This window comes from Callorhinchus milii, unplaced genomic scaffold (assembly GCF_018977255.1).
Source record: "Callorhinchus milii isolate IMCB2004 unplaced genomic scaffold, IMCB_Cmil_1.0 Scaffold13, whole genome shotgun sequence".
NCBI lineage: Eukaryota > Metazoa > Chordata > Chondrichthyes > Chimaeriformes > Callorhinchidae > Callorhinchus > Callorhinchus milii.
Window position 1 is genome coordinate 10361448 of NW_024704754.1, and position 63942 is coordinate 10425389.

The following is a 63942-nucleotide window of genomic DNA, read 5'->3' on the forward strand; positions in this document are numbered from 1 at the left end:
AAAGGGGTTATATCAAATGCAGGGTTTTTTTAATATTATATCCCGAGATATTATTTCCTTACAGCAATCTATCTGATTTGTGCTTGAAAGAATCGACACTTTACTTGAACAAAGAAATGAATTGTACGCGGTAAATAAAATCGGACTCACGAATTTTTTTAATCAATCATAATCGTATTTTTTGTCGGCAAATGGGCTGTCTTTACTGTGCCATTCCCCTTTAAAGCGGCTCTCCTTGGCTGAGAAAGCCGGAGCGCCGCCGCCCGCGGTCGCCCTGTGGGTGAAGGAGAGCGCAGCCGCTACACCGCACATCAGCTGTGAAGCTGTGAGGACAGTGCGGGGCGGACCCTTCACACCATTTGCAATAATAATAGTAAAACACACTGGATCCTTTCACAGCCACACCTGTCCTGTGCAGACCGGCCTCGCCATGGTGTCCTGGATGATCTCACGATTGGTCGTGTGAGTATTTAACAATTGTTCACAGTATCTTTCTCACTAAATCCAAAACCAATCGCTGTCTTTTTTGGGCAAATCCACTTAGTCAATGGCAAACGCTGGGAGTGGATACAGTGCTGTACTTTGCTTTTGAAATTTTTTTTTAAAAAAAATAATTTTAGAAAGGCTTTTGATGTCCTTTAATGTCTTTGGTGAAAATGATTCAAAATGGATACTTTTTTAGCAAAGTGCAGCCGCGGGCAGAGCGGTGGCACCGGCCCCGGGAGCGGCGGAGAGCACCGCCGTCTGCACTACTTGGGTTCATTAACCACTTAAAATGATGGCATTCGTCGTATGTGTGACTGTTATTTACCCCCAATGCTGCATTGTGCAAAATCTTTATTCTTTATCTCCTATGAGCGTTGAGTTGGTTTGTAATTGATTTTCATTTGATTTGTAATTCTGCCTTTTTTTAAAAAGAGTGGATCGGATTTATTTTTTGATGAAAAACGCTGTTTTTATTATTTGTGTGCGTTTGGTTATGTGCGCAGAAATGTATTTAAATGTTGCATCGATATTTGGGAGGAGCGGTTGTAATTTCGTTATTGCCTTTGGTTCAACCGATCGTTAAAAGATAATTGAGCAGCAAAGAAAATGGAACCGGTTTATTCTGCAGATTTGTGTTCAGTTACTGTAGTTGGAGACTATGCGGATTTGCACAATCTCCTCGCAAACTGACAGCAATCAGTTGCTGCTCTGCTCTGCTCTGCTCTGCGGGTCAGTGCATCAGTAACCGGTGCGGAGTGAGCAGCACATTCTGGAATGATCTCAGATGATGGCTGCCTGGTTCTCTCGTCTCATTCCCCAACCAAGTGGCTCTCAGTCTGGTACAGGTACAGTATAGCAGTATAGGAGGGACAATGTCAATCAGGTGCAGGTGAAGGGCTTTATACAGAATGTCAGGCCAATGCTGGTGCTGGGGACGTTAGGAAGATGCAGATACAGGGCAGGACCTGGGGGTCTGAAATATGTGGAAACCCAATATTGTGCTGAAGAGTATGCAAATATGTAGTTCCATATATATACACATTTATACATATATATCAACAATAATAAATTGGGCATTTTCAATCTACGACTGTTAGTGGGACATTGCTGTGCGCAATTGGCTGCCACGTTCGCCCACAAATATAGTCAATTCACTTTACAGTGTGTTCTGTGAAGCGCTTTGGGACGTCCTCCCGACGTGAAAAGCGCTATATCAAATGCAAGGATTATTATTATTATTATTTGCATGGAATTTTCCCTCTGTTTGGAATGGAATATGTACTGTCTCCCTGGAGGGACACATCTTACTTATCTATATTATGGAAGGTATTAAGACAGGTTGACTCTTGTCAATCTGTCTTAATACAGGTGGAGCCCCCAGTGTGTGGGCGTGGGATACTGCTGGAGTTTAACCACCTTAAAACTTATAGCTTACAATGCAGATCACTGGCTAGCAAGCTTCCCTTTATATGTCCAGCTATGGCCAGAAGACTTGTCAGGGATTTGGCTTGCAAGGTGAACAGGAGCTGACTGCAGGACAGTGGTGGGAATGCCAGTGAGAGACAATGTCATAAATACCAGGATTTGCTCAAAGCGACTTGTCACGTACTGAATGTCTCTCAGTTCATTTCAGCTTCCCACATGATGCAAAAAGTCAATTTAAAAGAAAATAGAATAAAGGCATTGAGTGTCTCAACAGAAAGAATAAGGTAATGCAACTGTGAGTCACTAATGTTCTGACTCTTTGTACTGCTCAGTAATCCCCTTTACATCATCATCATTTGCTACCCTAATAATTATCACAAGCAATTATTTAATTGCTTTAAGAAAACAGTAGTCTTCTGCTCCTCCCCCCCCCTTTGGAGTTTCAAGGTTAAATGAAGGGGAAGGTGCTATGATTAATGGGTTCCTGGGATTGCTGGTAGAGTGCGACCTATGTTATTCTGGTTATTATATCAAGGAGAGCTGTTTGAAAGATCCTGAGTGAAGAGGAAGGCTGCATTGATGTCTGGGCAGCTCATATGTCAAGGAGTTCAACATCCAGTGGGTTAAAGAACACCAAACCACTCTACAACCAAATGCAAAAATAAAATACAATAAACTCCTGATAACTTGATCCTGGATTAATTTGTCACCACCACTTCAGCCATCAAGCTGTCACTATCCTGGCTGCATTTATCTATGCATTTTTATATATATAAAATATTTATATATATATAAAATATATAAAAATATGTATATATAATATATATATATGCCTAACTCGCCACTCCTGATAACTCATCACTGAACCCTTTACCCTTGGAAAGACGAATTATGAGGACAAAACCTTTGATTTATTATAGCACCTTTCATGTTAGGAGGATATCTGAAAGTGCTTCACAAGATATACTGTTCAAGTATAAGTTTCTTTCCAAACACTTTTGGAATGTGGTGGTCCCAGGTTATCTTACAATACAATACACAATCATGTTTACTGAAGGTCAAACAAGATGCCCGGGTTTCGGACTGGCTCAGTGAGGTGGAGTGTGTATCCATGGATGGTAATGTTGCCAGTGCCTGAGGTGTGGAGCACTGACGGGAGCCAATCAGCAGGGCCTCGGTCTTGTTCATGTTCAACTGTAGAAAGTTAGCTCTCATCCAGGACTTGATGCCTGACAGATATTCTGTTAGGACAGCAGTGGTCCTGGAGTCGAAGGTGGAGGCAGAGATAGAATTGGAACATAATGCAAGGAGCTGATATGGAGCCCTAGCCCAATGTGTGTCCAATTTTTGTCATGCAAAGCACAAGTTGCCTTTCCCTGCAGATCCAATTCTTTGACTAGATGACCACTCTGGGAGTAAGCAGATGTAGAATTTGCTGCTCAGATTATACTCTAAAACTCCAGTATGCTCACACTATAGAGTATAACTGCGGGGTTGATCAAAAATGAAGAAATGGGGCACTGTTGTACCTGGCCAATACGGTCAATGTGCCTCAGGAAGTTTTTTTTATAAACAAATGCCATTGAGCTGTTTAATACCAAATTAAGGCCAAGAGGGAAATAGGGGTGGGGTGGGGGGAACAGATGGGTGATTTGTCACCAACGCCTTAGAGCCTTAGCTTTAAACTCATGTTTGAAATTATATGAATTGTCTTCCTAAAACTATAGCCATGATAAATTATATTCATCAGATTGCTCTGATCCATCAATCCAGTAGATTTACAATGCATGACCATTTTTTTCCCATACTGATCATTATTTATTTATGATTTTCCTATGAAGATTAAACTGAACCTCACCTATTTCTTTGCAAATTAGCCTAACTATGTAATTTTTAGGAGTTTTTCTAACACATGTTTTATTGACCTTTCAATTGTGTCATAGATTCTTGAGCAAAAAAAATTTGAATCTGGACTTTGTCCACGATATCCATCTGTGAAGATATAATATAACATCTGCAGTGACTCATTTTGTCTAACATGGCTGCTGAACTTGTCCCTTAAAGCACTGGTCTTTAATGTTCCATTTGCTACTTTGATTGATGAAAAAAAGCCTTTATATCCTCCTTGCTTTTACCTCTATTCATTTTTTATTGTCTTCTTATCTTGTCTAATGCTTATTAACATCATTTCCAATTACTTTTCAATTATCTTTTAATTTTAATTAATTTTAATTTCCAATTACCTCCCAGTACTATACACTGTTTATATATACTATATACTATATATACTATATACTATATATACTATATATATACACCATATACTGTTTTTCATATCTTGAATTAGATTATTTTTGACCAACTCATTCAGCCTTAGTTTTATTTAGCTTTCTTCTTCTCTAGGGAAAATATTTCCCTCTATGTTTTTTGAAATTTCATTGTTCTTGTGTTTTTATATTTTTAAGTCTTCACACAGAAGGTGGTTGGAATATAAAATTCTCTTCCACAACTCTGGTTGAGTCGATTTATGTTAAAAGGGAATTAGATAGATACTTGAAGAGAAGGAAGAATGGGATGTATGGAAAATGAGTCGGAGTAGTAATCTAATTACACTAGATTACATTAGATGGCTCAGGGTTAATGGCTGAATGGCCTGTTTCTGTGCTGTTACATTCTATGATTTCCTACTCCCTTCCAATGGCTGTTATGAGCTCTTAACAAACAGATATACTCCTCCTATTAGCATCACAAGTTAATAACTGCAAAACAATTTGTACCTTCTTAGCTCCATCCCATGCCAAATTCTTGTTTATGTCCTCATAAACCACAAATCTGTGATTTCAGTACACTACTGCACAATTGGCTGCTGCATTTCACCCACAAAATACATTGTCAATCTATTGATATGTTCTGTGAAGCACTTTGAATGGTCTCAACAACGTGATAAGGCACTATATCAAATGCAAGGATTATTACTATTGTTATAATAAATATTTTATATCTCCAATTTCAAAATGTTAACAAAATATTTATATTAATCTCTTCCTCTCCCATTTTGATGCTTTTGTCTCATGTGGTACCATCTTTGATCAGTCACAAAGCTTTATACGTCTATGTGCAAATCATTAGACCATTCTCTCAAACCTAGACTGAAGGAATTTCAATTATTATACATAAGCTTTTGCCAATTGATCAGCGATTCATTCTATCCCAGGATTACATGGAAGAAGAAAGGCCTGGACTGTATTCCTATAAATTGGATTAGTTCTTGGGATGTCCTGCAGACGTGAAAGGCGCTATACAAATGTAATCTTGTTGTTGTTGTTGTAGTTCTAATTATGGTGTAGGGGTTTCAACTGGCTCATTGAGTCACTAAGATTCAATTCAGGACATGAATGGGGCATTGGGAAATCTAAGCCTGTTAATAGGTGAACAAGATTGAAAGACATATCTGGTTAGGTTTTCCTGGAGAGACTTAACGCAATAGATCCTGGAACTGAGCTGTTGCCCAGCCAACAATGCTCCAGTTAAATTGGTCATTCACCTCCTCTCTGTTTGTGGGATATTGCCTTGGGTAAATTGGCTGCTGCATTCATCTGCAAATGCACAATCACTACACTTTGCAGAAAAAACTATGAAGCAATTTGAAATGTTTTGGTGTGATAAGATATTACATGAAATGTAAGGATTATTATTATTCATCTGCCAGAGAATTTGTTATGGTTCAAGTACATAAGACAGGTACACCTCTCTACATCCTTTACTAAGGGATCCTCCTTCCTCAGGGTTACTGCTCAAACCTGCTGATTATGGTCTAGCATTAACCTTCATCAGATACAAAGCATGCAGTCAGAATTCACTTGGCAGGTAGGGATTGTAATCAGACAAGTAGGTTACTGGGACACTCAAGTTGTTATATTGTTCAGGTCACTTGACAAATCAATATTTAGCCTCTGCATTTAGTCTGCAATAAAATAATTAATCAATTTTCAGTGCTATTTCAAAATGGTTTGGTTTTCCTTTCAGTCTATGGATTGTTTGTACATATTGTACAAATAATCTGCAGATGGCAGTCTTCTCTGATCCTGAATGTTCCGATTGTATTGACTCGTAGACCGTTAGAATCCTGATGGGTCGTGATTAATTTCTATAACTGCTAAAAATATCTTCCCAATAATGAGAAAGTTGAAATGCGTTTTTCCTTCTTGAGGAATCTTACACGATCACAAGAGAGGTGTATGTGATTTGTTAATTTCTTCCAGAATAGATACCTTATAATCCTCCTATTACCACATCAATCTGTTTCTAAATGAGTCCAGCTTTCCGACCACGAATGCCTTTCCTAGTAACTCTCCTGTTAACAGTTGTTAATTTCCCTCTGGATTAAGAAATACTTTACCAAGAGGTAAATTAACAATGTGATGAGATGCAGTATCAAATGCAAATGCAAAGATTATTATTATTATTATTTTTATTTCTTCCTGATGTCTGCCCTTTGCTACCCGTCTTGTTCTGCTGCTAGTCATATTTAAAAGGATAATTTTGAGTTTACTTTCTCAATCTCATTTAAAATTATATGTACCTCTGTAAGGTCCTCTCTGAGACATTTCTTTTCAAGGCTGAAGAGCCCTGAGTTGTCTAACCATTGCTTGTAGCTCATTCTTCTGACAAAGGGGATCATCTTTATTGCTCTCCTCTGCACTGCCGCTAGGGCTTGAGCAGTTCCCTATGTCACAGTGACCAGAACATTATAAAGTACTCCAGGTGGGGTCTGATCAGAGTACTAAGCAGTTTCCGAACATCTGAACTCAACTGATTTGGCAAAATAGTCCAGCATCCTGTTTGCCTTGTTTATTGTTATCTCACACTGTTTTGACCAAGTGAGCGAAGTCTGTGGAAGTCTACATGCACCAGGTCATATGACATCCCACAGCCAATTCAGGGGTCATGTCTCAGAAAAATCTACAAGGTTCGTCAGAAAAGAGCACCCTAGAAAACAATCCAGGCGGGTTATCAATTATTGGATTATTTTTAAATGGGTAATTTTTAAAACACTTTCTGCTGATTGATTGACTGATTGGTCAATCAGTTGGCACATGGCTGAGGTCAGGCTAATGGGTCTGTAGTAGCCAGCTATTGTGCTATGACATTTCTTGAATATGAGAACCATTTTCTGCAATTATACTCAAATTTGAACCTTCAGTAATTTCAGTTCAATATTCATGCTAGGTTAGGCATCCATTCCCAGTATCCAGGCCAAACAGTTTACATAAGGTAAGTATCATTATTAATTGCACACTGAGACCACTGGACAGACAAGAGACTTTTTTCACTCTTGTTGCTCTTTAATTGCTTTATACTAAATAAATCTCACAATTTATACCTGGTGTTGAAATACAGGAATCATTCCACTTTATTGAGCACTCTGGTCTTAACTTTACACTGACAGGTCATTCTTGAAACAAAAACCTACATTTTGTGTTGATTAAATTAAGTTGGCACCGAAAATAGTTTGCAGAAATTTCACAGAACAATATTCTAATCTTTTCTAATTTATACTCCCACAGCCTGCTTAGGGAATACAGACCCACTTGGCAGTCACAGTGGGTGGCATGCTTCCCTCTGAAGTTGAAGTGTAACAAAGATCTTTCTGCACACAGCCATCTCAAGCACTTTAATGTCCGATGACTCAGTGAAGAAATTCAGTACCTGGTATAATACTGAGCCTTCTGAATTGAGAAGACCTTAGATTCAGTCTCAAGTCTATTCAGTTCCACGGACCAGTATAAGACCGTTGTAAGTGGCACTGGTTCATTAAAGAAGCATGAGTTTGATACCTGCATTTGATACAGTTTTACCTCATCAACTCAAAATGTTTCAGATTCTTCCCAGAATTAACTTTAAGTGTTGGGTCCATTGTTACGTTGGCAAATGTGACAGTTAAATTGTGCCAAATGTCCTACAAATGAAGGGAATGGCCAATTAATCTGTTTTTCCGTGACTCGGATGGGGGAGGTATTGGCCTTGCGACAGATAGTGGATGTTTAACATTTACCTGAATCACCAGACCAAGTGTTTCTTCTGTATGACACTGGAGTGTCAACTTAGGTTGTGCGGGGCTTGAACCCACAACCTTCTGACCTAGAGGACAAAATGCTATTAATTGAGCCATATTGCCAGATGTGAACCCTGTGCCCAAAGTTACTGCTAAGACTTACATCTGTAAATTGATAATTTGTTTGAATCATTGAAGGAGATACCAGAAATGTAAATTACCATCCATCAATATCAAGGGGGGAGGGGGGAATCTGTTTGAAAGGTAGTTCTTTGAACTGTTTGCTTTTCCTAAAAGGAATAGGGTCATCCAGGGTTGTCCATTCTAACAGACAAGTATTGCACTTACTTCTTAGATGGGTTTCAAGAGCAGTAATTACTTACAAAACTAATTTGTATTAATATAAATCTGAAAGCATAATAAAATTTATAGTGTTTCTCCATAGGTTCCTGTATTAATTTCACTGGAGAGGATTCACTGAAGTGATCTTGAAAAAGAGGAAAGAAAGGACTATTGAGCTTGTTACACCAATTTATTTTATCTTGGCAGATCTTTTAATCCTATTTCCAAGCATTTTCTCTGTACCCCTTAATAAACCTTATTTCCTCAGCATCTTTCAGTCTGTCTCACTTGTAAACATCTCAATTGATTGATTCTGACACTATGGTTTCTGGGACAGTGTATTTCACATTTTCACCATTCTCACTATTCTCTATGTGAAGAAATGTTAATATAGTTGTCTCCAACTATATTAGTTGATCCCTTTACCAAAAGAGAGAGTTATCCACTATTTTGATTTGATAATTCCTTTCATTATTGTAACAACAACAACAACAACTTGAATTTATATAGTGCCCTCCACGTCGGACGGCGTCTCAGAGCGATTGTACATTTCAATCAGAACATCCCTCAGCTTTTGGGATATAACTCGTCTACCCAGCTAATTCCTTACCTAGGCCAAGAGGATCTCTTAAAAAGTGATTCCATTCAGTTTCGCCAATAAAATACACAGTTGCTCCACTCTACAATAGAAACTGTGAAGTGCTTTGAGATGTCTTAACAGTGTGATAAGGCGCTATATCAAATGCAAGGAGCCAAGGGCATTACTGTTTTTGTCACCTATTCACAGGCTAGCTGTACTTCGCCTCCCTCAAAATACAGTAGTTCTCATTCAGTATTTTCTAAAATATATTGTCTATCGCAGTACTTGTCCTTGGATCACTCTACGTCTTCAGTGAAGTGAGCAGTTCACTGCTACAGAAGACTGTATAATAGAGTTATTAATCTGCATTAGCATCTTTTGGTAACATAACTCAGGAAGATGAAAAAAACTCCAGATTGGTGTGTGGCAGCAGAGAAACAGACAGAAGGAAGCAGACTGCAGATGAACTCTGCACAATACTGTGATTAGTGGCCGATTGTCAGACAGAATTCCATTCTGCCCAGCCACTTCCACTCAGCACTTTTCTAAACAAAGCGTGTCATACAGTCCTGTGCCTCGCCAATGGGCTCACATCATTTGCATAACAAACACAGCATTAGCTGCTGGATTGCTGGAGCGTGAGACTCTGAGGCCAGTACACCATCAGCATATTACTGCAGTACACTTCAGATCATCCTCCTGGACCTCTCCGCTACGTTCAACACAATCGACCACTACCTGATCTAAGCATTCCATTCCATTGGATCAGGTTATTCCCATTCCACAAAATTCCTGTTCCAAACAGAATATGTGCTTGATTACATTATTTGGAGTATTTGTTCAATTAAATAGTTAATCTAGGAGCAAAGGCCAGAGACACACATCAAAAAAATGATTTTTTTTGTGAAAAGTGTGCAGGTTTCTGGTTAGTAATTCCAATTTGAAGTCTGACTGAATGAATGGCGTGCGTGGGCTATGGAACAAGGATTTGCAAATCTGCATTAATAATTGCCAATCAATATAAAATAGTCACAAATAGATCAAATAGAGAAGTTAGAAGAAATTTCTTCACACAGAGAATAGTGGGAATGTGGAACATGCTACCACAAGGCATTGTTGAGGCAAATAGCATAGATGTACTTAAGGGAAAGCTAAATAGGTACATGGGGGAGAAAGGAATAGAAGGCTATGGTTGAAGGCTTAGTTGAGGATGGGCAGAAGGAGGCTCATGTGGAGCACAAACACCGGCATAGACCAGTTGGGCCGAATGGCTTGTTTCTGTGCTGTGTACTCTAATGTATTCTGATGTAATGTATAACCTTTCAGTGATCAACCACTCTGTTCGATGTGTTCAGCAATGACTCGAGGGGAAAGGACTTGGTCCCCAAGTTGTTTGATGATCTTCACTTGTTCATCTAAGTCGTCTGTTTCATGTGAGAGTTACTATAAATGTGACTAAAAAATAATGTCTATAAATAATGTCTTAAAAAAAAACTGCTTTCCATCCCTTCAACCTCGCGGATTATCATCTCATTTCAAACCTGCCCTTCCTGGCCAAAGCTCTGGAATGCATTGTTGCAAACTAACTTCGCTCACACCTCTCCCTCCACTCCCTATTTGAACCCCTCCAGTCCGGTTTCTGCCCAGCCCACAGCACAGACACAGCACTCGTCAATGTAACAAAATACATCTCTCTCTCTGACCAGGGCTCCCTCTGCCTCCTCGTCCTTCTGGACCTCTACCCTGCGTTCGACAAAGTCCACCACATGATCCTCCTCTATCGCCTCTACTCCCTCATCCACCTTAGTGGGACCACACTCGCATGGTTCGAGTCCTACTTAACCAACCACTAGCACTTCATTTTGGCCAGTGATTTTTTCCTCTAACCCTGTCTGGTCACCTGTGGGGTATCATACGGCTCTCTCCTTGGTCCTCTTTTTTTTCTCATCTACATGCTGCCTCTCGGTGATGTCATCCGCAGAAATGGGTTCAATTTCCACATGTATGTGGATGACACTCAAATCTACTTCTCCTCCTCCAGTTGCGACTCACATGATGATGTCCTGTCAGCTTGTTTGATGGAATATCAAGGCTTGATTTCAAGATACTCATTTTCATATCCCTTCAGGCTCTCACACCAATCCCTCCACCTTGCCTGCTCCCTCCCCACCTTCAAATCCCGCCTAAAGACCTTCCTTTTTGATCGGGCTTATGGTCACCTTCCCCCTCCCCCTGGCTCGTTGTCAGACGCCGTCACTGTGAAGCGCTCTGGGACGTTACCCCATGTGTATGGCACTATATAAATGCAAGTTGTTGTTGTTGACTATGTTTTGAGACTCATATAAAATTCATTTTGTAGACTTTTATTGTCGGCTGTGTGTCTGACGTATGTGGAAACCCATCACCATGCTTGAAAGTATCCAAACCAAACTGAATTCTACATATACAATACATGGAACTTTCCCTAGAGGTAACTATTCAAACCCATCAGGGATTCAGAGTGCTATAACGGTTGCATAGATGTGGAATTAAGTCAAGTTTAGTCTTTGCTGTGTATAGAGTCAGGTTGCAAACCATTAGTAACATTTTCATTCTATGTATGCATGTGGGAAACTCCACATATAATATATAGTATAAAGAGGGTTTGATAACTGCTCATGATATTATTATTCAAAGAAAAATAGCACTTTAGAGCCTTGTCTCCTTCTCTATAAATAAAGCAAGTCATTTTTAAATAGTGATATTACTTTTGCAAGATCTCAGCACATATTTTGTCACAATTCAGCTGTTAAAAACGTGATACATATAAATAAACATCACCTGTTTGCTTAGCAGATGTGTGTAACTATAATATGTTCCTGTTTATTCACAAGTGGAATGATATGGATTCAGAACAGCTTGCAGCCTCAACCTTAACTCTTTCTCCATTAATATAATCTTGTTGACCTCTTTCCTGCACTAATATTGTTCCTGCTACTTGTGTTCACTAATACACTGAATGTTGATCTCTTCATTGATTCCTGACCCTTCTCTCTATTAACTATACTCCTGACTGAACCCCTTTCTCTTCACTAACCCTACCATTTGTGTTCCCACAGGCTAATATTCGGCACCCTGTACCCAGCATATTCCTCTTACAAGGCAGTCAAAACGAAGAATGTTAAGGAATATGTGAGTAACTTTGTTTTTAAGAGTATTGTGTTAGATCTGGTTGTGCAGAAAAAGGAGCAGAGAGAGGAGGCCTGAGGGACACGTTGACCTGCACTAACCAATTTATTTTGCTGCTATCTATAAACTTATACATTAGCAAGATTGTGTCTGGTCTGATTTAGGGCCTCGGTCCTTTTCAGACATTTCTTTGGTTCTAGTAACAATGTTTGAGAAATTCATTTCATCACCATGCGCTGTATACAATTCACATCAACACTTGTACACTTCTCATGGGATTGCCTCATTACTGTCTTAAGTATTGATGAAGCTGCACTCAATGGCAAAGGAAATTTCTTGCCCTTTATCGTCAGATGTCAGCCTGGCTCAGCTGGTAGCATTACATTAACAATAATAATCCTTGCATTTGATATAGCGCCTTAGACACGTCTCAAATCGCTTCACAGGATACACTGTAAAGTGAATTGACTATATATTGTGGGCAACACGCGGCAGCCAAGTGTCCCACAAACAGTCGTGGATTGAGTTTTTTTAAAGGATTATTATCCCCAGAAAATCGATCTGCCAATTTTCCTCTGCAGATGCACATTAAAGTTTCCTTAGCCCAGTGTCCTGAATAACAATCCTCCAGACAAAATTGGTCATTGATTTCATGGCTGTTTGTGGGACATTGCTGTGAGCAAATTGGCTGCCTCGTATGCCAACAAATACAGAGCCACTACACTCTACAATAAATCCTGTGAAGCACTATGAGACATTTTGACAACGTGATAAGGCCCTGTATCAAATAATAATAATAATCCTTGCATTTGATTTTGCACTTTTCACATCTTCTAGACGTCTCAAAGCGCTTCACGAATATGCTGTAAAGTGAATTGACTGTATCTTTGTGGGCAGCAGCAACAGCCAATCGCTCACAGCATTGTCCCACAAACAGTTGTGGATTGAGTGACCAAATTTTTTTTTGAGGCATTATTACACCCGGAAAAGCGATCTAGCAATTGATTGGGTTCCTACTTACTGCTAGGTAAAAAGAAGTGTGTGGAGTAAGGAAACTTGCCCAACATTTTGCCCTGCTGGGAATCAAACCCAGGTCTCTCACTTGCAAGGTGAGTGCTCTAACCACTCAACTAGAGGACTCTATGCAAAGATTAGTAGAAATAGCAGAACAAAAAAAAGTCATATGCTAGTTCATGATCCCAAATCAAAACAGATACAATCTATACAGTCATGACTCTTTCTGATTTATGGATACAGGAATTCAGTAGCAACTTGCATTAAAAACAGGAGGAACTCAGAAAGGATGAATTGTCATTTTTCTTCAGGACTACTATAAAGACAAAATCACTGTTAAGAGGTACTAGTTTTTATGGAGAAGGTTGGTTTTGCCCACAAAATATACAGTCTATGTGGTGAACAGCTATAAGACGTCTCAATGATGTGATAGGGTGCTATATCAAATGCAAGGATTATTATTATTATTTGCTGGAATATCTCTACATATTCCAGGAAATGGCATGTCTGAAATTAAGTGGTATAAAGAGGATCAAAATAATAATAATCAATAATCCTTGCATTTGATATAGCACCTTATCATGTCTTCGAGACGCCTCAAAACGCTTCACAGAATGTACTGTAAAGTGAATTGACTGTGTATTTGGGAGGCAAAACATGGCAGCCAAAAATAAGATGTTTGGGCAGTTTGTGCATGATGTAGGTCACAGCAATGTAGGCCACAGTAATGTAGGACAGAGTAATATAGAGCACAGTGTTATGATCAAGGATCTTTGGATTTAATTGCATCCCTTGTATGCATTATGTGCATTGAAAACTGAAAGAGCCCCAAATAATGTGGAGTTATGGCAGTTTTTCTAAGTTTTAAATTACAAATTGTATTAAAATGTACAGTCAACAAAGCAAGAAAGAAAATGTTAAATTCAAGGCAAAATGTTACAAGTTTCAGCCTGATCTTCATCACAGTCTTCCATAGTATGAGTTGATTTTCTTTCTGTCTGTCTGTGTGCAATGGAGGGATAAGGGTAAAATATGGTCCAATCTAAAGAGCCACCTGTTCTTCATCTTAGTCCCCCTTCCTCTCTGCCTAGTTACATATCGGGATATGAAGTAGCTAATGCCCTGTTTAAATTCTGTAAGGAAATGGCCATTACAGGTCTTAAGTAAGTTATTTCACTAAATAACATGAATAGGAAATTAACAAGCCGCAAAGCGTTGAGAACCTTGGGCATACGTTTTTATTACACACGCACACAAAGTGTGGAATTGACTCGCAACAAAAGCTACTGATGCTGCATTGACTGAAGAGAGCTGATGAGTTGCTGGTTATAGTATATAATAATAATCCTTGCATTTGATGTAGTGCCTTATCATGTCTTCAAGACATCTCAAAGCGCTTCACACAATATACTGTAAAGTGAATTAAGGGAAGAAGCTTCTAATTCTAATGAAATGTAATGAATTATAATTCAAATGGAATTATATGGTTCCTGTATCGCTGGGTCAGTGAAAATATCATATGTGTAAATGCAGATTATGTTGCAGGAGTTTTAGGAATATAAAAGGTGGGAAAAGACAAGTGTGGCCCCAGAATTGTAAAACAAATCATACATTGTCTCTCATGTTGTTATTTTAACCAAAAAAGCATCTTCAGTGGTTCTTGATTAAATCTGTCCAGTCATGCAGTTGAGAGAACAAATGCCTATCTCATAAATTAGCAAGCCAGATCTGATCATTTTACATATGATTTTACCTGAAAAACCTAGCCCGAGCATTTAATTGGAAGCTCTCTTCAGCCAACAGATGACTGCACAAGGTATATCATAAGTGGCTTTTTTGCTGGGCTGAGTTAAGTAGTCTGGTTTTCAAAGGTCATATTATCCTGTAGCTCCGTGGTTAGAGCACTCGCTTTGCAAGTGAGAGACCTGAGTTCAATTCCAGGCAGGATGAAACCTTGGGCAAGTTTCCTTACTCCACACAGAGCCTAATAATAATGCCTCCAAAACCAAAAACAATAATAAATTGGTCATTTTCATTCTACGACTGTTTGTGGGACATTGCTGTGCGCAATTGGCTGCCGCGTTCGCCCACAAATATACAGTCAATTCACTTTACAGTGTGTTCTGTGAAGCGCTTTGGGACGTCCTCCCGACGTGAAAAGCGCTATATCAAATGCAAGGATTATTATTATTATTATTATTATTATCCTAATTTGTCCCTGTTGTGAAACGCAGTTTAGCATATGCTTGCAAACAGACGATCAATGGCCACAACTTTGAGCCATTGATTATTGAAAGCACAGACCCTGCTGCACTTCCCCAACAAGCAAGTTGATCTAATATCCAGAAGCTTGAACTACAGCGCCAAGCTTCAATGTTTAATATCACAGAGTCAAAATCTTCTTATAGAGGAAATCAATGGATTGCAGCTCACTGGATTTACATGGAATTTCTGCACAATGTAAACACAATGTGACACAACTTGCCTTTTGCCAATTTGCTGAAATATGGTTATTTTACTTCTCTTAGTTGCCCGTTGTTGAGAGTGCTTTATTGCTGAGTGCTTTCTGAAGGTTTTGTTGTTCAAACTGCAGCTGAGAAGGCATCTGCTTCGATTCACAGTGAAAACCATACTTGTCTTTACTCAGTAACTTGCACATTATCTGCATTAGATTGAACTTATCTGGAACAACCAGAATGTCTCAAATACTTTTATTTTAAGAAGCGATAATAATTCATTATATTTAAAAATGATTGTATATGGTTTCCTCGTTCTTTTTTTAACAATGGGTTTTATTTTTGTGAGTCTTGAACAAATGAAACAAATAGTAAACTGTAGAATATAACGGCACGGTGAGGTTGAATTTATAAAAAACCTTGGTTAGACCACAATGAAGTTTTGTGTTCAATTCTGGTTTCCACACTATATGAAGGTGATAGCAGCAATAAAAAGAGTACAGTGTAGAGTTACGAGGATGATACCGTGGCTAGCAGGTTGCTTCTATAAACTGGACAGGTTTGACCTTTGTTTCCTAGAGAAGAGACATTTAAGGGGGTAATCTAATAGAAGTGTTTAAAATTATAAAATGGTTCATACAGGTTAACATAAACAGGCTGTTTCAACTGGTCTATAGCCAGAGGACACAAATGTAAAATAGCGACTAGGATTAGAATTTCGGAGGAACTACTCCACACTGAGGTTAGTGGGATTGTGGAACTCACTAACTGAAATAGTAGTTGATTATTTTCCAATTCACGCGGAAGGGTTTTTAGGTGCCTGTGTGAATTGGAAAATAATCATATCATTGAAAGAATTTTCATTTACCTATTTTGAACATGCCAGCTGGCTTGCTGATGCATACTCGGCTACAAGCTCTGCTCGTCCTTCTAGGAATCTATGTATTATAATAATAATAATAATAATAATAATAATAATAATAATAATAACAACCCTGGCATTATTGTATTACACAGTGACTAGCAGGGCACGTGTTTGACTTACTCCCCCATTCTTACATGGACACATCCTTATCAGTCCTAAGGTGTGTCACCTGAAAGAGAACTGTTTATTTCTTCCCTCTGCGCACGACCCCATTTCCTGGTTTTTGACCACCTGCGCAAACCATCACAGCAGCCGACCAATCAGGTTCCTGGGCTCGATTCTCGCGCAAAAACCTGATTGGCTGTCCCAGCGCCCGCCGGTCACTGACAGTCGCCCTGGGCTGCACTCGGCTCGCGGTGGCCATCTGACTGGATCACTAGAAGTCAGTGCAGCCCTCGTGTTTTCAGTTATTATGAGTGGATCTACCAAAAAAACAAAAAACATACAATTTCAACAGTGAATGGGAAGAGCAGTTCTGTTTCATTAATTTTAAAGGAAAGTGTGTGTGTATTGTGCCGTGTTAGGGTGGCAGCATCCAAGAAACATAATGCTCAGAGACACTTTCGAACAAATCACAAGGACTTTGACACAGATTTCCCACACAATTCAGTTGTAAGAAAGAAGAGAGTGAGTGATTTAAAATCTGAACTTGTTGTTTTTTACCAAGCATGTTCATAAGTCAAAAAATTGTATGATAACATCTTTTAAAGTTGCTCATGTGCTTGCTAAAAGGAACAAACCTTTCGAAGATGGAGAACTGGTGAAGGAGGCGATGCTGTCTGCTGCAGACTCTCTTTTTGAAGGTTTTAGCAATAAGACGGAAATCGTATTGTCGATAAATAATTTGCAACTGTCATGTAACACTGTAACAAGGAGAATAGAGTCTATTTCACAAAATATATGATTTCATTTGGTGAGTGACGTTCAAACATGTGACTACTTTTCATTACAATTTGATGAGTCCACAGACGTGTCAGACACTGCCCAGTATTAGTTAGGATGGTGGTCAGTGATAATACAACAAAGGAAGAGCTTCCAACAATTTTTCCTTTGAAAGGCAAAACGAGAGGTGAAGATATTTACAAAGCCTTCAAAGACTATATTTTGGAAAACAATGTTCCTCTCAAAAAAATTGTGTCTGTGACTACTGATGGAGCACCTGCAATGGTAGGTTTTATTAGACTCTGCAAGAAAGACCAGTCATTCCCGGCATTCATCACTTACCACTGCATTATCCACCAGGAAGCTCTGTGATCAAAAGTGATTCATTTTCAACATGTGATGAATGTGGTGACTAGAATAATAAACTCTATTTGTGCTTATCAAAGCTCTTCTAGAAGAAGATGCTGAGTATGCAGACTTGATACTGCACACTGAAGTTTGGTGGTTGAGTACAGGGAAAGTTCTTGCAAGATTCCTAGAGCTCATGCCAGAGATTTAGGTGTTCTCGGAGTCCTGAAAAGAAAAATACGAACAACTGAATGACCAATCTTGGTTGCTTGACTTGGCATTTCTCATGGATTTCCCTAAAACTAAACATGTTAAATCTGGAACTTCAGGGGAAAGACAAACATATTGCTGAACTGGTCAGCAGTAAGTGCATTCAAAAGTAAACTGAACTTATGGATATCTCACATGACGAAGAAATCTCTTCTACACTTCCCACAACCGAAGAAAGTAATTATTGAAACTGCTGATGAAAACGTTTTTGATCCTCAGCCTTTTGTGGGACATCTTGAGAAGCTACAACAAGAATTCAGTCGGAGATTTCAAGAATTCAATACAATTGCACCAATTGTGAAATTCATTGTAAACCCATTTAGTACAGTTGATGTCTCTGAAACTGCAACATTTATTGAAAAATTGTTTCAAGCTGACATCGGAAAACTTGAGCTTGAAATCATAAACATTCAAAGTGACATTATTCTACAGTCCCATGCAAAAGATGATAACTTCTGGAAACTTATTGACAAAAATAAGTATCCTCTTCTGAGAAATGCAGCATTGAGGATAAATTGTTGCTACTGATCAACATACCTCTGCAAGTCACTGTTCGCCAATATGAATTATATTAAGTCAAAATACAGATTCAGACTTATAGATTCACATCTAAATGATTGTCTGTGAGTTGCAAGCTCATCATACAATCCAGATTTCAACATGTTGGAAGAAATGCAGTGCCAGGTGTCACATTAATAATAACTAAATTGACTTTCTGTTTGATTTCAAAGGTTATACACATACATAGTATATAATATGCATGTATATAATGTCCCTAATTTTTAGATTGAGAATTTTATTTCCTTTTGGTCTGTACTACTCTGTTTGCTTCTTACACATAAATTCATAGAGTGCCCGCTGTGTATTCAAAACTTCTCCCAGTAGCCCTTCACCCAAAAATGGTTGGGCACCCCTGGTGTGCAAGGGGAAACTAGTCCTTCACATAAGGGAGAGGAGAATAGAAGGGTATGGGAGGGTACACATTTATGTGTAAGAACCAAACGGAGTAGTACAGACCAAAAGGGAATAAAATTCTCAAGTAAGGACTGGATGAAGACTTGTGTGGAGTACAGTATAAGCACCAGCATGCACTGGTTAGATGAGTGGCCTGTTTCCGTGCTGAACATTCTTTGTTTTATTCAGTGCTTTCCCCAACCTTCATTCAGAGTGTGTTGCTTGCCTACAATTTTCACATTTTAAGCGCTTTGAGATGTCTTGAAGACTTGATAAGGCACTATATCAAATGCAATGATTATTATCATTTTGTAAAGTATTGAAGTGCTTTGACAAATTTTTACATAAAAGGAATTATATAAATTCAAGTTATTTATTATTTCAAATAATAATACCTTTTATGTACAATGAACACTGTGAAGTGCTTTATAAAATAAAATTGATTAAAAATGAAAGGGAATATTGTCATGGGAGGAAAATGTGACAGAAAATTTACACCAGAAACATCCCATAAAAAGCATTGGCTTTTGGAAATCTAGGTACCCTTCGTCATATGGCTTCCCACAGTCGATTTGGGATGCCACCCCCTCAAAAAGTCTATGATGATTGCAGAAAGGATCTATTCCTTCTGAGCCCATGCTGAATGTCACTTATTGGATTATTTATCTACAAATAAACCAATGTCATGGAGTTATCATGGATCCACTCCCAATATGTGGGAACATCAACACACATGGTAAGAAATGACCTCCTCACACAATGTCACACGATAACAAGATTGGCCTTCGAACATCTCATCTAGAACATCCATCCTACTGTCCTCCCATTACAGCATCAAGCTGTGTTTCAATGAGTTCAGTATTCTGATCTTAACCACCTTTCCTGACAAATGGTTCTGGCCATTAATTACCCTCTAGGAAAAGAAAAAAAATCCTGATGTCTGTCCTGAAATTGCCCTTTGCCATTCTGTACCTTTGTCCTCTAGTTCTGTCTTGGTGCATCCTTTCCTTTAATAAGTAAAGCCATTTAAGACAGGAAAGGCTCAATGAATGGAAGCACTATTGCCCAGAACAGGGGATCACTCAGTGAATTGGCACAGCAACATCTGGGCCAGGAAATCCTCAGTGGCTGCCAGTAAGCAGAGGCAGGGAACGTTCAGTGAACATCAGAATCAGTGCCTGGGCCAAAAACTTTACGATTCATAAGCATTCAAGGACTATATGGGCATTGTACAATCATAGAATCTTACAGCACAGGAGACCATTCAGCCCATCGTGCTTGTGCCGGCTCTTTGACAGAGTTATCAAGTAGTCCCACTCCCCCACTCATACTTCATAGCCCTGCAAATTTTTCTTTTTCAAGTACATATCCAATTCCATTTCCCATCATGTTCATCAAAGTTATTAATTTGAGGATCAATCTGTATTGCAAACCATCCTTCACATCACTAACACTGTCCGTGAAAAGCCTGCATAATATTATAGGGTCCCTTCCGTGTAACCTGGGATGGGACAAAACCAGTGAATTCCATTTCTCAGTCCTAGGGAATTAGCAAAGAGTGGCAATAAGTGGGACCTCGAAGAATTCAGTAGATGCCAATGACAGAGCAGAGAACCCAAGGGACATCTGATGCACTGAGAGAGTTCAATATTTGAAAATTCTATTGCAAAAGCTGTATTTCACCCGTAAGGATATGATATAACAGGAAAGCATCAGTTTAATGACATACCTCCTATTGTTGCCATTCAGAGAGGGACTCTGCAAGAATTCAAAAAAGAATTAAAGTTTTAGAATACAAATTTAATCATTTCTTTAACTACAAATACACAGTCATTAGACTTTACATTAAAATCTTGCAAAACGCTTTGCCATGTATTGGAGTGATATCAAATGCAAGGATAAATATTCATCTTATTATTAAATCAATAAACCTGATGAAACCCTCATTCATGCATTCATGAGGCTCGACTACACCAACTCTCTATTGGCCAGCCTTCCCAACTTTTCCCTCCACAAGCTGCAGTTCGTCCAGAAATCTGCAACTCGTGTATTTCCTTCACCAGGCTCCGTGACCCCCATCAACCCCATCCTCACCCAGCTCCACTGGCTTCCCAACCCTCAGAGGATAGAGTTCAAAATCCTTGTCCTCACCTTGAAGGCCCTCCATGGCCTTGGCCCTTCCTACATCTGTGACCTGCTATCCCCTTATCAACCTGTCCGCTCCCTCCACTCAACAGGCTCCAGCCCGGTCCACCCCACCATTGGCAGTTGGGCCTTCAGCCTCTCTGCCCCCACCCTTTGGAACTCCATCCCACATTGCCTTCACCTCGCTCCCTCCCTTGCCTTCCTCAAAGCACGTCTCAAGACTCTCCTCTTCGAGCAGTAGAGTATTGCAGATTACAACAAATCCCTACAAAATAGCTGAGGGGCTAAATGTATTGGGAATATCTCATTGTAGAGATCTTCGCTAACTCTAGAATTTTGGAACAATAATAATAATAATCCTCGCATTTGATACAGTGCCTTGTCACACCGCCGAAATGTCTCAAAGCCCTTCAAAGGATTTTACTGTAAAGTATAGTGATTGTGTATTTGTAGGCAAGCATGGCAATCAATTTGTATGCAGAAAATGTCAATGATATCACATTGCTGTAATAATGGGATTAATTGGGTGGAACACATTGTATTACTAGAGTTAGCCAAAAGTGGGCATTAGATGTCATTGTACAACTGGACAAAAGTCACAGTTTATTCAGGAGGGTAACGACTAATAAGGAATTACCTAATGACATATTTCCCTTTCTTTCAGGTGAAGTGGATGATGTACTGGATAGTGTTTGCATTTTTTACAACGGCAGAAACTATAACAGATATTATTCTGTCATGGTGAGTACAAAGCTGCGATTCTGGAGGTTGCAATAACTATGTATATTTGAGTTTTAGCTGCCGTGTGAGGTAGAGTCCAGGAATCGTCTAAGCCAAGTGGTGGGGGGGAGACTTTTCTCTGTGCATGAATTCATCATTTATTTCTGGGTGTTGAAGTATGAAGGTATTTGCATATGATAATAATAATAATAATCCTTGCATTTGATATACTGCTTTTCACGTCTTCTAGACGTCCCAAAGCGCTTCACAGAATATACTGTAAAGTAAATTGACTGTATATTTGTGGGCAAATGCAGTAATAATAATAATAATAATAATCCTTGCATTTGATATAGCACTTTTCACGTCGGGAGGACGTCCCAAAGCGCTTCACAGAACACACTATAAAGTGAATTGACTGTATATTTGTGGGCGAACGCGGCAGCCAATTGCGCACAGCAATGTCCCACAATCAGTCATGGATTGAAAATGACCAATTTATTATTGTTTTGTCTTTTTGGAGGGATTATTATTAGGCGTGTGGAGTAAGGAAACTTGCCCAAGGAATTGAACTCAGGTCTCTCACTTGCAAAGCGAGTGCTCTAATCACTGAGCTACAGGACTCCTACAATGATGAGAATTGAGTGGTATAGTGTGAAAATCTTTCAGACCAACATCACCATTGAACCGTGAATGGACATTATCACTGACGCTGATGCTGAAAATGAATTGGAAGTGGACACGGACATGTTTCTATTGTTCTTAATGTTTTTCTCCTCTTGTAACAACAGATTGTAAGTCTGGATGCAGTCTCTCTTCTTGGCCTTTAGTATTCCTTTGTCTACAGTTGTTTACTTGCATATCTGCTCAGTTGCACCTGAGGATGATTTGAGGGAGTGAGGGGCAATGAGTTAGGATTGATGGTGGAATGAGAGGACTGAGGGGTAATTCTGGACACCACTCAGACCAATTAGTTATCAAAACTCTTTAATCAAAACTACAGTATGTCATGTTGTATTTCCACAGGTTTCCTTTTTACTTTGAGTTGAAGATAGCATTCGTTATCTGGCTGTTGTCTCCATACACAAAAGGCTCCAGCGTCCTGTACAGAAAATTTGTCCATCCGACCTTGTCAAGCAAAGAGAAGGTACCATGCACAGCATCTTCAAACCTTTCAATTCAGTGAAAGGGAACATTAGAGGGGAAATAACATGAGGGCAGGAGAGCAGCAGTCTCTAAATGTATAATAGAAAGGCGCAAAGTAGTGACTGAGGTAGTTTATTGCAATATAAAATCTAAGCTTTCATTTTCATGTATCATTGCTTCATCCATAACATAATATCCCACAGTCAGAAACTGACTTGATTCTTGCCTCCAATTGGTCTCTAGCATTCAGCAGGCCTGCAACACCATATATCCTCTGAGAATATACTTGATGAATGTAGTTAATGGGTAGACAATTTACAGGTCCAAGAATTGGAAATATTAATGTACAATACAGCCTATCATTAGCAGAGGATTATAGGGCTCTACATGTGAGAGTATCAATTTACAGTACTTATTATTATTACAGTATGACTCGGTGATAGAGGAATATAGGTGTCAGAATACGGGGTAACCTATCATCGCTTAGTGCTTAGATTTTGCTCTGGCAGTGAGTAAAGCAAACCAAATGTTGGGATGTATTGAAAGATCAATAGCAAGCTGAAATAGTGTTGTAATTCTGTCACTATATAAATCATTGGTGATTTATACAGTGACAGAATTACTTAATTACTTAGAGTACTATGTACAGTTCTAGTCGCCGCAGTACAAAAAAGATATGGGAGGAATCGAGAGGATACAGAGGAGGGCAACCAGAATGATTGAGGGAATGGAAGTACTGGACTATGAAGAGCGACTAAGTAAATTAGAAGGTTGACGGTGCTCAAGGTAGATAAGGCACCCGGTCCAGACGGGATTTATCTTGTAAAGGTGGAAATAGCAGAGGCTCTGGTCACAGTCTTTCAATCTTCCTTGGACACCAGGCTGGTGCCAGATGACTGGAGTGTTGCAAGTGTTACTCCCCTGTACAAACAGGGTAGAAGGATAAACCTGAGGATTACAGTCCAGTCAGCCTAACGTCAGTAGTGGGGAAACTTCTAAAGACTATAATCTGGGATAAAATAAATTTTCTCTTAGAAAAATATTGATTAATAAAGGATAGACAACACGGATTTGTTAAAGGCAAATTGTGTCTAATAAACCTGATAGAGTTTTTCGATGAAGTAATGGAGAGGGTGGATGAAGTTAGTGCAGTTGATGTAGTTTATATGGATTTTCAAAAGGCGTTTGATAAAGTGCCACATAAAAGACTTGCACATAAAAGCAAAATAGAAACGCATGGTTTTAAAGAGACAGTGACAGCATGGATACAGAACTGGCTGGGAGACAAAAAGCAGAGAGTGGTGATGAACAGTTGTTTTTCTGACTGTCGGGAAGTGCGAAGGAGTCAGTATTGGGACCACTGCTGTGTTTGATTTATATAAATGACCTGGAATTGGGTAGGGGAGAACAATTTCCAAGTTTGCAGATGATGCTAAGATAGGAAAAAAAGTAAACAGTGAGGAGGATGGACTGCAAGAAGTCACTGGTAAACTTCAGACACGTGGGCAGACACGTGGCAGATGACGTTTAATGTGGAGAAATGCAAAGTGATGCATTTTGAGAGGAAGAATGAGGAGAGGCAATATAAGCTGATGGTACACTCTTAAAGGGGGTGATGGAACAGAGAGACCTGGGGGTTCATATAAGTAAATCTTTGAAGGTGGCAGGACAGGTAGATAAAGCTGTTAAAAAAGCATACAGTATATTTGGCTTTATAAATAGGGGCATAGAATACAAAGTCAGGAGTTTATGATGAACCTTTATAAAACACTGGTTTTATAAAGGTTCATCATAACCTTTATATTAGGATGAACTAGAGTACTTTGTTCAGTTCTGGGCACTACACTTTAGGAACGATGTCAATGCATTGGAGATAGTGCAAAGGAGATTTACTAGGAATGGGGGTCTTCAGTTATGAGGAGAGGCTAGAGAAGCTAAGAAGCAGAGAAGTTTAAGAGGAGACTTAATTGAAGTTTTCAAAATTATGAGGGGATTCAATCGGGTGAACAAGGAGAAACTATTTCCACTGGCGGGTGGGTCGGTAACTCGAGGACACCGATTTAAAATAGTTGTTAACAGAAACATGGGGAAGGTGAGGAGAAATGTTTTCACACAACGAGTTGTTTGGACCTGGAATGCATTGCCTGAAAGGGTGGTGGACAAGTTTGCAGGGCTATGGGGAGAGAGTGGGGGAGTGAGATTGATTTGGATAGCTCTTTTCAAAGAGCTGACACAGACATGATGGGCCGAATGGCCTCCTTCTGTGCTGTATAATTCTATGATTCTATAAATTGGGCATGTTCACATTGGAAAAGAGAATATTGAAAAGCGATAACATCGCTGTCTTTAAGATTATAAAGGGGCGAGACAATATAGATCATGACAAGCTGTTTCAACTAGTCCTGAATAATAAAAACAAGATTGAAAGGGGGTAAATTCAGGACAAATTCAGAACGAATCTACACAAACACTATTTCAGTGAGTGAATAGTAAACCTGTCGAACAAGCTCCCTGGGAAGACTGTTGAAGCGTTGATTCCTTCAAACACAGATTAGAGAGTTTTCTTTTAGGAAATAACATTATGAGATATAGTACATAGGTAATTTGGAACATACGTGCATGTGATTGCCAGGAAGGTGAACTAGATGGACCTTGTTTTTTCTTTCATCTAGCATTCCTTCATTTATCATGTACCGTGAGAGCAGTGCACCTACTTACTCTAAAAGGGATACAGGTCTCAGTGTGTAGCAAAGTTCACTGTTACTGTGAAAATCTTTCTTCCGTACACTGTAATAGATGACAGCCAAAGATCACTGGAATGCGTAGTGTAATTCCTTACTGTGACAGTGCCGAAGTCATCAGTTTATAGTATAGTAAAATGGCATAAGTCTGATCTGTATAACTCTTATAATTGCCTAAGACCTAAGTTGTACATCTGCCCAAGTCCCATTCAAGAGTTTATATTCTATGCAAGTTTGGCAAAACACATACTTTGCATAAGTCATATTAAATGTGTGGCCCCAAATGATACGATTTAAGTGAAGGTTACTGTATAACAATACTTCAAGTCTTAATAATTTTGTGAGACCCCCCTGGAATCTACACTGTACACTGTTACCTAAAGCCCAGTCACAGTAATGATCCACTAACAAGAGCTGTTGTCTGACTGACATCCTCAGGACTGCACTTGTCCAGAGCAAATTGCGTTTGTGCTCATTCACTGAGACCTATTACCCACCTCACTTGGTTCTGCAAAAANCCTTTGCCCTGACTGTTTTGAGGCATCAGCTGAAAACACTCTTTATTCAGCTCCTTGACTTCTCTTCCCTCCCTTTCAGGAAATTGATGAGTATATAAGCCAGGCCAAAGATCGCAGCTATGAGACCATGATGAGGTTTGGCAAACGTGGCCTCAACCTGGCAGCTAACGTTGCTGTCACAGCAGCTTCTAAGGTAACTGTGGGTTTTCTCCAGGGTTTTATTTTTTTTTATTTGCAATTGAACTTGCTTCCACATTCCTCTCCCAGGAAAATGGTTGCAGAGTTTTCTCTGGACTTCTCATGGAGTTGTTTTGTCCCCAGGGTCAGGGAGTGCTCTCAGATAAGCTCCGGAGCTTCAGCATGCAAGATCTGACACTGATCAGAGATGAAGACACGCTTCACCTCCGCAGTCCTGAGTCCCTCATGAGGACCTCCACAGGCAACATTCTGGAAACCATAAATGATTCTGGTACATTTTGAAAATGTCTCGTTTTGCGAGTGAAACCTTTCATTATTCCAGTAACCTCCAATAACCTCCAGCCAGAAGCGAGATTGGGGACTTGTGTGTTATAAATTTAAGTCATTCTCTGCCTTCCCCTTTCAATTGGGCAGAGAGGATGCTACAACATCTACTCTGGCATTCCCATCGCTATTCCATTCTCATTTGGGGCAGGACAGGGATAGCATAAAGGCTAAGTGTAACCCAGAATGACAACCTCTGCTATTTGGCTTACGTGAGACAGACCACCTCCCTTCTGATCTTGGCCTCCTCTCCGTGTCCACTTACTGGCTGATATATCCCAAATCATCACAGAGAGTTATGGATGAAAGAAGACCTTTCAGCCCATTTGATCTCATCCTTCTAGAAAATCTAACCTTCTCCGATTACACCATGAAGCTGTTTAGCATTAGTAAGAATGGGATATAGAAACATTTGTGGCTGTATTTATGTCCTGTGGAGCACTTGGTCATTTCCCTTTAACTCTATAGCTACTGTTTTTGTAAAAAAAAATCCTCTAATCCCTAATCCCACATAGGCTGTTGCAAGATTTGAGTTAAATTTTAATTAATTCACATGGGTTAGATTCACTATGAAAAGAAAGGTCAGTGGTTAATTTGTGGAATCTTGGAATTTAACATTATCCTGACAGTGTCGGGTTAAAGCTTCCCAGATGTAGCAGATTTATGTGTAGAATATCAACAAAGCTTTTGCAGAATGCTAAATAATCAACTTGCCAGATATTAATAATAATAATCCTTGCATTTGATATAGCACTTTTCACGTCGGGAGGACGTCCCAAAGCGCTTCACAGAACACACTGTAAAGTGAATTGACTGTATATCTGTGGGCGAATGCGGCAGCCAATTGCGCACAGCAATGTCCCACAAACAGTCGTAGATTGAAAATGACCAATTTATTATTGTTTTTGGTTTTGGAGGGATTATTATTAGGCTCTGTGTGGAGTAAGGAAACTTGCCCAAGGTTTCATCCTGCCTGGAATTGAACTCAGGTCTCTCACTTGCAAAGCGAGTGCTCTAACCACGGAGCTACAGGATAATATGACCTTTGAAAACCAGACTACTTAACTCAGCCCAGCAAAAAAGCCACTTATGATATACCTTGTGCAGTCATCTGTTGGCTGAAGAGAGCTTCCAATTAAATGCTCGGGCTAGGTGTGGAGTAAGGCTCTGTGTGGAGTAAGGAAACTTGCCCAAGGTTTCGCCCTGCCTGGAATTGAACTCAGGTCTCTCACTTGCAAAGAGAGTGCTCTAACCACTGAGCTACAGGACTCCACAACTATATTAACTAAACTTTAACAGTGAGCATGAATCCAAGTCTATATTTTTCATTATCATTCACTTAGCCTAGCTATCTCCCCATTGTGTCTATTCAGTTAATAAACATTTATGCAACAATACAGTGGCCACTGTTACCATCTAGTGTTTGTATCATTCGGATAAAGGACATTTGTCAGTAGTTCACTTTAATGGCTGAATGACTGCTGGAGAACAGAGCATTTCCTGTTGGCGAAATGAAGCATGGCTAATAGTTAGGCTGTGCCAAGGAGAAGAGGGGGATGGGTTCAGACAGTTTATCATGCACAAAAAGAGATGTTGTAAGTATTTTGCATATTTTTCTGCTGCTGATGCATTTGCTGCTTTGTCTGTGTTGCGTTGGATCGCTCCTGATGTAAATAGTGCTGCCAGTCTTTACCTGTTTTATTGTATACATGATTCTTCCTGATGCTATGCATACATCCCACCAGGAAATCGAATCCGGGTCCTCTCGCGTGCGAGGCGAGTGCTCTATCCATTACGCTATGCAAAATGCACTGCATATACAGCATACACAACCATATCAGTAGGAACCCAATACACAAGACACAACACATGCATTGGAAGAACCCAATATACAAAATATACATGAGCTGTTATGTATGCATGCCTTCAGTCAGCCAGTCAGCGGCATGAGAGCGAGGGGCGGGGCGTGTCAGAGGATAAAAAGACCAGCGAGAAACTTAAAAAGTGACGTCAGAGCGAAGTCAGTATCATCAGTAGACTAACAACTATCAACACATCACACACCGCGGACTTAACTTGATCAATTTACCTTGATTGGTTTAAGTTAACTTGATCAACTTAATTGGATCAACTTGATTGACTTAAAACTTAATTAACTTAACCTAATTAACTTAATTTAATTGATTGACTTACTCAGGTTGGAAGAAGTGACAATGGTGTGGCAGGTGTTATGTGAGGAGTGTGACATGTGGGAGCTGATGAAGCTCTGACCCCGGGTGACCACATCTGCAGAAGATGTCTGCAACTGAGGCAGCTCCAGCTCAGAGTGACGGAGCTGGAATCCGAGGTGCAGACACTACGGAGTATCAGAGACAGTGAGTGCTTCCTGGATAGCTACATCCTGGAGCCAGTCACTCCTCTGAGGGAATATACACTCAACATTGATTATGGTCAGGATAGGTCAATGGACAGTCAGGAGGTCAGGGGGACAACGGAAAGAGTGGTAGTAAATCCGGCATTAACCTTGAACAACAGATATGAGATCCTTGGAACTTGAATCGACAAGGAAGCCGGTGAGGTGGAAGGAAAAACTACCTCTAACACTGGGGCAAAAGAGCAGATGGTTGTCGTCATTGGGGATGAGACTATTAGGCAGACAGACACAATCATCTGCAACACCAACCAGAAGACCAGAAGGCTTTGTTGCCTCCCTGGGGCCGGGGTGAAGGATGTCTCGGCAGGGCTAGAGGACAATTTAAAATATGAGGGCAAGGATCCGTTGGTGGTACTTCACATAGGTACCAATGACATCGGTAGAGTAGGCCAAGATGACTTGAGAAGGGAATTTGAAAAGCTGGGGTCCAAATTGAAGTTGAGATCATCGAAGGTGGTAATATCGGGACTACTGCCTGTACCATACGACAATTGGTACAGGAACAAACAAATTAAGGACTTGAACGCATGGCTAAAAGAGTGGTGCGGAACTCAGGGGTTTCTTTTTATGGGCCATTGGCACGAATATTGGAGGAAAAGAGAGCTCTTATGGAGAAAAGGGCTGCATTTAAATCGTGCTGGGACAGATGTCCTCGTTAAACAAATTAACAGGGAAATAAATAGGAATTTAAACTAGTAAAAGGGGGGGAATATATAGGGAAGAGAAACCATAAGTTCCATCCAATATGGGTGGAAATAAAAAATAATAAACGGCAGAAAATATTAATGGGAGTGGTTTATAGACCCCCAAACAGCGATCACAATATAGCACAGGGTATCAATCAAGAAATCAGTGGAGCATGTAGGAAAGGTAAAGCGATAATAGTGGGTGATTTCAATCTCTACATAGATTGGGAAAACCAAATCAGCAAAAGTAGGTCAGAAGAGTTCATTGAGTGTATGAGAGATAACTTTCTAGAGCAGCATGCCGAGGAATCAACTAGGGGACAGGCCATCCTAGACCTTGTTTTGTGTAACGAAACAGGGCTAGTTGGCAGTGTAGGTATTAAGAATAGGACAGAGTGATCACAATATGATTGAATTCTGCATTAACTTAGAGAGGGATCTAGTTAAATCCAAGGCAAGTATTCTGAATTTAAATAGGGGTAATTTTGTAGGTATGAGGAAAGATTTAGGTAAAATAGACTGGAGAATAAGATTAAGAGGTAAAAATGTAGACCAACAGTGGCAAATATTTAAGGATGTAGTGCAAAATTCTCAGCGGTCGCATATTCCCTTGCGGAATAAGAGTACCACAGGGAAAGCAATTCATCCGTGGCTAACTAGAGCAGTTAGGGAAAGCATCAAATTAAAAGAAAAGGCTTATAAAACTGCCAAGAAAAGCAGCAAATCTGAAGATTGGGAGAGTTTTAGAAACCAGCAAAATAAAACTAAAAAACTCATTAAGAGCGAGAAAAAGGAGTATGAGGGTAAGCTAGCTAGGAACATTAAGTCTGATTGTAAAAGTTTTTACAAATATATTAAGAGGAATAGGCTAGTGAGGGTAAATGTAGGTCCACTTCAGTCTGAGACGGGAGAAGTTGTAATGGGGGACAAGGACATGGCAGAGTCCCTAAATGGATACTTTGCATCTGCCTTCACCCTAGAAGACTTGTTGACAAGTCTGCCAACAACAAAGATGCACCAAGGGGATAAGGACAGGGAGCAACTTAGGGAAATTTTCATTAGTAGAGAATTGGTGCTGGGGAAACTGTTAGCACTAAAAAGTGACAAATCCCCTGGTCCGGATGGCTTGCATCCCAGGGTTTTAAAAGAGGTAGCTTATGAGATAGTGGAGGCCTTATGTCTGATCTTCCAAAATTCCTTGGATTTTGGAACAGTCCCCATGGATTGGAAGATCGCAAATGTCACACCACTATTTAAAAAAGGTGGAAAAGAAAAGATGGGGTACTAGATGCCAGTTAGTCTCAAATCAGCGATAGGAAATTTTTAGAATCGTTGATTAAGGATGTGGTAGTGCGGTATTTAGAGAAGCACAATATAATTAGGCCAAGTCAACATGGCTTTACAAAAGGGAAGTCATGTTTGACAAATCTCATAGAGTTTTTTGAGGATATTTCCAGTAAACTAGATAAGGGTGAATCAGTGGATGTGGTCTATTTGGACTTCCAGAAGGCATTCGATAAGGTGCCGCATAAAAGGTTAGTCCAAAAGATAAGGGCCCATGGAATTGGGGGAGCATATTAACGTGGATTGGGGAATGGTTAACGGGTAGGAAACAAAGAGTAGGGATAAACGGGTCCTTTTCAGATTGGCGGGATGTGACGAGTGGAGTGCCACAAGGATCAGTCCTTGGGCCTCAGCTATTTACCATCAACGATCTAGATGAGGACATCGAAGTTAATATATCTAAATTCGCTGATGACACAAAATTATGAGGAAGTGCCAACACAGAGGACGACATTAAAAAAATGCAGCGAGACATAGATAGGTTAGGTGATTGGGCAGGTAGGTGGCAGATGAAGTATAATGTAGGGAAGTGCGAAGTCATCCACCTAGGTAGCAAAAACAGTAGAGCGGGTTATTTTTTAGAAGGGGAGAGATTAGAATGTGTTAACGTCCAGAGGGACTTGGGTGTCCTTGTACGCCAATCACAGAAAGTTAGTCTGCAGGTGCAGCAAGCAATTAGGAAGGTGAACGGTATGTTAGCATTCATTATGAAAGGATTAGAGTATAAGAGTAGGGAAGTCTTGCTGCAACTGTATAGGGCCCTGGTGAGACCACACCTGGAATACTGTGTGCAGTTTTGGTCTCCTTATTTAAGGAAGGACGTACTTGCTCAAAGGGTGGTGAATGTATGGAACTCACTACCCCAAAGGGCTGATGACACTCAGTCCTTGAACATATTCAAGACTGAGATAGATTTCTTATTGCAAAAGGGATTAAGGGATATAGGGATAAGGCAGGGTCAGGTTATTAGCTGGAGGTAGATTAGAAGATCAGCCATGATTGAATGGTGGGGCAGGCTCGAAGGGCCGAATGGTCTACTGCTGCTCCTTCATGTTATGTTATGTTATTGTGTATTGGGTTCCTTCAGATGCAGTAGCTGTGTATGTATATTTTGTATTGGGTTCTGACTGATATGGTTGTGTGTATGCTGTGTATTTTGTGTAGCGTATTGATTAGAGCACTCGCCTCGCAAGTGAGAGGGCCCGGATTTGATTCCCTGGCAGGCTGAAATCTTAGGCAAATTTCCTTACTCCACACACCTCTGTTTACCTAGCAGTATATAGGAAACCAGTTGTTAATTGAGTGGCGGATCGCTTTACGGGGCTAATAATCCCTTTCAAAAAAAATAATAATAATTTGGTCACTCAATCCATGACTGTTTGTGGGACCCTACTGTGTACAATTGGCTGCTGTGTTTCGCTCACAAAATATACAGTCAATTCACTTTACAGTATATTCTATGAAGCGCTTTGAGACGTGTCAATGATGTGACAAGGCGCTTTATCAAATGCAAGGATTCTTCTTGTCATTGTTATTACTATTGGATTCCTCCTGATGCTTGGTTTGTGCTCTTTGGAACATTGAGATTTTCTCAGTTAGTTATCTGTTGGTGTGTTTCAGTGTGTATGTTGTTTTTACCCATGTGTGACCTGCACTTGTCTGGTGTACGAACTGATGACAAAACATAGATTCATAGATTTCCATGTGATAAATGTATTATGAGCAGATTGTGCACCATCCCTGATGTATCTAATCCTGTTCTTCTCTCTCCTGCCTCAACTGGAAAATGTGTGTAAGTTCCAGCTTCTTGAATGCCACTGCAGGTGTTGTAACTTATCACTGATCAATTACATTTCATTATTACAATTGCAAGGTGAATAGTAAAGTAACTGGTCAAAGTACTGAATATTAGGGATACAGTTTATATTTGTGGAGTCTTGTAGCTCAGTGGTTAGAACACTCACTTTGCATGCAAGAGACCTAGTTTTAGTTCCCAGCCGGGTGAAACCTTGGGCAAGTTTCCTTACTCCACACGCCTGATAATAATCCCTCAAGAAAAATAAATAAATTGCTCACTTCAAACCACGACTATTTGTGGGACACTGTTGTGCGCAATTGCCTGCCCTTTTTGCCCACAAAAAATAGTCAATTCACTTTACAGTCTATTCTGTGAAGAGCTTTGAGACGTCTAGAAGAGGTGAAAAGCGTTATATCAAATGCAAGGATTATTATTATTATTTATTAGACTGAGTGAGCTATAATATATCAATGGATTGCTGGAGTTTGTGATAATGGAGTAAAAAATGGATTATGTGAAGTGTTGATTCTCAACAGTGACAATTAACACCAGGGATAATTATCATCACTGGTTACACAGATCAAACAAACTGAGTGTACAATTTGAAGATTTAAGAGGGCGATGTTATTTTTATGTTAAGAAGAATGCCACTAACATTTATGTCTGTTGTAAACTTGTGTGCCCCAACATCAAGACAAGAGTTGGAATAATAATAATCCTTGCATTTGATGTAGCGCTTTTCACGTCGGGAGGACGTCCCAAAGCGCTTCACAGAACACACTGTAAAGTGAATTGACTGTATATTTGTGGGCGAACGCGGCAGCCAATTGCGCACAGCAATGTCCCACAAACAGTCATGGATTGAAAATGACCAATTTATTATTGTTTTTGATTTTGGAGGGATTATTATTAGGCTCTGTGTGGAGTAAGGAAACTTGCCCAAGGTTTCGTTCTGCCTGGAATTGAACTCAGGTCTCTCGCTTGCAAAGCGAGTGCTCAACCACTGAGCTACAGGACTCCACAGGAATGCCCATAATTGTTAACTGATGCTTCAATAATATGGTTTCAGATTATAACTATGGCATGTTCAAAGGTTTTATTTTCTAAGGCACTGTTAATCTATATGAGTTTGACTGAAATTAGGTTTTCAATCATTCAATGCTGCGTCGAATTTGAGGAGACGTGTGTTCAACTGTGTGCTCTCACTGCATGTTTATGTTGATTCTCTTGACATTGGTCAGATGTTAACTGGCGTCCTTCAGCCGAAGAATTAAAGATCTCTCAAGGTCAGAAGTCAGATGTGGAACATTTGGAATCAAAAACTGAACAGTCAGATGATGACATTGTGGACAAAGTGCCAAAACGCACCCAGAGCCTTAAAGCCCCTAAACAGAAGCTGCAACGTTCCGAGGTATATTCAAATAATCCTTGCATTTGCATGTTATATTAGTCTCTACCTGTTTAAATATCTCATTGATCCCTCAATTCCATCAGTATACTGTCAATCAATCAAGACCCTCCAACACTACTGTTCACAAAGTTTCCTGTTGATCAGTTGGATTCTGTCCCTTACCCAAATGATTGCAGATCCATAATTCTATTTACTTCCTTCCACTCTCACTTCCCAAATCCTGGTACCATCGATTACTATTTTCCAACATTGCGCAGTGTGAGAAGTTCCAGGTTGCTGCTTCCAATAAAGATTGTGAACAGCGTGAAGGTCTCCTCTCCATAATGGAAACTTAGTTGGATGTGGAATGTTTCTATGATGTTCTCCTATTTATTCTCCTTTTATATGTGTTTTTCAGCCACAGTCAAAGAGCGTTAAAGTGCGCCCCAAGAAGAAGACCACGGGCACTGCAAACACTGAGTCTGCTTGAGCTGGAATACATGGGAAAAAAGCCGTGCCGAGTGCAATGTGTCTTTCCATCTGCCTTCAGTACATCACTGATTTGAGTCTTGGTTGAAGCAAGAAGAAGGTTAAGACACAGTAAAGCCACACTATGTAAATAGGAGCTATTGCCTCTTTGTCTTTAGCAGGTCTGGGGAATGCAGGCATCAGCACAGCAGCTTTTAAGGCAGTCATTGAGAGACTAAACTGTCTTCCTCAATGCTATTTAACCATTTTGCCATAAACCTGTATTTAAATTGAGATTTCACCAAAACTCCACTAGGATGAAATTAACCTACATTGCGATTTGCATTGATCACGATTTTCCGTTTGAGTTTTACTTTATCATCCTTCTGTGCATTCAGTAACATTCCTTGTTCTTTTGTGTTGTGACAAAGAAGAGCAAGGGAGCCCAACCCAGCTCAAGCATGACTTCTAGAGATGGTTTGAAAAACTTGTGTTGGGCTCACCCCAGTCACTTGTTTAACTTGAAAGTAATTGCTGTGAAGTCTCACACACACCGGTGACTGAACCTCACGAGTGTAGTCACCTAAATGCTTCAGTTTTGGCTCTATCCCTTGAATCACAATACAGAAACAACTGTTTAAAGTGACATGTTTCATACTTGGATACAGATTATTTCTGGATCAGGTTCCTCATAAACTAGACAAAACAGTCAGCTTCCAGGTCTTTGTGACAGTTTAATGTATCATTTGCTTAGCAGTTCAATCTAAAGGAATGTTGAATACATTTGTAAATGTGCTGCTGTCTTTAGATATTTTCCAGTAAGTTAACTACATTTGGTGAATGATAATTCAAATCTGGATAATTTGGGATTTTTTTATGTTATAATGAAGAGTGGGAGTGAACAGGAAGGTGTTTGATCCAATGCTTTTTTATTTAGTGGGAATGAAGAGGAAGGAAGTTGGTTCATTGGAATTCTATACAGTTGTAGTGAATAGAAGGGATTGGAATTCTGAAGAGGATCAGAGTACCTTGGTCTGGATTTGACTTTTATTTTCAACATTGTTGGATCTTAAATCCATTAAGAGTTGATTAAGACTCTTTTTAATCATCAATTGAACCCCCAGCAAAGCATTTAGAGTCAAATTAAGTATAAAGTTAGCAAATTAATAGTACTGTACTGGGGTTCCAATAAGTTCAGTAGAGCTGAAGGCTGGGATAAGAATTTCGTGTAGCCAATAAGTGTCAATAAATTCAGAGATTTTGAGAAAAATCACTTATAATGTAATCCAAAGTCAATACACTTGACAGCAAAAGGATTTTTGTTTGTGCATGCTTTGTAAGTAACAACAGCAACAACAATAATTTGCATTTATATATTAAGCATATGGCATAGTGGTTCTCAATTGGTCTAGTGATAGCCAAGCACAAATATCAATACTACACCAACTTGCCAACATCACTGTAATTTTAGGAATTAACCAAGAATCAACGGAGCCAGTAAGTATTGTTTTCTAGTGAATGAAGTGACGTTTAGGATGTCACACCATCATATCAGAAGTGAAATAACAAGATCTACAGGTTTGCAGTCCCTTGATTCACAAGAATTTGATTAACTTGTTCTTCAGTCAGTTGTTACAATGTCAACAATGCCTTTAGCATGACGACAAAAGAGATAATCAGTTAATAGTTTTGAGGATGTTACAAGTCATGGGAGTGAATAGCTTGATTGATATCGGCAGAACCTCAAGATTAATTCACTGTCACAATTGCGTTATTCTTTATAATTTATATAGTGCATAATTTATTACCTTTATTTCATTTCAACTTGTGTTTGGTGAGAGGCAACGAGTGCACTGATTGAGACTGAGGTGGTTTGACGTAAGTGAAAGCGTATTACAGGTGAGAGAGACAGAGGAGCTGAAGGCTAAGTGGAATCATGTGGCATTACTACAATATGAGATTTGTTTTGGCAATGGATTACTGGAAGATACACTACATGTAATATTTACTGTACACTATATATATTATAAAGACTCTTTAATTCTGAATGCATTGTATAAATGAGTAGATATTAGAGGATAGTGTAATACAGTACCTAAGTTGTTTCTCATAAATGCACTAGCCACAGAACATCCTGTGGTACCATATATAGTTATGTCATGTGTCATTGTTCTACCCCACATCTGTGCCATGACCCGCTCTGCCTTCCCCCACCTCCACAACATTGCCTGGCTCCAGCGCTGCATCACCCCTCATCCACGTATTTATCACATCTAGGCTCGACTATGCCAACTCCCTATTTGTCGGCCTTCCCAAACTCATCCAGAAATCTGCAGCTCATGTCCTCTCCCGTACCAGGCTCCATTACCCTTTCACCCCCAACCTCGCCCGGCTCCACTGGCTCTCCATTCCCCAGAGGATAGAGTTCAAAATCCTCGTCCTCGCCTTCAAGGCCCTCCATGGCCTTGCTCCTTCTTGCCTCTGTGACCTGCTAATCCCATATCAACCTGTCCCCTTCTTCCGAGCGGAAGAAGGGGACAGGTTGAGCGGAAGAAGGGGCAGGCCCGGCTACTCCACGTTCCCCCACCCAGCCTGCCCCACCATCGGCAGTCGGGCCTTCAGCCTCTCTGCCCCCACCCTTTGGAACTCCATCCCTCATTCCTTTCGCCTCACTCCCTCCCTTGCCTCCTTCAAGGCACGTCTCAAGACCCTCCTCTTCGACCTCGCTGGGCAGCCTCCTATCCTTCCCACTCTCTGATCCTAACCCCCTGTTCGGGTCCAAATCCCTGACTGTCTAGTGCCTTGGAATGTCCTCCCGATGTGAAAGGCGCATACAAATGTAATTTGTTGTTGTTGTTCATTGTCAGAAATTCATTAACACCTGGATTCAGTTTGGTTTGTTATGGATTCAGCAGTCTCGGTCTTGGTATGTTGAATATTACCAAGTACCCAGTTTACAATAATAATAATCCTTGCATTTGATATAGCGCCTTATCACGTCTTCGAGACGTCTCAAAGCACTTCACAGAATATACTGTAAAATTAATTGACTGTATATTTTGTGGCAAAATATAGCAGCCAATTGCGCACAGCAGTGTCCCACAAATAGTCGTAGATTGAGTGATCAATTTATTATTTTTCGAGGGAACTATTACCTCCAGGAAAGCAATCCGTCAATATACTAACAACCAGGTTCCTACTTACTGCTAGGTAAACAGAGGCATGTAGAGTAAGGAAACTTGCCCAGCGTTTCGCCCTGCCAGGAATTGAACCCAGGTCTCTCGCTTGCGAGGTGAGTGCTCTAACCATTGAGCTACAGGACTCCACTCCTTGTCACGTTGTTAAGATGTCTCAAAACGTGACTATATTTTGTTGGTGGATTGAGGGAACAATTACATTTGGATTGTTGGCCAGGAAACCGGGAGAGAGAAACTATGTTCTGTTTTTGAATAGTGCCATCTATCTGAATAGGCACTATCTACCCAATTGCCCCCTTGTATATGAGGTCACAATCTGGCTCCACCCAGCTCCCTGTGAAACACATTCCCCACATCCATATTTATCTGAACCTGCTGTTTGCCGTCCGTCTTCCAAGTCATTATAGAGGCAAACACAGCGCTGATTTGAGGCAGTGACATCCTACACACGGGACAAATAGCCAGCTCATGAGAATGTGGGGGTGGGGGGGAGAAAGTGAATTTGGAATGAGGAGGGAAAATAAGGCAGGAGTCTGTCTATCTATCCACCCTCGCTGTGACAAACACCATCGCACAGAAACACCCAGCACCACTGCACTTCTGTTTGAGTCACACTGCTGAAGCCAATTAAATCAACAAGAGAAAAGGTGTGTAAAAAAAATACACAATGGCCGCCTTCTGTGGTGTAAATTTCTATGGTACAAAATTCTGATTAGCACCAGGTAGTATCCATAGTGTTGTCAAGCTATTTTGAGGGAATGATCAATGACAAGGAAAGCGTGAAAGTCTTAGATCACTGGCTGAGCCCTAGAGATGGGTTGTGTGAGCTTTCTCTCTTGGTATGTTGAATATTACATGTTAACAAGCCTGACTCCACATTTGTTTGTGCTGCAAATTCAAAAGGGCACATTATAGTTTTTTTTTAAATGACCCTTTAATCTAAGAGTAAAATACATGCAAAATTATGTGACTGGCCTAGCCATAACTATTTTACCATCATTCTACAAGAAAATGGTCTCATTCTAAGATTAAGTTGATAAGTAGACTCAACTCTACTCCATTGCTGCTTAAAGGGACACAGATTTAATTTAAAAAATGCTTGATAACCTTGATATGAGCTGTGTTTAAATCCATCATGAATTTGCCTGGACATGACAACACCCATGATGCAAACAAACTGGCTCTTCCTGAAATTAACAAAGGTTGCAATGGTTCTTTTCTCATGAAGACAATTCTTCTTTAAATACTAAATTCACACTTATATACTTACACATGGTTATTGGTGATGGAAGCAATGGATCAAGCAGCATGATTCAGAGCAGGGAGCAAGATTTACACAACTCGCTCCCAATTGCTCTGGTGTGTGACGAAGAGGAACTCCACTAACTAGTGTTAGACTTGTTTAATGTTACTGACAGCATCCATTTCAATTATTAATTAACTGGCTTGTATTACCAATATCTGACCATGCAAACCAGTTCATTAATAACATTAAACATTGGTCTCTCAAAATTTCTCGGTGCACCTGAGAACATTTTATGCATCATTTCTGAATGCACGCCAAATCAAAGCGAATTGTCTATATTTATGCTGCAGCATAGCAAATTCATCTGCAGCAACAACTTTTCAATTAACCAATAAATCCAGGTTAGATCTGCCACCAAATCATTAGTTAACTTGTATATTCATTAGAGGCAGTGAAGGAACACAAATCACTATTGCAGCACAAAGTCTGTGATCCCACCCAGCACAGGTAACACCAAGCTAGGATCCTAGTCAGTGAAGAGCAGGAAGTGCACCAATCCTTGCTAAGTTACATAGGTAGTCTTGGACATGCATTCATCTGGGTTTGGATGCCCGTGTTCCTGTATGTTCAGCTATGCCCTTGAATGAAGTTTACAATTATTATAATTATTATAATATTAAACCCTCAAAAAAAAATGTGGTCACTTAATTTCCTTTGCGCTTTGCCCACAAAATACACAGTTAATTCACTTTACAATATATTCTGTGATGTGCTTTCTCAAAGATATGATAAAGTGCTATATCAAGTTGAAGGATTATTATTATTACAACCATGAACTCACTTACAACCCACAATACAAAGCCTCGACCTTCTGCTCATTATGCATTATCCTGAGAGTCTGTGCTGACCAATGCATTCCTTTCAGAGAGCTTTCCATTTGCTGTAATAGCCATCCTGTTTTAGTTTTGAATGTACAATGCATACAATTTTATACAGTCCGCTCAAAGCAATGATGGTCTCTTCATTTTTAAGAGTTTTATTTGTTAGGATTGGTTTACATCAGGTTTATTTTATTTTCAAAACCTACTCACATTTTGGCATTTTCCTTCTTCCAGACTTGAGCTCCCATGCTATGTTAAACCATACAGTGATACTATTTGGAAAAAGAAGGGAGTTTCTTTCTCCCAATATCCTGGCCAATAATTCTCCAGATGAATCTGCCATTCAGTTTAAAGATATATGTGGCATTTTGCTGGTGCAAATTATTCCCATGTTGGCCTCGCACAATGAGTTATTTTAAAGAGTGGGTTAAGTGGAAAATGAAGCAGCCAATCTGCATCAGTAATATGCCACAAGTAGAATGAAATGAATAACCAATGAATCTGGCTTGTATTGATTACTTTGAATGGGAGGCAGTATTGTCTGTGACACCGGGAAAACTCTATATGCAGTAGATTCTCATTATAACCAGTGATGGGCGGGGGGTCCATAAAATTCCAACTCTGCCTCATGGCAAGCCTGTTTCACCACACATACACAAAGTTGGTTTCTTGGTTTCTGTGCTAGTACACACACTAAAAAAAGCCTTTTAGGTCATCAGGTTACCACTGACGTTACTTCCTGCATACTGAATAAACGTGGCACACAAGAAATGATGTCAGTGGTGACCTAATAATCCTGAAGTTGGACATTTTTAGCGAGTGAGAAAACAAAATGGCCAACTTCCAAGTCCTGAGGTTTCCACGATGTAATTTCCTGTGCATTGGATAGGATTAATGTCAAAGGCGATCTGATAAACTGGAAGTCAGACATTGTTAAAGGAAGCAACTGGCAAATATTATAAGTCAATCAACGCTATTATGAAGTACACAATAATGGTGTTACACTGTACTGTAATAACATGGAATCCCCCAAAATAGATGGACAGAAGGTTGGACTAATGTTGCATCCATGATTTGGCTTATCTCTAAGCAGTAATCTGACTCTGTATTTGACCTCAGTCTTTGGATTTAGTGAGATGAATAATTAGCCAAGGATTCCAGTCCTGACCACTTCAGTGACTTCTGCTGGAAGGTGTGTCTAGAACAGTAAATGGGTATGGAATACCTGCTGACACCCATTGGAAGGGTAGAATAACATATGTCACCATTTTTAAAAGAGAACAGAAAAGAAAAAAAACCCTACACATTTATCCTCAATTTTGAGAGACTATCCCTACCATCAGTATGCTTTTAGCTTCAGAAAACAACAAATCAATCTGCTGTGCACTGACACTGGTTCAGGACACCATACTGTGGCTCCCTCGAGTAGGAAGGAGCTGAAGGTTAAGGAAGTCATCAAAAGAAAATCTTTCCTGAACAGATTTGTAAATAGTACCTTCTCCTGGATGTGAGTAGCTAATATTTATTGTCAGTCATGGAATGTAATTTGTTTGATGTTGGGTATTTGAACAGGTGCAAGATGTGGGGTGACCCTGAACCTACTCAGAGTCAGCCCATTGGAGAACACATCGGACCTTGGAGAGTAATTCTCCAGTCCAGTGATTCTCGGAGTCCTGTAGCTCAGTGGTTAGAGCACTCGCTTTGCAAGCAAGAGACCTGAGTTCAATTCCAGGCAGAGGGCGAAACCTTGGGCAAGTTTCCTTACTCCACACACCTAATAATAATCCCTCCAAAACCAAAAATAATAATAAATTGGTCATTTTCAATCTACAATTGGCTGCCGCGTTCGCCCACTAATATACAGTCAATTCACTTTATAGTATATTCTGTGAAGCGCTTTGGGACGTCCTCCCGACGTGAAAAGTGCTATATCAAATGCAAGGATTATTATTATTATTATTATAGATGTCAGTAGATCTTGACCATGTGAAGACATTTAATTACCAGTAAAGTCCATAGATTTATTGACTGATCTCCATGCACCATCTATTGCTGTACCAGCCAAAACGAATGGCACTTTTAGTCCACCAAACCAGCTACAAAAACAACTGCAATGTCATGCCTCTGAGACGTGATTGTGTTTCAGGTTTAAATCTCTGTTGTGTCTTGCAGATGGGTTTATAATGCAGAGATCTTGGTTTGAAACAGGCTCTCTGTCTGAAATTTGCTTTGCTGTGTCCACGATCAGATGTTTTGCACTGTGGGAAAATATACACTGCCCATATTCAATTCAGGCAAGGACAACAATGGTAAGAGAAAGTTTAAGAAGAAGTGGTGAAGCAGTTTTCAGATAAAAGAAAAGGTAGATTAGGTTGGAGAAAATGGAAGCTAAATTTAAAGAGAATTTATAGAAATAAATTATTTACCAAAAGGAATTGGTAGTTTATATCGCCAAAGAGAATGTGAGGAAAATAAGAAAAACCTTTTTTAAGTCAAAGTCATGTTCAGGGGAAAAGATCGACTGGAAGTCTGAAAGAAAGAGCTGCAAGATGGGCCAATAGAAAAGTGCAGGAATATTTGCCAAAAATTGCGGGGGGAGTGGGAACATTGCGGGGTGCAGGGTGGGGGGTGGCAGCTTTTGCAGAAAATGGCAGGGAGTTGATTGCCTATTGAAGTACATTTTACTGCCAACCTACATTTTTTCACTTTAATTGATAAAAACTAAACATGAGGAAATAACACATTAGATTGTTGCAAAAAAAAATTGCTTCTTTAACAAAAACTGGATGGCTTTCTTTTTTTTTTCGGGGGTGGGGGCGCCGGAATGGGTAACCAGCGAGGCTACAGGAGCTCTCAGAGCTCATCACCACATACAGACACAGAGAGAGACACACACACAGACACATAGAGACACACACACAGACACAGAGAGACACACACAGACACAGAGACACACAGACACTCACAGAGACACCCACACAAACACCAGGACAAAGGCAATTACACACACGTGTAAACTTTTTTTCAAGTGGTCGGTAAACACTGAGACGCCGGAGTCCTCGATACAATTTTAATATTTTATTAACACAACTTTAGTACTGTAAATCAACCCGAGTTTCGCACGTAAGTAAAACACTAATGGCACTGTCCCCTTGGCATTCCTTGGACCGAGGAGTACGTTAGGAACACTGCACGTGTTAGAATTGTCATTATACTTTATTAGAAAAAGTAACTGAATAAAGATTATTCGATAACTAATATAATTTGTGACACAACAGATAATCAACAATTCGTGATGTAACAGTAGATAATTAACGGCTTGAATGACCCACTAAGTCCCCCAATGAAACCACACGACTGTTGAAGAGCAGCGGCTACCGGTGTCTCCGTTCCTTTCTCGTTCTCCCCTGAAAGGTGGATTCCTGGTGGGGGTGGCAGGTCCCCCCCCCCCCCCCCCCGGCACAGACTGCACCTCTCCCGGTCTGTACCCACTGCTCCCGGTGACTGGGGGCTGGTGACCGGTGACTGGTGACCTGGTGACCTGGTTTTCCTGCTCCTTTCTCTGTCGGGGGACTGACTTGACAGTCAATCAGGAAGTTTGTCTCTTCACTAACACTCTGCCATTCCCAATCTCGAGTTCCTGTGGTTCTGGTGCAGTGATTGCAGTGACCACAGAGCTCCTCCTGTTCTCTCTCCGATCTGAGACAATTTCACTCAGATTTCTAGAAGTACTGACTCTTACAGTCACATCACCTTTGGACCATTACCTTCCTTCAGATCTGCTCATCTTAACCTGCACATAATACTTCTTGTATCCGTGCCCCTCAGTGATGGGTTCCCACACATTCCCTTTCCCCTCATGACTCCTCTCCTGACTCCTAATCTCCTGGTTCTGTCCTCGAAACTGTTTTCTGACATGTTTCTTTGTTCTGGAAAATGTAACTTTGTCTAAGTTCTTTGGAAGCTCTATACCAGTCCGTACCACCTGCTGACCGCGAGCTTCCACTTTACTGCTTACTTCAGGGGTTTCATAGGTCATTCAATTGCCCATTTTCTTTATTAAAACAGCGGCTACAATACCCACAGTCATATGAATCAATACCTATAGTCATATATAACGTAATCATTCATAATTTACACACACGGAGACACAATCACACACACACACACAATCACCCACACACACACACAATCACACACACACACAATCACACACACACACAATCACACACACACAAACAATCACACACAGACAATCACACATACACGCAGACAACAACAACAACTTGGATTTATATAGCGCCCTCCACGCCGGATGGCATCTCAGAGCGCTTCACAGTAATGGATCCCGGGACCGAGCCAGGGGGAGTGGGAGGAAGGTGACCAAAGGTGCGGTCGAAAAGTAAGGTCTTCAGCAGAGACCTGAAAATAGGAAGGGAGGGGGCGAGACGAAGGGAGTGAGGAAGGCAGTTCCAGAGCTTCGTGGCATTGTGGCTGAAGGCACGGCCGCCGAGGGTGGAGCAGAGGACTTGGGGGACAAGGAGGTGGCCAGACCCGGAGAAACAAAGGCAATGGGTACTGTGCTGAGGAGAGAGGTCAGAGAGGTCGGGAGGTGCAGAGGAGTGCAGGGACTTGAATACAAGGGTGAGGATCTTGAAATCGATCCTCTCTGGGATAGGGAGCCAGTGCAGGGACTGGGGTAATCGGGGAGCGGAGTTTCGTGCGGGTGAGAATGTGGGCGGCAGAGTTTTGAATGAGTTGGATTTTATGGATGGTAGTGGATGGGAGACCGGCGAGGAGGGCATTAGAGTAGTCCAGCCGAGAGGTGACAAAGGCATGGACCAGGGTTTCAGCAGCTTTTGGGGAGAGGCATTGGCGGAGTCGGGCGATGCGTCAGAGGTGGAAGAAAGCAGTGCTGGTGAGGGACCGTATGTGGGGAAGGAAGAATAATTGGGGGTCGAACCTGACGCCGAGGTTGCGTACGGGTTCGGAGTGTTTTAGGGGGAGGTCGGGTAGGTGGAGGATGTGAGAGCCGTGAGATTTTAGATGTTGATGAGAGCTAAAGAGTATGGCTTCCGTCTTGTCAATGTTCAGCTGAAGGAAATTTGCTCTCATCCAGCCCCTGAGGTCTGACAGGCAGCTGACAGAACATCAGGCGACTGGGGGTCGCAAAGAGAGGTGGAAAAATAGAGTTGGGTGTCATCTGCATATATGTGGAAATGTACCCCATGTCTGTGGATGACATCCCCAAGAGGGAGCATGTAGATTAGGAAGAGGAGGGAACCAAGGATGGATCCTTGGGGTACCCCACAGTTGACCGGGTGAGAGCGGGAGGAGAAGCCGTTTATGCAGATGTACTGCTGGCGGTTTGTGAGGTAGGACTCGAACCAGGCGAGTGCGGTGCCACTGAGGTGGATGACGGAGGAAAGGTGGTGAAGGAGGATGGTGTGATCGACTGTGTCGAACGCGGCGGAGAGGTCCAGGAGGACAAGGAGGCAGAGGGAGCCCTGGTCACAGATAGAGAGGATGTTGTTTGTGACTTTCACAAGCACAGTCTCTGTACTGTGGGCGGAAACCGGACTGGAGGGGTTCAAAGAGGGAGAGGGAGGAGAGGTGTGCGTGAAATTGGTTTGCAACAACGTGTTCTAGAACTTTTGAGAGGAAGGGCAGGTTAGAAATAGGGCGGTAATGGCTTGGGTTTGAGGGATCTAGGGAGGGGTTTTTCAGGAGGGGGTTAATGACAGCAGTTTTGAGGGGGGCAGGGCTGATCCAGAGGAAAGGGACTGGTTGATGACGTCAGCCAATAGTGGGCAGAGGAGGGGGAGCTGGGTGACCAGCAAGTTGGTGGGGAGGGGATCGAGGCAGCAGGTGGTGGGTTTCATGGAGGTGATGGTGGGTGAGAGGGAGGAGGGAGAAATGGGGAGGAAAGAATGTAGAATGGGGGTGGTGGTAGGAGCAGATGATGAGGAAGGTGAGGGGGACAGAGGGGGCGTGGTGGTGAGTGACAAGGCCAGAGGGATAGGATGTTTGATGATATGAGGGCCTTTGTGAGGGTGTCAGGGGGTAGCCTTTTCCAAGGGTGGTAGAGGATGGTTGAGGGCTTGGTGGAGGAGAGAGGGATGTGGGAGGAGAAGGAGATGAGGAAGTGGTCCGATATGGCCTTGTCCACTATGCTGAGGTCGGAAATGTCAAGGCTGTGGGTGATGACGAGGTCAAGGGCATGACCACAGTTGTGGGTGGGTGAGTTTATATGAAGGGTGAGGTTTAGGGAGGAGGGGAGGGCAGTGAAGTCGGAAGAAGTGGTGCAAGGGGAGTTTAGGTGGAGATTGAGATCGCCCATTATGAGTAGGCGCTCGGAACAGAGGGACAGGGAAGAGAGGAGAGTAGAGATGTCTGTGTGGAAGGAGCCGGGGAGCTTAGGGGGGCGGTAGACAAGGAGGATTTTCAATGGGAGAGAGGGGTGGAAGACGGTGAGGTGCTCGAAAGAGGGGAAGCAGCCAGAGGAGTAATAATAATAATAATAATAATCCTTGCATTTGATATAGCGCTTTTCACGTCGGGAGGACGTCCCAAAGCGCTTCACAGAATAGACTGTAAAGTGAATTGACTGTATATTTGTGGGCGAACGCGGCAGCCAATTGCGCACAGCAATGTCCCACAAACAGGGATTGAAAATGACCAATTTATTATTGGTTTTGTTTTGGAGGGATTATTATTAGGCCGTGTGGAGTAAGGAAACTTGCCCAAGGTTTCGCCCTCTGCCTACTATCCCTCTACCTACCTGCCCGTACCCTCCGTTCCTCTGGCTCCGGTCTGCTCCACATCCCCCGCCCCAACCGCCCTACCATCGGTGGCCGGGCCTTCAGCCTCTCAGCCCCGAGGCTCTGGAACTCCATCCCCCAGTGCCTTCGCCGCCTCCTCCCTTTCCTCCTTCAAGGCCGGTCTCAAGACCTTTCTCTTCAACCGTGCCTTCAGCTCCCCTCTCAACTCTCTACCCTTCCTCGCTCCCTCCCTTCCCTCACCCTGACCATTTCCCCCTGCTCGGGTCCCGACCCAACTGTCCAGCGCCTTGGGACGTCCTCCCGACGTGAAAGGCGCTCTATAAATGCAATCTTGTTGTTGTTGTTTGGCAAAAGAAGACCAAAGTCCATCCTGGCAGTCGCATTGTAAACTGTAGCGGTGACAGCTGAATTGATACACGCACAATCTCAACACCGTTTTGATAGTATGAGTAAGTTTAATCAAAATAACTGGTTGCAACTGACATCACGAATATTGAAAGACTCATAAGGATTAGTGATTGGTTATACCTTAAGGGTTAAATGAACATTAGACTTTAAACTAAATAGATCACATACATAGTCGGTCGCATACTAATCCCGAATACAGTTCGATAAATCATAAGTTTTGAATCACATAATATCAAAGGTTTTAAGTGAAAGAGGACGCATTATGCATGGATGCGTGGAAGTGCAAAACTATACTACCAGCAACTAGCAGTCAATCACCCCAGTCAGGTACAAGCAGCGTCCAGGGAAAGGAGGCTAGGTCAGCAGTTAAATCCAACTGGTTTCTGGAGTCTGTGATAAGGCTTCCTTTTCTCTCTCTCTCTCTCGGCTACCCTGTCTCCCTCTGGTGTGTCTGTGCTATTCTGCCTTAGTTGATCTTTCCCCTCAAGTCTGCAGTCTGGAGTGCTCCAGTGATCAGCGTGATTGACTGGAAGAGCTGCTGGTTTGTTGCCTGCTCTATGCTCTCCTGCTCTTCTCTCCGAAGGTGAGTGCCAGGTGACTGCTCTCGCCGTCGTCACGTACCTTGCCATCATCTCCTTCTTACTTTAAACCCTTAGCAGTGTCTGGACAATGGCCTGGTCCTTTCTTGTTGTTATCTGTACAACCTTTGCTCACTTACCCTGTTTAGGTCTTACTGACTCAACTCCTTCCCTAACCCCTTGTTCACTGCTAACTGGCCAAGCACCATTCTTCGTGATGGTACTCCGGTCTTCCTGGCCCCTTACCAACTATTGTTCATGATATGTTTTTGTCTGTTTCAGATTCCTCACATGCTTTCCCATCTTTATTGTGTGGGTACCAGTCTCCTGTCCTTGAAATTGTTACTTCGGATGGATGGATTATTCATTCTGTGTATATGTTATCTTTCCTTGATTGTTTCAGTGTTTGAGTCTAGTATGTGCTGGTCTGTATCGGTGCTGTGTTTGCACTTTTCAGATCTGCCCTTTCCACCTTTGTTAATTGATTTTTATTCATACTTATTAGGTTATTACATTTATCCATCGTTACAGCATGCACATGTCATGTCCCAAACTATATATTGTATCCCAAGATATTATTTCCGAACAGAAATCTCATTTGTTCTTGAAAGAATCAACACTTTCTATCTCCCTTGGGAGCCTGTTCCATACATTTACTACTCACTCACTGAAGTATGTTTCCGCAGATTTGCTGATCTCCAGGGTGTATGCTCACACAAAGTAATTTCTTCAGATACAGAATATGCATCAGCTGGAAGACAGAATGACTCAGTGAATTAGGAGCAAAATCTTTATGCTGCACTTTACCTCCAAGGCCAAAATCTTGCTCAGTGATTGTTGCCTCTCCTGCAAATACAAACACTATCTGACAATGTAATAAACAGTTGCAACATTAGAAATAGAAAACCTTAATATAACTATAACACCTGCAGCCTTATCTATAGTTAATAACACAGAAAAAACAACCATGACCTGGAGAAACGTTTTGGGGCATAGTGGCTGAATGTGCAACCTCCAGTGGTGGAGCGGAGGGTGCAAGGGACAAGCAGGAGACCGGTGCCAGGCGAGCAAAGGCTTCATGGTGGAATGGGGAGTGAGGAGGTCAGAGAGGTAGGGAGGTGCCAGGGAGTGAAGGGATTTGAACACGAGTGTGAGGGTCTTGAAGTCGATTCGGGAATGGGGAACGAGTGGAGCCTGGCCGGAGCTGATGTTGGGAAGTAGGTGCAAAAAAGATTATCTATACTAATAAATACAAAATGTCTGTGTGTCTGTCCACTAAGAACGCAATAACCAATTAACATAGAGACATGATTTATACCTCATCAGAAAGGTCTTGTATGGGGGAGTGTCATGGGCATATTTTGTTGCTGGGATCTCCAACCGTTGATGAGCTATGACCTGAACAAGCTCATCACACATGTATGGAAGTTTTGCGTTTTGTGCTGCAGTTAGTTATACCTAGTGGGCTCACCGACTCCCAGTGGTGCTGTGGCATCATGCATCACAGAACACGTACGTACGCATGCATGCTGCACACGCTCAGATGAAACCAACCAGCGGAAACAAGATAAAGATGCCTAAATGAAGATCAAGACTTTCAAAGACAAATAAAAATGCCAGGCAAAAGAGAGAAGGCCGATTAAATTACAACAACAAGATTACATTTGTATAGCGCCTTTCACGTTGGGAGGACGTCCTTAAACTGAAGAACAAACAATAGTATGGCTGGATGCAGAAAGGAATGCAGAAACACAGCAAAATTAATTGCCTGCTCAAAGAACAGCAATGTTGGACTCGAATGCTGAAACGACTGCAAGTGCATGGCAAAATTAGTTTCCCACTCAAAGAACAGCCCAGCAGGACTTGGACGCAAAAAGGCATGCAAGAACACGGTAAAAATGATGCCCAGCAGCAAAGGTCACTCCATTTAGCTGCACTCAACTATGATCCAGGCAAACATTACAAATCAGATGGCGCCCATCATATTGGGATTATGTTGAATGTATGTGTCCATTGTGGAGCCATGAGATGGGCAAAAGAAGTTCATTCCAAATGTTGTTTGCTTGGCAAGGTGAAATCAAAGCAACTCACAGAGCCACCTGAACCTCTGAAATGTCTGCTGGATGGCACATCAAGTGATTCTAAGCATTTTCTAGCAAACCTTAGGAAATACAATTCATGCTTCCAGGTGACCTCTTTTGAAGCAACTAGAGAAATTAAGGAGCCTGGCTGGCTATATGCCAACATTTACCGTCAAGGCTAAGTGTATCACTTATCGGGATCTCTAAACGCTTCGCCTAATGAATCGCCAAAATTCTTACAGATCTACTTCATGACGAACCGAGAAGAACAAGCCATGCAGCGTGAAAGCAATGTTCCGGTGTTGAAGGAAGCCCTCATACTAGATCTGCAAGACATGCTTCATAACAATAACACATATGTCAAGAACTTCAAGTCCGCAAAGGAAAGAATGACTGCAGAACAGTATAAAATAATCATCCTTGCAGACAAAAAACCTGCTGGCCAGCATGAGCGACGGTACAATGCACCAATTACTGACAAAGTAGCCATCCTGATTGTGGGTGAAGAACATGGTAAGCGGGACATTGTGTCGCAGCAATGTGACAAAAAATTCAAAGAGTGTGTAGGGCATACAATGCCCTAAGTACCCAATCTTATTCCCACGTGGTGAAGATGGCTACCATTTCCAGATATGGCAAACAAATCCCAGCACTGGACAATCAAGGCCTGATAAAAAGGTGTGTGCTATGGCTCTTTATGTGCACAGGTTGATGCAATGTGAAAGTGATTACAATATCCTTCTGCGTACAAAACACCTCTGCCATCAATTCATCGAAGACATGTATGCCAAGATCGAAACTGAGAGACTCCTCTTTTTCCAGCTTGAACTGGAAGAAACTCAGGGCTGAGGAGTACATTCATTTGCAGGATGCGCTTATGGTGATGTGAGCAATGTTGGTCAACTGGTCATCTTGCCATCCAGTTTCACTGGGGGATGGTCATGGTTTATGCACGAACGAACCCAGGATGCATTGTGCTACATTGTGCGAGCATGCGGTCGACCTGACCTGTTCATCACATTCACCTGCAACCCTAATTGGGAGGAGATCAAGCAGGAACTGTTGCCTGGACAGAAGCCACAGGACCACCATGATCTCATAGCCCAGGTTTTACACCTCAAAGTTATTAAACTGATGGAGCCTAGGACGAAAAATCATGTCCGTTGGGTTATCCCATACAATCCCTATCTCTCTCAGCTCTTCAACGGTCACATCAATGTCAATGTTTTGCAACTCTGTTAAGAGCATCAGATATGTGTGCAAATATGTGAACAGAGGATGCAACATGACTGTGCTTGGACTCAAGAGGGAGGAAGAGATGAGGTTACATACTACTAGATAGGCTGATATGTGAGTAAATGTGAAGCAATCTAGAGAACTTTGGGCTTCCCCATAGATGATCCAGTGGTCCAAAATCTTCAAGTTCACCTTGAAAACGGCCACAGAAGCGAATGTTCGGGAACATTCACTTGAACCTCTCAAATCCACTCTAACTGCATTCTTCGAACTATGCCAACAGGACGAGTTTGCAAGAATCCTTCTCTACTGTGAGGTCCCAAAGTATTTCACGTGGAACTCTCAGACCAAGAAGTGGAAGTGAAGAGTTTGACGTACTTTGAATGCTACTTCCTAAGGCTTTTTCTGCACACTGTGAGAGGCCCAACAAGCTATAAGGATTTTACAGCCATTGATGACAATACATTCCGAGAAGCATGCCACTGCAGGGGTCTCCTAGAAGACGATGCCCATTGGAGCAGACATTAGAAGAAGAACCCTGGCACCGTCTACTATTAGACTGAGGGATTTATTTGCCATCATGCTGCACACCTGTGGTCTCTCTAATCCAAGACAGCTGTGGAATGACCACAAATAAAGCATTTCAGAATACGTTTTCCATTAGCTACACAGTGTAAATCCACAAACTGAGTTAGACTACAGTGATGCCATCTACAACCAGACCCATCATGCACTTAGAAACAACAAGATTACATTTGTATAGCGCCTTTCACATCGGGAGGACGTCCCAAGGCACTGCTTGTCCGACATGGTCATTAATCCCACCCAATGGTTTTATAGTGATTGATCAATGTGGCTATGGCTTTACCCTACAAAACAAGCTAATAGCATTGAGGGGTAAGGTATTGACACACTATGGTCTGCCCTGTACTGACAGAACAGAAGATATCATGTTGGCCTGAGAGATTTTGCGGGAAATCAACTATAACCAAGACGAAATGCAGCAATTTGTCCATGAGTGAATTGACCGTGACAGAAGATTAAGCTGTAGTGTATCATACACAAAGTTGACAACGATGAAGGAGTTATTATATTTCTTGATGCACCTGGTGTTACAAGAAAAACATACCTCATCAATCTCATCTTCGCCAAGATTGGTTCAGGGGGCAAATTGCACTTGTTGCATCCTCTGGTATTGCAGCAGCTCTACTTATGGGCAGCAGAACAGTTCATTCTGCCTTCAAGCTGCCACTGAACCTTTCTCATACAGAGGATTCAGTGTGCAATATTAAGAAAGGTACAGCCATAACCACATTGATCAGTGACTGTAAAACCATTGGGTGGGATTAATGCACCATGTCGCACAAGCATGCATTTGAAACTCTGGGCAGGACACTTCAGGATATCAGGGAAAGCACCCAGATGATGGGAGGAGTGACATTTATTTTATAGGGAGATGTCCGCCAGACTCTATCTGTCATATAATGTGGTCCTGTACCAGTCTTAAGGTTTCCAGGCTGTGGGCATGTGTGGAAAAGAAGGACAAACATGTGAGTCCACAGCTCGGGCATATCATAGAATCACAGAATTATACAGCACAGATGGAGGCCATTTGGCATGCCTGTGCCGGCTCTTTGAAAATTGCTATCCAATTCAATCCCACTCCCCCGCTCTCTCCCCTCAACCCTGCAAACTTGTCCTCCCCAAATAATTATCTACTTCTCTTTTAAAAGGTGTATCGAATTGGTTTCCACCATGCTTTCAGGCAGTGCGTTCTAGATTCGAACAACTCACTGTGTAAAAACATTTCTCCTCACCTCCCCTCTGTTTCTTTTAACAATTATTTTAAATCGGTGTCCTCGGGTTCCACTCACCAGTGGAAAAAAATTCTCCTTATTCACCCTATCGAATCCCCTCATAATTTTGAAAAACTTCTATTAAGTCTCCTCTTAACCTTCTCTGCTCCAAGGAGAATAATCCTAGCTTCTCTAGCCTCCGCTGATAACTGCACTACCATTCCTGGTAAATCTCCTTTTCACCCTCTCCAATGCCTTGACATCCTTCCTAAAGTGTGGTGCCCAGAACTGAACACAGTCTCTAGCTGAGGCCTAACCAGTGTTTTATAAAGGTTCATCATAACTTCTTGACTTTTTGTATTCTATGTTCCTATTTATAAAGCCTAGTACTCCATATGCTTTTTAACAGCTTTATCTACCTGTCCTACCACCTTCAAATATTTACTTATATGAACCCCCAGGTCTCTCTGTTCCTTCACCCCCTTTAAGATTGTACCATCAGCTTATATTGCTTCACCTCATTCTTCTGCTCAAAGTGCATCACTTTGCATTTCTCCACATTAAACTTCATCTGCCACGTGTTTGCCCATTTTACCAGTCTGTCTATGTCCATTTGCAGTCTGCTGCTATACTCCTCACTGTTTACTACTTTTCCTAGCTTAGTATCATCTGCAAACTTGGAGATTGTACTCCCTGTACCCAAGTCCAGGTCATTTATATACATTCAAAAACAGCAGTGGTCCCAATACTGACCCCTGGGGGACACCACTGCAAACTTGCCCCCGGTCAGAAAAACAACCGTTCACCACCACTCTCTGCTTTCTGTCTCCCAGCCAGTTCTGTGTCCATGCTGCCATGTCCCTTTAATACTGTGGGTTTCTATTCTGCTTACAAGTCTCTTATGTGGCACTTTATCAAATGCCTTTTGAAAATCCATATAAAGTACATCAACTGCATTACCTTCATCCACCCTCTCCATTACTTCATCAAAAAACTCTATCAGGTTTGTTAGACATGATTTGCCTTTAACAAATATGTGTTGACTGTCCTTTATTAACCCATATTTTTCTAAGTGAAAATTTATTTTGTCCCAGATTATAGTCTGTAGAAGTTTCCCCACTACTGATGTTAGCCTGACTGGCCTGTAGTTCCCGGGTTTATCCTTCTGCCCCTTTTTATACAGGGGAGTAACATTTGCAACCGTCCAGTCCTCTGGCACCACCCCGGTGTCCAAGGAAGATTATTTCCACCCTTACAACAACAACAACAAGATTCCATTTATAGAGCGCCTTTCACGTCGGGAGGACGTCCCAAGGTGCTGTACAGTTGGGTTAGGACCCGAGCAGGGGGGAAATGGTCAGGGTGAGGGGAGGGAAGGGAGGGAGCGAGGAGGGGGTAGAGAGTCGAGAGGGGAGCTGAAGGCACGGTCAAAGAGAAAGGTCTTGAGACCGGCCTTGAAGGAGGAAAGGGAGGAGGCGGCGAAGGCACTGGGGGATAGAGTTCCAGAGCCTGGGGGCTGAGAGGCTGAAGGCCCGGCCACCGATGGTAGGACAGTTGGGGCGGGGGATGTGGAGCAGACCGGAGCCAGAGGAACGGAGGGTACGGGCAGATAAGTAGGGGGATAGTAGGTCAGAGATGTAGGAGGGAGCAAGGCCGTGAATGGCCTTGTCGGTGAGGATGAGGATCTTGAATTCGATCCTCTGGGGGATTGGGAGCCAGTGGAGGCGAGCGAGGGTGGGAGTGATGTGGTCACGAAGCCTGGTGCGGGACAGTACACGAGCTGCAGAGTTCTGAATGACCTGCAGCTTGTGGAGGGAAGTGCCGGGAAAGCTGGCGAGGAGAGCGTTCCCATAGTCCAGCCTTACTTCCCTCAGTAACCTAGGATGCATCACGTCCGGACTGAGTGACTTATTTATCTTGAGCACCGACAAACTTTTCAGTACCTCCTCTTGGATTCACCCACAAATATACGGTCAATTCACTTTACAGTCTATTCTGTGAAGCGCTTTGAGATGTTGAGAAGACGTGAAAAGCGCTATATCAAATGCAAGGATTATTATTATTGGATTATTCTTATCCAATTTCTCTCTTCCGATACTGTGGCATTGACTGCATCCTTTTCTTTTGTAAGAGAGGTGCAAGGTACTCATTCAGTATGTCAGCCATGCCCTCTGCCTCCATAGGAAGATTTCCTCTCTGTTCCCTAATTGGACCCACCCCTACCTTTGACTAACCATTTATTCTTTATATGTTTAGAGAATACCATAGGGTTCTCTTTTATGTTACCAGCTAATCTTTTCTCATAGAATCTCTTTGCCCCTTTATTTCCTTTTTCGGTTCTCCTCCATACTTTCTATATTCATAGATTCATAGAATGTTAGGGCACAGAAGGAGGCCATTCGGCCCCTTCGAGTCTGTGCCGGTTCTTTGACAGAGCAAGTCAAATTCCATTTGATTATCTTTGTATTTTGGACCTGACATTTATCATAAGCTTCCTTTCTCTGTTTTATTTTAATCCCAATTTCCTTATTTACCCAGGGAGGTTTGGATGCCCTATCTTTCCCGTTTGTGGGAATATATTTATTCTGTCCCTGAACTTTCTCCTCCATGAAGGCTCATTAGCTGTTTTACCTGCCAATCTTTCTTTCCAGTCCACCTTGGCCAGGTCCCTTTTTAACTCATTGAAATTAGCCTTCTTCCAGTTGAATATCTTCACCTTTGATTGCTCATTGTCACTTTCCATAAGTACTCTAAACCTATTGATGCTGTGATTACTGTTGTCCAGATGCTCTCCTACTGAAACCTGCTTCACTTGCCCCACTTCATTCCCCAGAACTAGATCCATCACTGCTGCCTTCCTCGTTGGGCTGGAAACATACTGATCCAGAAAGTTATCCTGCACACATTTCAGGAATCCTTCCCCCTCCTTGCCCTTTATACTGTTATTTTGCCAGTCTATGTTAGGATAATTGAAGTCCCCCATTATCACTTCTCTATTGGTTTTGCATCTTTCTGAAATTTGCTTGCAGATTTGCTCCTATATCTCCTTGCCACTATTTGGTGGTCTTTAGTATACACCTAATAGAGTAACTGCTCCTTTTCTGCTCCTTAACTCTAACTAAATAAATTCTGTTTTTGGACCCTCTTGCACATCATCCCCCCTATTTTTCCTTCCCTATCCCTCCTAAGTATATTGTAGCCAGGAATATTCAGCTCCCATTCCTGCCCTTGTTTGAGCCAGGTCTCCGTTATTGCCACAACATCATAACCCAATGTGGCAACTTGAGCCGCAGCTCACAATCTTATTTGTCACACTCCGTGCATTTATACACATGCACTCCAAGACCAACTTTGTCTGTTCTGCATTTCTCCCCCATCTAGTTCCCACTTTTTCTGTATTACTCCTGATTACATTGCTATTCATCTCTCCCAGCCCTCTATGTAACTTGTTTGTCCTCTCTAATGCTACATCCTGATTCCCTTCCCCCCTCAAAATTAGTTTAAACACTTCCCCACAGCACTAGTTAATCTCTCTGTGTAACCATTGAACCTTGTACAGGTCCCACCTGCCCTAGAACTGGTCCCAATGATCCAGGAACCTGAAACCCTCATTTCTGCACTATTTCTCCAGCCATGCATTCATGTGTTTGATCCTGCTGTTTTGATACTTACTTGCACGAGGCACTGGGAGTAATCCAGAAATCACCACCTTTGAGGTCCTATTCTTTAGCTTTTTCCCTAACTTCTGATACTCTCCATGTAGGATCTCGGCCCTTTTTTCCCCCCTTATGTCATGGATCCCAACATGGACTATGACTTCTGAATGTTCCACTTCTTTGGTTGCAGAAACGCCTGTCTGTTCCTTTCACCATTGTGTCCCCAATGACAATTGCATTGACACCCTTCCCTGTGTCCCCCTGTGCATCCATTTACTTTTGATTCCCCAGAGGTGTCATCACCCTGACCAGTATCCAGTACAGAGAACCGGTTTGTAAGTGCCACACTCTCAGGGGATTTCTGCACTGCCCGTCCCCTCTCCCTACCATGCCAGGTGGTCACCCACTCACTCTCACCTCTGTGGCTGTGCCACCTCCTGAAATGTTCGATCCATGAACTCTTCAGCCTCCCATATGCAATGTAGTGGTGCCAGCCTCTCCTCGAGCTCAGAAACTCTGAGCTGCAGCTCGAGCACCCGGAGGCACTTCCTACACATGCATCTGTCCAGGGCGCACAAAGCATCCTGGAGTTCCCACGTGGCACACATTGTGCATGCCCTGCCATATTTCCAGACATGCTTTATATTATTTTAATATAATTATTATATATTTTATAATTATGCACCTCTTTTCCCCTCTGCACCAAATTCCCACTCTCACCAAATTCCTTAACAGAATTCTCACTCAGTTCCCTCCTCACTCTGCTGAACTCTCTGCAACTCCCTCCTTATCAGTCTCCCCAACTCTTCCCTCCACAAGCTGCATATCATCCAGAACTCTGCACCTCATGTCCTCTACCGCACCAGGCTCCATGACTCCATCACCCCCACCCTAGCCCGGCTCCACTGGCTCCCCATCCCTCAGAGGATAGAATTCAAAATTCTCGTCCTCACTTTCAAGGCCTTGCCCCCTCCTACCATTCTGACCTGCTGACCCCTTATCAACCTGTCCACTCCCTCTGTTCAGCAAGCTCCGGCTTGCTCCACGTCTCCCGCCTGACCCGCCCTATCATCGGTAGCCGGGATTTCAGCCTCTTTGGCCCCACCCTTTGGAACTCCATTCCACTGTCCCTTCGTCTTGCTCCCTCCTTGCCTCCTTCAAGGTACAACTCATGACCCTGCTTTTCAACTGCGCCTTCAACTGCCCTCCTACCTCTCTGCCCTCCCTCATCCCAACCCTGCCCACTGATCCCTGACTGTTCAGCACCTTGGCACATCTCCTGACTTAAAAGACGCTTTACAAATATAATTTTGTTGTTGCCTTATCATTGTCAAAATGTCTGAAAGTGATTCATGGGATTTTACTATAAAGTGTAACAACTAGGTAAACAACAACAATAACTTGTACTTATATAGCACCCTCCACGCAGGTATCTCAGAGTGCTTAACAGTGGTGGAGTCTGACTCCGAGCCGGGGGAGTGGGAGCTGACCATAAGCACAGTCGAAAAGGAAGGTTTTCAGGCTGGACCTGAAAAGGGAAAAAGATTAAGGGAGTGTTCCAAAATTTCAGTGAGTAGTGGCTGAATGCGCAATCTCCAATGGTAGAGTGGAGGATGCAAAGGACAAGCAGGAGGCTAATGCCAGTTGAGCGGAAACACTACGTGGATTAGGGAATGAAGAGGTTAGAGAGGTAAGGGAGTGTTAGATTATAGAAGTTGTAGTCTAATAATGATGAACATTAAACAAATGTAGAATGGAGAAAGTACTGACAGTCATGGGATAGGACACATCTGGTTTTCTCTGTTTCTAAAAGAATAACAAGACAGCTTTGGAAAAGGGCAGGAGGTCACCTCTTATCAGTAAATAACAACAAGCCCACAGAGGTAACGGTCCAAGATACCGATTGACACAGGATCTTGACTTAGCAATAAGTTGCTAGATTCTGACAGGGCTTGCCAAGTGACAAAAGGCAACCTTCAAGAATAGCAACTAATGAGCAAGTTGTTTAAACCAGAGGACTTTGGTACCATCCCAGGATACTGATAAGAAATAACTAGTCACTTAAAAGGAATATACTAATGATCCCACATAACAAAATAACAAGTGGAGTCCTGTAGCTCAGTGGTTAGAGCACTCGCTTTGCAAGCGAGAAACCTGAGTTCAATTCCAGGCAGAGGGCGAAACCTTGGGCAAGTTTCCTTATTCCACACGCCTAATAATCCCTCCAAAACCCAAAACAATAATAAATTGGTCATTTTCAATGTCCGACTGTTTGTGGGACATTGCTGTGCGCAATTGGCTGCCGTGTTCGCCCACAAATATACAGTCAATTCACTTTACAGTGTGTTCTGTGAAGCGCTTTGGGATGTCCTCCTGAAGTGAAAAGCGCTATATCAAATGCAAGGATTATTATTATTAAGCACAAGATACAGCCCTAAACTGCTCAATCTCCTATCTTAGACAGGACAAAGGGAAGACCTCGTGGAGACTCAGTCAGGCTGGCACCAAGCCAAATGATTGATTAACCTGAGTACTTGAATGTATCAGAAGTGGGTAGAGGGGCCCTAGGAAGGACACTTGGAGAAAAGGTATAACTATGGTACTCTAGGTAAGAACAGTTAGAACTCTAGGAAGGCTCCAGAGAGAGAGACCAGTGTGGAGAGGTCTCTTTAAGAATCACAAGGAAGGTGTTCGGTGACGTTGTGTGGCTGTCTTCAAAGACTGGTGGTATAATTTGTGAGACATTTGTAGTAACTTGTTAATGCATGTTATGTTCACTCTGTTCATAATAAACCTTGCTACACCATATTTGGATCGTCGAGTCATATTTCGAACTACGGAATCGGAAATCCCAACAGGAGGTACCAGAGAGTGAAGGGATTTGAACACGAGTGTGAGGAACTTGAAATCGATATGTTTGGTCATGGGAAACCAGTGGAGCCTGGCAAGAACTGGTGAAATGGGGTTAGGAGTTTGGTCCGGGTAAGGAAACGGGCCACAGAGTTCTGAATGAGCTGCATTTGGGGTAAGCTACCATCGGAGGCGAGCAATGGCGGAGATTGAGGAAGGCGGTTCTGGTCAGGGACTGGATGTGAGGGAGGAAGGACAGCTGGGGGTTGAACCAGATGCCTAGGTTGCGCACTGGTTCGATGAGTCTGCGGGAGACTCCAGGGAGGTTGAGGAGTTCAGATCTACAGGAGTGAAGACATTGACGAGGGCCAAAGCGTATGGCTTCTGTCTTGTCCACATTCAGCTGCAGGAAGTTAACATTCATCCAGGCCTTGATGTCTGCCAGGCAAGCTGATAGAACATCAGTGGACCTGGAGTTGGTACTGGAGGAGGCAAAGTAGATTTATGTGTCATCCCCAAACATTGGAAGTTTACCCCATGTCTGCGGATGACATCGCCCAGAGGGAGCATATAGATAAGGAAAAGAAGAGGCCAAAAATGGAGCCCTGGGGTACCATGCAGTTGATAGGGCGGGTGGAGAAACCATTTGCCAAGATGAAGTGGAGGTAGTTGGTTAAGTAGGACTCGAACCATGCGAGTGCATTTCCACTGAGCTGGATGGGGGAGTTGAGACGGTGGAGGAGGATGGAGTGTTCGACTATGAAAAATGCGGCAGAGAGATCCAGGAGGACGAGAAGGCAGAGGAAGCCCTGGTCACAGATAGAGGATGTAATTTGTGACTTTGACAAGCGTTGTCTCTGTGCTGTGGGCAGGGCGAAAACCAGACTGTAGGAGCTCGAGGAGGGAGTGGAGGGAGAGGTGTGACTGAAGTTGACCTGCAACAATGGGTTCCAGGACCTCAGCAAGGAAGGGTAGATTGGAAATCGGACGGTGGTGTGAGAGATTAGCGGGATCGAGGATGTTTTTTTTGAGGAGGGGTGTGATAACAACGGTTTTCAGAGTGAGTGGAACAGAGTCTGAGGAGAGAGACTGGTTGACCTTATCGGTTAGCAGGGGGGAGAGGAGGGGGTGTTGAATGACCAGCAGTTGGGTGGGGAGTGGATCAAGGCGGGTGGTGCTGAACTTCATGTGCATATAAAATTCTAACTGGGCCTCTGTATACCTACATAGAATGGAATTTTATATTTCTTCTATATTTCATTATTTGGCTGGAATCATGGCTTCAGCTCACTGATGCTTTATTTGCTACTGATTGAAAAAATAATCAAAACCCTCTTAATCTTTAAGACCCAACAGCATAAGACTCAAACGGAAAATATTCAGGCCAGATTTTTGGTTGTCTGGTTTACATTTTAAAAAATTCTGGTTGTTCATTTTAAATTAATATAGGTGGCAATCTTAAATAAATCTGAAGCGTTCATAGAGACTGAAACCCTGAGAAACGCTGAGAGTGGTTGAGAAAATCTACTGCTGCCCTCAGGTGGAATAACCTTGCATTGCAGTTTGCAGATGGTGACTCAGTCAAACGAGCACCGAATAGAAGATACAGTTCTTTACGTAGTTACTTGAAGATATCTTTGTATTTATTCAATATGTAATTTCGGAAATTACCCCCCATTTTTCAATTTTTTGTTCTACCATCAAAAAAGTGCCTTGGGAATACTCCCAACGTGAAAGTCGCTATACAAATTTAATTTCTTGTTGTCCAAACGTAAAAATGTCAGTGTTCGGTTTTGGGAAAATGTTAAGTCAGTGACCCTATTTAAAAGGGTCCCTTTGATTTTAACCCACTAACTACCCAGAGGCTAGAATATTACCAACTGAACTATTGACTGCCTTCCTCCACCTCCACCATCGCCCACCTCCAACCGTACCTTACCTCACCTCAAATGCAGCCGAAACCCTCGTGCCTGGGTTTGTCACCTCCCGCTTGGATTACTCAAACGCACCTCTCGCCGGTCTCCCCAGCTCCACTATTCAAAAAATCTAGCTCATTCAGAACTCTGCTGCCCGCTTTCTGATCGCTCACTCCTGGTTTCTGCGCATTTCGGCTGCTGCCCCGACCCGAACAGCTCCCCCTGGAAATGCTTCTCCTCCTCCTACCCCCCTCTATCCACTAATCCCACTCTATCTTCTCCCACCACCCTCCCCGCCTTCTCTCTCTCCTGGATCCCACCATTACCTCTCTCTGCTCCAGACTGGGCATCCTCCGCTGGGCCCATCGTAGCTCAGGGCATTGATTGTCCCAGAGCAGCAACCCCAACTGTCCCATTGCTTACTGTCTCTGCACCAACCGCCTCTGAAAGACAAACTCCCCTTCCCCCTCCCTCATCCATACCCTCTCCAACTCTCAGCCCTCCTCAACTCCACAGTCATCTCTCTCCATTGACCCCAAATCCTTTCCATACCACTCCCTCCTCAATCTCCTGCCACCAGCAAACCCATCCGGATTTCCCTACAAAATGTCCACTCCCTCTCCAATAAAGCCCTAACTCTCCATGATCTCATTCTGGATGAGCACATGGATGCTCTGGGGCTTATGGAAACCTAGCTCTCCCCCAGTGACTCCATCCCCCTAGTTGAAGCCTCCACTCCTGGTTACACCTTCCACCACACCCCAAACTAACACGGCGGTGGGGTGGCCCTCATCTCCCAAGCTTCCCTCCCTCGGTCTATTCCCTTATTCCACTGGCTGCTTCTCTTCATTTGAGCACCGCATCCTCCACCTCTCTCACTTAAAATTCTCCTGGTTTACCGCCCCCCAAACCCCCTTGCTCCTTCCTTTCCAATATCTCTGCTTTCCTCTCCTCCCTGTCCCTCTGCTCAGAACACCTGCTCATAATCAGCAACTTCAATCTCCACCTAAATTCCCCTTGCATCACATCGTCAGAATTCACTGCCCTCCTCTCCTCCCTAAACCTCACACTCCACATCAACTCGATGATCCACAACCATGGCTACTCCCTCAACCTCATCATCACACATGGCCTTGCCATTTCTGACCTGTCCATCATGGACAAGGCCACCTCGGACCACTTCCTCATCTCCTTCTCCTCTTGCATCCCTCTCTCCTCCAGCAAGACCTCAACCATACTTTTCCGCCCATGGAAAAGGCTTCCCCCCAAGACCCTCACAAAGGCCCTCTCATCCTCAGACTTCCTATCTCTCTAGCCTTCTACCCGCAGCGACCCTGAAGCAGCCATCAAGTTGCTCCATGATAACCTCTCCTCCACCTTCAACTCCCTCATCCCCCTGAAATTCAGGACCACCTCCAAACCCACTGGCTCCCCCGGTACAACAGCCATCTCCACTCCCTAAAATCCCAAACCCGGCTGCTCGAGTGCAGGTGACAGAAAACCAGCCTCAAGGTTCACCACCAGCTATGGCTCGAGCATCTTCACACAAACCACTGCCTGCCGCAAGCAAAAACTGCGCACTACTCAACATCATACTGGAGGCCAATAATAACTCCAAAATCCTATTCTCCACCACCCACCACCTCCTCCATGCGTCCCCTTAAGCATCCTCAATCATCACATCTAACACCAAGTGCAAAGAGGTCATGGACTTCCTTACCTCTAAAATTGACATCATCCATCTGGCAGCTTCATCCCTTTGCCCTGTGTCGCCTATCACCACCCCATTCCGTCTCCCTCACCCATCCTACCCTCAGCTCCTACTGCAGCCCCCATCCTACATTCATTTGCCCCATCTTTCCTTCCTTCCTCTCATCCACCATCACAACAATGAAACCCACCACCTGCTGGCTTGATCCCCTCCCCACCCAACTGCTAATCACCCAGCTCTCCCTCCTGCCCACTGATGGCAGACACTATTAGCCAGTCTCTCTCCTCAGGATCAGTCCCACTCCCCCTCAAAACCAAGGTCATCACCCCCCTCCTTAAAAATACCCTTGATCCCTCCAATCTCGGCCACTACCACCCTATCTCAAACCTGCCCTTCCTTGCCAATCCTCTGGAATGCGTTGTTGCCAACCAACATTGTGCACACCTCTCCATCCATACCCTACTCGAACCCCTCCAGTCCAGTTTCCGCCCTGCCCACAGTAGAGACACAGCGCTCGTGAAAGTCACAAATGATATCCTCTCTATCTGTGACCAGGGCTCCCTCTGCCTCCTCGTCCTCCTGGACCTCTCCGTCATGTTCGCCACAGTCGATCACGCCATCCTCCTCCACCGCCTGTCCTCCATCAACCACCTCAGTGGGACCACACTCGCTTGGTTCAAGTCCTACCTTACAAATCGCCAGCAGTACATTTCTGCAAATGGCTCTTCTTTTCGCTTCCACCCGGTCACCTGTGGGGTACCCCAAGGATCCACCCTTGGCCCCCTTC

At 42.3% G+C, this 63942-nt stretch overlaps 1 protein-coding gene across 3 annotated transcripts; it reads left to right on the forward strand.

Annotated features, from left to right (window-relative positions):
• The first annotated feature begins 270 nt into the window (after positions 1–270).
• LOC103177264 (receptor expression-enhancing protein 2) lies at positions 271–36865 on the forward strand. 3 transcript variants are annotated; one of them, XM_007891349.2, is made up of 9 exons: positions 406–462; positions 11248–11358; positions 11987–12059; positions 21715–21791; positions 22797–22917; positions 26255–26368; positions 26497–26644; positions 34201–34370; positions 34768–36865. In XM_007891349.2, exons 4-9 carry the CDS (start codon positions 21724–21726, stop codon positions 34837–34839), a joined length of 693 nt encoding a protein of 230 aa, XP_007889540.1. In that variant the 5' UTR covers positions 406–462; positions 11248–11358; positions 11987–12059; positions 21715–21723; the 3' UTR covers positions 34840–36865. The 3 variants fall into 3 exon arrangements, with proteins under 3 accessions (XP_007889537.1, XP_007889539.1, XP_007889540.1); XM_007891346.2 differs by lacking the exon at positions 11248–11358 and having other exon boundaries at positions 271–462; XM_007891348.2 differs by lacking the exon at positions 11248–11358 and having other exon boundaries at positions 271–462; positions 34222–34370.
• The last annotated feature ends 27077 nt before the right edge of the window (positions 36866–63942 follow it).

Excerpts from the sequence above, each read along its gene's own strand:
- LOC103177264 (XM_007891346.2), top strand. The coding sequence starts at position 431 with ATGGTGTCCTGGATGATCTCACGATTGGTCGT. Across the intron at positions 12,060-21,714 it reads CGAAGAATGTTAAGGAATAT|GTGAAGTGGATGATGTACTG; the intron begins GTGAGTAACTTT and ends CCTTTCTTTCAG. Across the intron at positions 21,792-22,796 it reads ACAGATATTATTCTGTCATG|GTTTCCTTTTTACTTTGAGT; the intron begins GTGAGTACAAAG and ends GTATTTCCACAG.